Source organism: Erithacus rubecula, assembly GCF_903797595.1.
Source record: "Erithacus rubecula genome assembly, chromosome: 10".
Classification (NCBI taxonomy): Eukaryota; Metazoa; Chordata; class Aves; order Passeriformes; family Muscicapidae; genus Erithacus; species Erithacus rubecula.
This window is the reverse complement of record NC_136662.1, coordinates 987,407-1,056,068: the sequence shown is the minus strand read 5'-3', so window position 1 is coordinate 1,056,068 and position 68,662 is coordinate 987,407. Positions and strand designations below refer to the sequence as shown.

General features: G+C 51.8%; 4 protein-coding genes across 6 annotated transcripts; 1 reads left to right on the top strand and 3 right to left on the bottom strand.

Annotated features, from left to right (window-relative positions):
- The first annotated feature begins 6,222 nt into the window (after positions 1–6,222).
- Positions 6,223–7,960, top strand: GADD45A (growth arrest and DNA damage inducible alpha). The gene is made up of 4 exons (XM_079314400.1): positions 6,223–6,380; positions 6,468–6,569; positions 6,643–6,856; positions 7,462–7,960. Exons 1-4 carry the CDS (start codon positions 6,337–6,339, stop codon positions 7,573–7,575), a joined length of 474 nt encoding a protein of 157 aa, XP_079170526.1. The 5' UTR covers positions 6,223–6,336; the 3' UTR covers positions 7,576–7,960.
- A 1,790-nt stretch (positions 7,961–9,750) lies between these two features.
- On the bottom strand, positions 9,751–27,629 carry GNG12 (G protein subunit gamma 12). Of its 2 annotated transcripts, XM_079314406.1 has the most exons (4): positions 27,591–27,629; positions 19,563–19,609; positions 10,976–11,092; positions 9,751–10,556 (listed from the first exon to the last, which is right to left on the bottom strand). In XM_079314406.1, the coding sequence occupies exons 3-4, from the start codon at positions 11,069–11,071 to the stop codon at positions 10,431–10,433; spliced, it is 222 nt and encodes a 73-aa protein (XP_079170532.1). In that variant the 5' UTR covers positions 11,072–11,092; positions 19,563–19,609; positions 27,591–27,629; the 3' UTR covers positions 9,751–10,430. The 2 variants fall into 2 exon arrangements, with proteins under 2 accessions (XP_079170532.1, XP_079170531.1); XM_079314405.1 differs by lacking the exons at positions 19,563–19,609; positions 27,591–27,629 and having other exon boundaries at positions 10,976–11,132.
- A 9,651-nt stretch (positions 27,630–37,280) lies between these two features.
- On the bottom strand, positions 37,281–39,005 carry DIRAS3 (DIRAS family GTPase 3). 2 transcript variants are annotated; one of them, XM_079314259.1, is made up of 2 exons: positions 38,314–39,005; positions 37,281–38,171 (listed from the first exon to the last, which is right to left on the bottom strand). In XM_079314259.1, the coding sequence occupies exon 2, from the start codon at positions 38,096–38,098 to the stop codon at positions 37,502–37,504; it is 597 nt and encodes a 198-aa protein (XP_079170385.1). In that variant the 5' UTR covers positions 38,099–38,171; positions 38,314–39,005; the 3' UTR covers positions 37,281–37,501. The 2 variants fall into 2 exon arrangements, with proteins under 2 accessions (XP_079170385.1, XP_079170386.1); XM_079314260.1 differs by having other exon boundaries at positions 38,755–38,999.
- Positions 39,006–41,996: 2,991 nt separating this feature from the next.
- Positions 41,997–68,346, bottom strand: WLS (Wnt ligand secretion mediator). The gene is made up of 12 exons (XM_079314440.1): positions 68,180–68,346; positions 57,431–57,703; positions 52,417–52,541; positions 50,874–51,035; positions 49,454–49,590; positions 48,390–48,558; positions 48,152–48,249; positions 47,611–47,674; positions 47,289–47,432; positions 46,061–46,144; positions 44,548–44,701; positions 41,997–44,027 (listed from the first exon to the last, which is right to left on the bottom strand). The coding sequence occupies exons 1-12, from the start codon at positions 68,283–68,285 to the stop codon at positions 43,918–43,920; spliced, it is 1,626 nt and encodes a 541-aa protein (XP_079170566.1). The 5' UTR covers positions 68,286–68,346; the 3' UTR covers positions 41,997–43,917.
- Between the last annotated feature and the right edge of the window lie 316 nt (positions 68,347–68,662).

Here is a 68,662-nt window from a genome sequence, read left to right as displayed (position 1 = left end):
TGTCCCTGTGTCCCTGTCCCTGTGTCCGTGTCCCTGTGTCCTTGTCATTGTCCCCTGTCCCTGTGTCCCTGTGTCCCTGTGTCCCTGTCATTGTCCCCTGCCCCTGTCCCCCTGTCCCCATCCCTGTCCCTGTGTCCCTGTCATTGTCCCTGTCCCTGTGTCCCTGTCATTGTCCCCTGTCCCTGTCCCCATCCCTGTCCCTGTGTCCCTGTGTCCCTGCCATTGTCCCTGTCCCTGTCCCTGTGTCCCTGTCATTGTCCCCTGTCCCCATCCCTGTCCAATTCTCTGGGAATTCCATCCCATCCCCTCCACACCCTCCCAGGGATCAATTCCTGCCCAATATCCCATCCCTGCCCTCTGGGGATCCATTCCCTGTGCCTGTTCCCCATCCCTTGTCCCCAGCCCCTCTCCAGCTCTCCTGCAGCCCCTCCAGGCCCTGCCAGGGGCTCTGAGCTCTCCCTGGATCCTTCTCCAGCTCTCCCAGCCTGGCTCCAGAGGGTTCCAGCCCTGCAGCAGCCCCAGAGTCTCCTCTGGACTCCTGATCTTGGAGCCCAGGGCTGGAGCAAGCTCTGAAATGAGGTCTCACAAGCATTATAGACATTTTATACTATATATTTTAATTTATATTTTTGAATCTGCTTTGAAACAAACGCCTCAGTTTCATGATCTCTACTGCAATGACCATCAGACTCTGGCCTTCACTCCAAGGTCCTTCCTCTTTGCTTTCCAAACACTCTTCCCACTCCATGCATTTATAGGAGACAAAATTAATTCAGATTAACGATTTAACGTCCCCCTGAGCTCCACACTGGCCACAGGAACACCCCTGGAGGCAAATCACTGCAGGCTGAACCACCCCAGTTCCCTGATCCATGTGCATGACTGGGGGCTGGTTTGGGGAGGGTCCAGCCCTCCCCCTGCTCACACCAGAGCTCCCCTGCATGCACAGGGAAATCAAAGCACTGGGAAACTGGGAACTCCCCTGGGGGAGGCAGGATGGGGGCTGCTGGCTGCCTCCAAACCATTCCCTGTGGTGCAGGACAGTGTTCCCTCTCAGAAGTGCCACTCGTGCTGGTTTATGGCCCCACGCTGCCATTAAATGGACAAAGTTTGTTTTTTATTTTACTGCAGCTCTCTCTGTCCCCATCCTGGACTTTGCCCGGTGCTGCCAGGCCAGATGTTTCCCACGTGCAATTCCCAGGGTGGGAAACTGCCTGTTCCTGCAGGGAGAAGGGCTGGGGAATGCATGCAGGGTGGGAAACCCACCTGTTCCTGCAGGGAGAAGGACTGGGGGATGCAAGCAGGGTGGGAAACTGCCTGTTCCTGCAGGGAGAAGGGCTGGGGAATGCATGCAGGGTGGGAAACCCACCTGTTCCTGCAGGGAGAAGGGCTGGGGAATGCATGCAGGGTGGGAAACTGCCTGTTCCTGCAGGGAGAAGGGCTGGGGGATGCATGCAGGGTGGGAAACCCACCTGTTCCTGCAGGGAGAAGGACTTGGGGATGCAAGCAGGGTGGGAAACTGCCTGTTCCTGCAGGGAGAAGGGCTGGGGGATGCAAGCAGGGTGGGAAACTGCCTGTTCCTGCAGGGAGAAGGGCTGGGGGATGCATGCAGGGTGGGAAACTGCCTGTTCCTGCAGGGAGAAGGGCTGGGGGTACCTGCAGGGTGGGAAACCCACCTGTTCCTGCAGGGAGAAGGGCTGGGGGTACCTGCAGGGTGGGAAACTGCCTGTTCCTGCAGGGAGAAGGACTGGGGGATGCATGCAGGGTGGGAAAACTGCCTGTTCCTGCAGGGAGAAGGGCTGGGGGTACCTGCAGGGTGGGAAACCCACCTGTTCCTGCAGGGAGAAGGGCTGGGGGATGCATGCAGGGTGGGAAACTGCCTGTTCCTGCAGGGAGAAGGGCTGGGGGTACCTGCAGGGTGGGAAACCCACCTGTTCCTGCAGGGAGAAGGGCTGGGGGAATCATGCAGGGCAGAGGGAATGTCCCTGCCAGGAGCAGCACAGGGTTCTGCTGCCCTGAATTGATTCACAGGCACCAGGAGCTGCTGGGAGCTGAGCAGGGACTTGCTGGGGAAGGAAAAGGGATTCCAGCAGCTCCCCAGGGTGGTGGGACATGGGTGATCCATAAAATCACAAAATCCTGGAATGGTGTGGGCTGGAAGAGCACTTCCCCTTTTCCAGGGCTGCTCCAAGCCGGTTTGAGCACTGCCAGGAATGGAGCAGTCACAGCTGCCGGGGTCCCACCACCCTCACAGCCGAGAATTCCCTCCTAATCCCTAACCTCCATCTCCTCTCCTTCCTTTCAAAGCCATTAGAGCGCCCCTTGTGCTCCCCGTTTGCGGAGTTCCTGCTGCGAGCCCCAGGGCGCTGCAGCGGGGAACACCCGCCGATATCCCGGCGATATCCCGGCGATATCCCGCCGATATCCCGCCAATATCCCAGCACCACGGAGCTCCGCAGGAATGTGCTGAGCAAACCGGCTGGGACAAACACATCCCACATCCCCGAGATGCCCCAGATCCAGCCTTGGGAGGGGGAGCCCCCAGCTAGGAGCGGGCGGGGGGCGAGTGGCCGTGCCAGGGCAGTGCCACCCTGCTCAGTGCCAGAGCTGTGCCACCCTGCTCAGTGCCAGAGCTGTGCCACCCTGCTCAGTGCCAGGGCAGTGCCACCCTGCTCCGTGCCAGGGCTGTGCCACTCTGCTCCGTGCCAGAGCTGTGCCACCCTGCTCAGTGCCAGGGCTGTGCCACCCTGCTCAGTGCCAGGGCTGTGCCACTCTGCTCCGTGCCAGGGCTGTGCCACTCTGCTCCGTGCCAGGGCAGTGTCACCCTGCTCCGTGCCAGGGCTGTGCCACTCTGCTCCGTGCCAGAGCTGTGCCACCCTGCTCAGTGCCAGGGCTGTGCCACTCTGCTCCGTGCCAGGGCTGTGCCACTCTGCTCCGTGCCAGGGCAGTGCCACCCTGCTCCGTGCCAGAGCTGTGCCACTCTGCTCCATGCCAGCTCTCAGCTGCCCCGCCGTGACCTGGGCGCTCGGGAAAGCTGCTGGCACCGAGCCCAGCCCAGAGCCGAGCCCAGCCGGCTCCAGACAGCCCGGCTGCTCCCAGGTCTGGCCAAAGTCAAGCCCTGAACAGCGGCAGCGGGGCGGCTGCAGCTGAACCCGCTCCCACTTCCATGGAATGGAGCGAGGCAAACACGGGGGAAATGTCTTTTTGCTCCTGTGCTGGAGGGGACACGGCACTGGGACAAAGTTCCTGCTCTAGGAGGGGGCAAAGCCAGAGTTTTTCCCGGGTGCCAGAGCCCGGGGAGGGTGGGTGAGCTGGGTCAGCTCGGTGACACGGAACTGGTGGCACTGGGAAAAGAGCGGCGGCGGGAGCAGAAGCCGCCCCTGGAATGTGCAAGCTGGCGATTGCTCTGCCCTCGGCATCCCCCACATCCAGAGGGACGGGGAATGCTCAGGGGCCCTGGCACGGCGGGGTGGGGGGCCCAGGGCACGGGTGGGGGGCCCAGAGGAAGGATGGAATGCCCAGGGGAAGGATGGGGTGCCCAGGAGAAGGATGGGGTGCCCAAGAGATGGATGGGTTGCCCAGGGGAAGGATGGGGGGCACAGGAGATGGATGGGGTGCCCAAGGGGCAGGGATGGGGTGCCCAGGAGAAGGATGGGGTGCCCAAGAGATGAATGGGGTGCCCAGGGGATGGATGGGGTGCCCAGGGGAAGGATGGGGTGCCCAGGGGAAGGATGGGGTACCCAGGGGATGGATGGGGTGCCCAGGGGATGGATGGGGTGCCCAGGGGAAGGATGGGGTGTCCCAGCACAGGACACAGAGGGATTTTCCATCGCAGCAGGATGGTCAAAGAGCCAGCAGGGTCCCAAGTGGGACAGGACAAGGCAGGGGAACAGGGGAGAGGATCAGGATCACCCAAACAAGGGACAGCCAAGGGGAAAGGGAGCAGAAGCTCCTGTCTCTGCTGGGACCACCCCGAGGCAGCCCTGCTCCGGCAGGGACGGGGCTTTGTCACCTCGCACTGACGCTGTTTGAAGTTTGGTCTCGTTCCCAAAAACTGAAATTAAACAACTCGACGCTCTTACGTGCAGGAAGCACCTCTGCACTGGCCCAGACACCCTCCCCAGCACAGCAGCTCCCATCGTGGGCATCTCCCACATCCCTGCGGGTTAACCCATTGCTCTCCAAGCTGCCTCCGACCACGGGCAGCCCAAGAAGGTTTGGGGTGAGGGTCTGGGGGAAAGAGCTGAGCCCAGACACAGTTCCTGTCCCCCGACCCTGCCCATCCCACGGAGGGGAGGGCAGGCCCAGCCTGGAGAATGATGAAAGTCAGGATTAAAGGGCAGGGGGGGAGCAAAACACCCCGGCCTCTTTTGGCCGGCGATGAAAGGGAGGTTTAGCAGCAGCTGCCAGCCGGGAGCTGACGGAGGGACAACAGCGGCTCCTGCTCCATCCCGGCCCGGCAGCCACGGCACTTCCCCGGCACAGGACCAGCGTCCCGAGGTGTCCCGAGGTGTCCCAAGGCATCCCCGCTGCCCCTCCCGGAAAAGGGGCACACGGGAAAACTGCGCCCAGCCGGGAAAACGCGCAGGGAAAACGCAATTTCCGAGCATCGCCTGCCGGCTCCGGGCGCTGCCGCCGCCCAGGAGAGGAGAAAAGAGGCTTCAGCTGCTCCCCAGCTGCCTCCGAGCCAGATTTAGCTCTGGGGCCGGCACAGATGGGGCTGCGGGGCCGGAGCCTGCAGTTGCTAATAGAGATACAGCAAATTAAGCGAACTTAATTCGGAGGGTCAGCGCACAATGCTCCCACCTGTTTAGCTGCGGTCCGGCCATCTGCCGCCCCTCCACCTGATGCAAAAAGGGGGTTTTTGCCTTTCTCCCGACGCCGTGGGCTTGGTTAAGTCGTGTCGGGTCTCATCAGGCTGCAGCAGCAGGATGGGGGCAGAGCTGGGCTGGGGGCACTTGCAGAAAAAAACCCTGGGAAGTTTTCTCCCGGAGCCAACCCAGCCGGGGGGTACAGAATTCACCCCCTTTATTCTGCACAGAAAGGTTTTCTCAAGTCCCTGAAGTGTTCCAGACTTGGAGAGACCTGGGATGGTGGGAGGTGTCCCTGCCATGGCAGAGGGTGGAACAAAATGTTCCCTGAGATCCCTTTCAACCCAAACCTCTCCAGGATTCTGGGATTCTGTGATTTCTCATTTCCCAAGTGGCCAATTCAGTGATTGTGCAGGGAGCCTGGCATCACATTGCACTTCAGCTGTGGAAAATGTCTCAGGAGCTGGAGGGAAACACTGACACAAGCAAAACTTTACAGCACATGCTGCCAAAATCTCTGTGAGGGACCACCAAGGGTCTGACAGTGCCAGCCCAGAGCCAGGCTGGGAAGGAGCTCTGGCAGGGCTGTGGGAGGATGGAGGGGTTTGGGTGCAACAGCTGAGAAAGCTTTGACACAGCAGCCACCAGGAGAAACCCCTCCCGGAGCTCTGCAGGGCTGACACGGGACATCTGGAGTGGGAGCAGCTTCCCAGAGAAGCTGGGAAGTTCTTGGAAACCTGCAAAGGTCTCTGCCCCTCTCAGGTGAGACCCACCTGCAGAGCTGCCCCAGCCCTGGGAACAGCATCAGCAGCACCTGGAGAGAGCCCAGAGGAGACTGTGGGGCTGCTGCAGGGCTGGAACCCTCTGGAGCCAGGCTGGGAGAGCTGGAGAAGGATCCAGGGAGAGCTCAGAGCCCCTGGCAGGGCCTGGAGGGGCTGCAGGAGAGCTGGAGAGGGGCTGGGGACAAGGGATGGGGGACAGGCACAGGGAATGGATCCCCAGAGAGCAGAGCTGGGTGGGATATTGGGCAGGAATTGTTCCCTGGGGAGGCCCTGGGATGGAATTCCCAGATTTTCTGTGGCTGCCCCTGGATCCCTGGCAGTGCCCATGGCCAGGCTGGATGAGTTTGGAGCAGCCTGGTTGGTGGCGGTGGCAGTGTCCTATCCCTATTCCTATCCCTATTCCTATTCCTATCCCTATCCCTATCCCTATCCCTATCCCTATCCCTATCCCTATCCCTATTCCTATTCCTATTCCTATTCCTATTCCTATTCCTATTCCTATTCCTATTCCTATTCCTATTCCTATTCCTATCCCTAGTCCCAGTCCGGCTCTCCAGACAGTGGGCGTGACCTCATTTGCATGAGCCAATGAGAGCCGGGTATGCAAATGAGGGCGGCGCGGGTTGGCCGTGGCGGGCGGGGCAGCGCGCGCGGGGCGCCTTTGTCCGGCAGAGGCGGCGGGGCCGGAGCGGCCGGAGCGCGGCCGTGCCCGGTGTCCGTGTCCGGTCCCCGGTGTCCCCGTGATGACTCTGGAGGAGCTGCCCGGGGAGCGCCGCGCCGCCGGGAGGTGAGGCCGGGGGGGCGGCGGGTGCTGCCGGGCGGGGAGCGGCGCGGGGGTGGCCGGTGACGGCCGGTGCCGCGTGTCCCGGCGCAGGATGGAGCAGGCGGGGGACGCGCTCGAGGAGGTGCTGAGCAAGGCGCTGAGCCAGCGGAGCCTCACCCTCGGCGTCTACGAGGCGGCCAAGCTGCTCAACGTGTGAGTGCCCCATTCCCGCGCCCCGGTGGCCCCGGTGCCCCGCGCCCGGTGGTGTGACGGCGCTGCCCCGCAGGGACCCCGATAACGTGGTGCTGTGCCTGCTGGCGGCCGAGGAGGAGGAGGCGGGGGACGCGGCGCTGCAGATCCACTTCACCCTGCTGCGGGCCTTCTGCTGCGAGAACGACATCAACATCCTGCGCGTCAGCAACCCGGCTCGCCTGGCGCAGCTGCTGCTGCCCGCCGCGGGCCCCGACCCGCCCGCCGACCTGCACTGCGTGCTGGTCACGGTGAGCGCAGGACACCGGCGGCGACACCGGCAGCGACACCGGCGGCGACACCCGCGGCGACACCCGCGGCGCTGCCGGGGCCGCTCCGAACCGCCGCGCCCGGGACTCGAACCCGCGGCCTCAGCGCGGGGGTCCCGCGGGGCTGCCCGGGCTCCTTTCCCTCCTCCTCCCTTTTTTTCCCTTCTTTCAAAACTGTTCTGATTTTTTTCTTTCTTTTTCCCCCTCCTCTCCTTCATTCCCCCCCTTGTCTCCTTATTATTTTCCCCCCTTGTCTCCTTATTATTTTCCTTTTCCCTCCTTATTTTTCCCTCTTTTTTTTTTTTTCCCTTTCCCTCCCCCCCGCGCACCTTTTATCTCTCCCTCTATTTTTTTTCCCCATTCCCTCCTCTGCCCCAGAGTCCAAACTAACCTCCTCACATGCTTCCAGGCCTGACTTGTTTGTTTGCCTCGGCAGCAATTTAAGATGATTCACACTCCTGGCCTTTCTGCTGTGCTTTTTTTCCTCCCTCCCCCCCTCCTCCTCCTGCTGCCGGCGCTCGGGTTGTTTTTGCTGCCGCGCTGAAGTTTTGTTTTTTTTGGTTTTTTTTTTTTGTTCCCTTTTCCAGAACCCTCAGGCATCCCAGTGGAAGGACCCAGCGCTGAGCCAGCTGATGTGTTTCTGCAGGGAGAGTCGGTACCTGGACCAGTGGGTGCCTGTGATCAACCTCCCTGAACGGTGACCCCAACCAGCCCCAGCACAGCTGCAAGAATTCCCTTCTTTGCACTTGCTCAGGAAAGAACTCCCTGCCCCTGGCTCCAGGAGAGGGAGGGAAAAAAAAAAATAAAAAATCCAGCAACAACAACAACAAAAAAATATATATATAGATGTGAAATAATAAAGCTGAAAGTGATGTTGTGGGGAGCTGAGGAAAGCAGGGATGTGCCCTCCCTAGAGCTCCCCTCACTCTTTCTGTCCTTAAGTGCCACTTAAAGTTCCTGCTTTAAACACCTTAACGAGGTTAATTGAGGCCTTTTGCCAGCAAATGTTGTATTTTTTTTTTTTTTGGGATGTTAATTCTCACGTTTTTATGCTAAGATATATAATAATAGTAAGTTATTTTCTGATATTGATGGGAAAATTATTTATACTCGGAGGTTTGAGAACCTAAAACACCCTCAAGCAGTTGGTCTGCAACCACCAATCCTCTCCCAGCTGGCTGCAAAAGCAGCACCATTCTTCTAATTGTTTGAAATTCGAGTGGTTTTTTTGGGGTTGTGGTGTTCTTGTTTTGTGTTTTGGTTTTTTTTTTGGAAATAAAGTGTAAAATCAACCCTTTGGCCCAGGTTTTTATTTCCTTACTCCAGGAGTGTGAGCAGCAGCTGCTTCCTTGTCCTGGCCAAGGTCCTGTTGTGCAGCTCCAGTGTGGGTTCATTCCCTGCCCCTCCCAAGCAATTAAAGGCCAGAGCAGCCTCTGTGCTGCAGGAAATGTTGGGAATGTTATTTATATATTTATTTGTTTGTTTGGCTTGAATGCTGCCACAAAACAAGCTAAAAAAAAAAATAATAAAAAATAATAAAAGGGTTTTGCTGCTGAGGCTTCCACACTCCTGCAGCTCCTCCTTGGCAGGTGGGAAATTTGATTCCCTGGAGGAGGAAAAACCATCCCAGTGTTTCCTTGGGTTCCATCCACACCCCTCTGGTTTCTCCCAGTGTCTCAAAATTCTCATTTTTCTCCCCAGATCAACCAGCTTGGCCAAGGACAAGAGGGGCAGCCCCTGATGCACCATGGGGTTCAGTGGTCTCACTTCTTTTTAAAAAAAATTTACAAGGCCAGAGCCCAAATTTCCCCTAAATTTTACAATCCCTGTTTTTTTTCTGGGGGTATTGATGGCAAAAAGTGAAGCACAAACAAAACCACTCCAGATTTCATGTGTGTATCTGTCCTGGTTTACAGCAAATTCAGGAGAAAACCTCTGAATGGGGGTCCCTCCCCCAGCTGGTTCAGGGAAATATTTCCTTGGAGAGAAGTGGAAAAAGAACCTGTTTATTTTATATATGTTAAAAATTGTGTTCCCCCCAAAATCTCTGGCTGAAATGCTGCCAGATTTGAGCACCCCCAGATCTGGATCAGCACCCTGCCACCCCCTTTATTCAAACCAGAACAGCCCTGCAGGGATCCCAAACCAAACAGAAATTCCAATTTCTGGGAAAGCAACACCCAAGATCAGGAGTCTCCTTCCCTCCCCACAGCTGGGCACAGCTGGATTTCTCTCAGCTCATTAATTCTGACCAGGTGAGTGACAAATAAACACAGACACAGTGAAAAAGATTTAGTGCAGAGCCACCTTGTTGGTTTTTTTTTTTTGACTGCCACTAGAAAAATACTCTGATTACAAAAATAATTTGCAGGCAAGCACAGGACAAGCAGCAGGTTTCTCTGTCAGGCTGATTTTTGGAGCTCAGCTGAGGAGATTTTGTTAAACAAAGTTGGATTTTTAAAAATCTGTATCAAAAGTGGATCTATAATTTCATATAGAAATGACAAATATGCAGTGTAAAACAGAAGTGGTTCATAAATTCTGCAAATATCCTCCCAGAAATGCAGGTTTTTGGCAGATCACAGAAGGACATTTGCAGCCAGCTGAAGTCTGGACTGTTTCTGAACCCTCAAAAATCTGCTGTTAATATATAAAATTTATATATCCACACACACAGAGAGAGAAAGACTTTTTTATTATGTGCATATATAAATATATACTGGATGGAAAGGCCCTCCAATTATAAATGCATTATCACAAGGTGGAGATAATTTGGCATTTTTCCTGTTTAAAAATGATTTTTTTTTTAATAAAAAGGAGTCAAGTTCTGACTCCCTGCACAGCCTCCAGCTCTGCCAGGACCCTTCCAACCTCACTTGTTTTTTCCATTTCCTTTTTTCCCTTTTCCCATTTCTTCAAGGGTGTGTTTTATACTAACACAGGTTTTTCATTTGAAGATGAAATGCAGCAGAATCCAAGCTGGAAATTCTGCTTTTTCAACTCTTGGAAAGCAGGGAAAGCATCTCTGATTCCCAACTCTGTCCTTTAAAATCCTGGGAAGAGAGGCCAGAGGGAGGAAGGCTGAGGCACAGCTCCCTGCAGCTCCCCAGCAGCTGCTACAATCATTTTACAAGGTAGATTTTGGCTAAAAAAAAATGCACTTTAAGTGTGTCTGTTGCTGCCAGCACAGCCACAACCCCCCCCACCTCCCACCCCCCAAAAAAAATCCATAATTTTAAAAAAATGTAAACCCAGTGATTCCATCAGGTCTTACAGCTTTGCTCTACCTGCAAAGCTCAGGCAACTTTGGTCGTGTTGGAGTTGGCAAATGCCACCAGGACCCCCCATGGAGAGACCCTGGAGCCCATTCCCTTGGCCAGGAGAGACAGGGACTGAGTCAGAGAAAATCCTAAGAGAGCCAGGGATCAGCAGGGATCTCAGGGAATGCTCAGGGAATGCTGAGGAGCAGCCATGGGGTGCAGGTACCTGGGGCAGTGGTGGTGCTTGGCCCTGCCCAAGGGCTGGTAGGGGCTGGGCAGGAGGGGCTGCCCCTGTCCTATAACAAAATGCAGGTTTTCTTGTCCTTGAAAGGGTTCTCAGAAGCTGGGATTCCCATCAGCAGGGGGTCCTTCTTGGCGTGCTCCTCACAGTACAGCATCAGGTCTGCTGAGGCTTTGGACACCTGCAGGATACAGGGGGGAAAAATCAGCAAAAAATGGGGTTTTTTCATGGAAATGGGATCAAAATGTTGAGGGAGCAGGTGGGATGGACTCCTAGGGAAGGATGGACCTGTGCTCTTTGGTTGTGACAGCAGGGAAAGCCCCTGCAGGGAACTGAAAACAAACAGGAAGGGATTCAAAATAATTCCAAAGGAGTTTTTATCTCTCCTGGAGTGACAGGACAAGGGGGAACAGCTTCCCACTGCCAGAGGGTGGGATATGGGGCCATAAAAAGTGGATTTATTTGGATTTGTTGAGCTTTGGGAGGGGGAAAGGCTGAGCTGTGGGTGCACAGAGACACAAAACACAGAGAGTTCTCTCACTGTCCTGCAGCTGGGAGGGGGAAAGGAGGGAGAAGGAGAGGGGGAGGCTGTGATCCCACCTTTATCCTCTCAATGGAGGCCTCTATCCTGAGCTGCTGCACTGTCCTGCGTGCCTGGGCAATGTTGTTGGTGGTGGTGGCTCCTTTGCCAGACATTTTCAGTGCAGCAGGGAAGTTCTGCTTGGAAAAGACAGGGGGGTTGTTATTCCAGCACAGCACCCTGAGTGTTCACTGCACCCTGCAAAAAGTGATTTTTAAGAATTATTATTATATCCAACAGGAGCAATCAGTTAAAAAAAAAACCTCAGGATGCCAAACATGCTGCAAAGAAAAGCAGGGGCAGGTTGCTGTGGCACAGCTTTGGCCTCTGGATCCCCCCTCCTGCAGCTCCCCCTGGGAATTCCCTGAGAGCTGCACCCAGGAAGGAACAAGGTCTGAGCCCACAGAGAGGCAGAGCAAGGAAGGGATCCCAGGATGTGGAAGCTGGAAAAGTTCTGAGACCATCGAGCCCAACTGTCCCCAAGTGCCACATCCACAGGGATTTTAAATCCCTCCAGGGATGGGGACTCAGCCCTGCCTGGGCAGCTGTGCCAGGGCTGGAAAAGCTCCCTGGGGAGAAATAACATCCCTGTTGGCTTGGGCTGCAATAGAGGATGTGGCCAGAAATGTGGATTCTGCCCCATCTGTTGAACCAGCTGGGGCAGTGCCCCTGATCTCCTGGCACACATTCTCTGCTCATGGGCATCTTTAAACCAGCTGGGCAATCATCTTTATCTTCCCCATGACCCACCCTTCATCCAGGAGGTATCACCTGTTAATGGGCCATTGTTACAAACTGGGTGTGGCAGTGATTCTTATCCCTGTGGGAGATATCTCCTGTTAATGGGCCATTGTTACAAACTGGGTGTGGCAGTGATTCTTATCCCTGTGGGAGATATCTCCTGTTAATGGGCCATTGTTACAAACTGGGTGTGGCAGTGCCCCTGATCTCCTGGCACACATTCTCTGCTAATGGGCCATCTTTAAACCAGCTGGGCAATCATCTTTATCTTCCCACAGCCCATCCTCCCTCCAGGAGATATTTCCTGTTCATGGCCAGTGAGTCCCAGGGCATGGCTGATAAAATTCCATCATCCCACTGGGAGATGCTCCAGCCAGGGCAGGAGCCAAGCCTTTCCTACCCAGATAAAAACTGAGATTTTGGACACCAAGGCACCTTCTTTCCCCTGGATTCCAGAGGAAAACCAGACCTTTCCACATCATCCCTGGAGCTTCAGAGGAAACTGCACCTTCTCCAGGAGCACTGCTCCAGCTGAGCCACATCTGCCCCTGCAGGAGGATGCAGCACCATGGAATGGGACTGTGCCACCATCCTGACTGACTGACTGTGCCAGCTTGGATTCTGACTCTGGCAGGGCTGGGATTGTTCTGTGAAATACTGCATTTCTATTTTAATTTTCCTAGTAAAGAACTGTTATTCCTAATTCCCATCTCTTTGCCTGAGAGCCCCTTCATTTCAAAATTATACTAATTTGGGGGAAGGGCACTGGCACAGGCTGATCCCTCTCTGGGACAGTGGGAGGTGTCCCTGCCATGGCAGGGGGTGGCACTGGGTGGGCTTTGAGCTCTCTCCCAACCAAATTCCCAAATTCTTCAGGCTTAGGGCAGCCCTGCAGTGTCCCTGTGCTGTATCTCAGCCCCCAGCAGGGCTCTGCACAGCTCCAGGAGGATGATTTGGATCCCTCCTGCCTCTGTGACCTTTCTGGGCACGACTCAGGTTTCTCTCACCCATCCTGGCAGCAGAGCTGTTTTCCAGCTGCTGCCTGTGCCAGCATTTTCCTGCTCCCAGTCCTGGTTTGGAAGGGACATTCCATGGAAAAGCTTTGGGCAGAGCAATTCCCAAGGGGCAGGAAATGCCTCTGCAGGCACAGTGGGAGGGACATTCACTAAAAACTTATTTCCTGCAGCAAACACTAAGAGCATCCTCCTGCAGATCCAGAGATGCTCCACACCCATCCAGCCTGGCCTTGGGCACTGCCAGGGATCCAGGGGCAGCCACAGCTGCTCTGGGAATTCCAGCCCAGCCAGGAATTCCTTGCCAAGATCCCACCCCAATCTCCCTTTATCCCTCCATCCCTTGTGCCCAGTCCCTCTCCAGCTCTCCTGGAGCCCCTTTACATGAAAAAATGAATTTTCCAAGCAGGAATCTCCAACAGGCACTGCCAGAGCTGCTGGGTCCAGCAGGGACCCTGCCCACGTGCTCCAAACCCCTCATCTCTGGGAGAACAAGGAGCTGTTTCACATGGACACAAAAGCACAGATCCACCACAAATGCAGCCCAAATTCCCAGCCCAGCTTTCCCTTACAACATTCAAAACCTGCAGTGTGAAAAACCCAGTGCAAAGCAATTTATTTCTATCCAGTACTAAATGCAGCTCAGAGAGGGCAGCTCTGGAGTTGCTGATTCCTGTGATTTTAGCACCTTTTTTTTTTTTTTTTTAAGGTTAAAAAAGTTGCAAAATTAAAAGATAAACCATTATACTCTTATTTAATTTGGCTCAGCCTTCCCTCCCCCAGCCCCAAACCCCCTTTTGCCACTGGGGTTGTTGGATTCTCTGGATCCCATCCCACCCTCCATGGATTGACCTCCTTAGGAAAGTTCCAGTGCTTATTTTCCCAGCTGCTTAGCTTTGTTAATAAATGAGATGATTGGGGGAAAAAAAAACCAAAGAACAAACAACAAAACAACCCAAACCATAAGATTTGAAAATTAAATTGCTGCATTTGCCCATCTCCAAACAAACATGAGCTTTAATAGCCCTCCTAAGATTACTAAATCTCTTCTACAGGGAGATTTACAGCAACTAGGTCAGCTCCCAATAAATCTGTTTTTCCTTCCCAGTTCCTGGCAACAGATCTGAGCTGCTGCAGCCATGGGGTTTCTCACAGGGCACCCTGGACTTCACAAAACTCCCCAGATTTTAACTGGGGGTGTCAATTCTGCACAACTTGGGGGGTTCAGAAGCCTGGGAAGGGTTTCTGGGATCACCCAGGAGTTTTTCCCTGATGAAATGACCCCTCAGTGGGAGAGGGCACAGCTCTGATTTCCAGGAAATGATCCCTCCAATGATCCCTGGTGCTCAGCAGGCAGCCCTGAGATCTTCCCTCATCCCAACATTTCCCTTTGGGATCCCTCCTGTCCCAACAACTCCTCCTTCACTGCTAAATGCACCAAAAAATAAATTCTCAAGAAGTTTTTCCATTCACCAGCTGAAACAAAAGGTGGCTGCTGATCCAGGTCAGGTTGGACATTGGGGTTGGAGCAGCAGAAAGTGTCCCTGCCATGGCAGGGGTGGCACTGGGTGGGATTTCATGTCCTTTCCAGGGGTGGCACTGGGTGGGATTTCAGGTCCTTTCCAGGGATGGAACTGGGTGGGATTTCAGGTTTCCAGGGGTGACACTGGGTGGGATTTCAGGTCCTTTCCAGGGGTGACACTGGGTGGGATTTCAGGTCCTTTCCAGGGGTGACACTGGGTGGGATTTCAGGTTTCCAGGGGTGGCTCTGGGTGGGATTTCAGGTTTCCAGGGGTGGCACTGGGTGGGATTTCAGGTTTCCAGGGGTGACACTGGGTGGGATTTCAGGTTTCCAGGGGTGGCTCTGGGTGGGATTTCAGGTCCTTTCCAGGGGTGGCTCTGGGTGGGATTTCAGGTCCTTTCCAGCCCAGCCACTCTGGGATTTTTGGTGGGCTCCCTGTAGGAGCACGTGGGGAATCCTCAGTGCCCCAGTGTGACAAAGGGACCCAGGGTGGAGGTGCCAGAGATGCCCAAAGCCCAGAGCAGCTGCAGGCAGGGCTGGGAGCCTCCCCTGGGGCTGACTCACAGCCTAAAACCAGACAAAAGGGTCAGAGCCAGAAGAGCTCCCCTGGCCCCCACCCCTGCCAGGGCAGGGACACCTTCCCCTGTCCCAGCCTGCTCCAAACCTGCCCTGGGACACCCCCAGAGAGGAATTGATTCTTCACTCACCCACTGAAAACTGAGCAGGATTCCCACCAGCTGCACTTTGCCAGGGAAAGACAAAACCAAAGGAAATTTCCAGTGCACTTCTTGCACATTTTTCTTTCCTGAAACACCTGCAAACAGGTGGAGCTGCCCCTTTTCCATAGAAAAACCTTATTTTTTTCCAGGCCTTGCCCTATTTCTTCCCTCAGGCTTTGGGTAAGGAGGTTGCCATGCAGCAGATCCCAGATCTGCCTGGGCTGGCTGCCAAACTCAGCTCCAGTGGGATAATTAAACTCTGGACTGTCTTATTTACTCTTTTAGGTTCAGGACTTGGGAAGCACCTGCTGAGTGAAAGGTAATTAAATCAGCAACTGCTAAAGCAGGGCTGGGAATCTGCTGGAAATCCCAGCAGCTCTGCCTGGAAAACAGCTCCCAGTTTGCTCCAGTTATGCAAAGCCAGCTTGTACTGGAGCAGCAAAACCTGGCTGGCAGCAGGAGAAAAACTCTAAGGCGTCTTAGAAAAAAAAAAAAAACAACAAGATTTTGACATGAATAACTCAAAAGTTGGATCAGCAGAGCAGGTTGGGCAGAACACAAAGCAACAGCAGTGAGAGGAACAGCACCCACAAGGGTGACACCCCATCAGACTCTGCTTTTCCAGGCTGGCTGCAGGGATCTAAAGTTACAGCTGATCTGCAAATTCAGGTTTCATTTGCTCTCCCTTCCCACAGCCCTTGGAGCCCTGCAGGGGAGGACATGGAGCAGAGAGGTGGAAAAGCCTCTGTGCCAAGGGAACAGCAGGAAAAGGACAAGGGGTGTTCCAGCATTCCCAGAGATCCTGTTCCCCCAGTGCTCTGGGATGGGAGGGAGGGAACTGAGGCTGGAGCAGCTCCAGCCTGGAAATGTCTGGATGCTGCTGCCCCAGGAGCAATCCCCACCATGGGAATGATCCCACAGCAACAGGGGAAAGAGGGAAACAGGCAGCTGGACAAGTCCAGAGCTGCTGTCCCAGCTCAGTGCCAGCCCTGAGCTGGAGTTTGAGGTGTCAGTGATCCCAGCACAGGTGCTGCAGGTTCCCAAGGGACACCATTCCCAGCCCTGCTGATTGTTTGCTGCCAGGGTTTGAACTGGGTCTGGTTTGTCACCACCACTAACACAGCCCTGCAAAACCACCCTCCTCCCTGGCATCCCTTCATCCCACTGCCCTCAGCTGGCACCCTCCAAAAACTTTGGGGTAACACCAGCAAACCCCAGATCCCAAACCCAGCTGCTTCCTCTTACTCCCCAGAGCTCACAGGAATAAAAAGAATAAAATTTTGCATAGGGAAAATACAGGGATTTGTTGGGCAGGAAGGAGTTGGGCAGGAGGAGGAAGAAGGGATGCATGGAGTGGCACCAAGGTGGGGGAAATCTTTATGGAAAAGAGGGAAAAAGAGCCCAAGCAGCCCCTGGAGGGGTGGCAGAAGCAGAGCCTGGGCAGGACAGGCTGTGGGGTGAGCTCTCCATGGATCCTGAGGGATCTGCACGTGCTGCTCTCCCAGCTGCTCTGTGGGATGCTGGCTGGTTGGGACATGAATGCTGCAGCTTGGTTTTCCTACAGGGCACCCTTGGGAGCTCAGGAACAGGTTTGTCATGACTTGCAGAACCTGAAAATGCTCCCAGTCCAAGGCAGGAGGCCACTGCTGCCATGAAAATGGGGGCAGGAATTAACAGCTCCATTCTGAGCCATGTGCAAACTGCACACAACATCACAAAGTCTCTGGAATTGTGATATTCCCTAGGAAAGGAAAATCCAGGGAAAGGAAAGAAAATCCAAGGAAAGGAAAGGAGCATCCAGGGAGGGGAAAGGAGTATCCAGGGAGGGGAAAGAAACACCCAGGGAAAGAAAATCCAAGGAAAGGAAAGGAACACCTAGGGAAAGGAAAGAAAATCCAAGGAAAGGAAAGGAGCATCCAGGGAAAGGAAAGAAAATCCAAGGAAAGGAAAGGAACACCCAGGGAGAGGAAAGAAACACCCAGGGAAAGGAAAGGAACATCTAGGGAAAGGAAAAAAACACCCAGGGAAAGGAAAGAAAATCCAAGTAAAGGAAAGGAACATCCAGGGGAAAGGAAAGAAGCATCCAAGGAAAGGAAAGGAACATCCAGGGAAAGGAAAGAAAATCCAAGGAAAGGAAAGGAACATCCAGGGGAAAGGAAAGAAAATCCAAGGAAAGGAAAGGAACACCCAGGGAAAGGAAAGAAAATCCAAGGAAAGGAAAGGAACAGGGCAGGCACAGCCCACTGTGCTCCTGCTCCAGCCTGTCCTGCTGGGGCAGGAAGGGATTCCAGCCCAGCAGCCCCATCCTGGCTGGGCAGAGCTGCTCCTGCTCAGGACAGGCTCAGCCTGGTTTTTCCAGCCCAAGGCAGAGCCCAGGGCTCTGCTGGCTCAGTGTGGGGCCGTGCTGACACCCAGTGGAAGAAGCAGAGCTGGAATCCTTTCCTTCTGCCAAAGAGAAGGGGAAATGAGAATGAAAGTGGGGCAGCAAAAACACCAGGGTCCTGCACTCAGCCAGCAAAATGGGCTGAGGGGAAAGGAAAACAGGGATTGGAGGGGCTTTTGGGGGTCCAGGGAGCAGCCAGGGACAGTGAAGTGTCCTGGGACAGTGGAAGGTGTCCTTGCCATGGCAGGGGTGACACTGGATGGGCTTTAAGGTTCCTCCCAAGCTCAGCCACCCTGAAATTTCACAACCCTCACTCCCCACACAAGGAGCAGAGACACAAGTGGTGCAATATTCCACAGATTTCCTGCACTTGGTAAACTGAACACAAAATCCACAGAGCAAAGTTCCCAGGGAAAACTGGGATCAGCCATGACCCCCCTGCTCCCATCACAGGGAACCAGGAGAAGGATTTGTCCTTTTTCCACACCTACCCCAAACCAAGCTGGGAGTAAACAGCTCCCTGCTCCTGGCAGGTGGGAAGGGCTGGATTTTAAACAAGACTGGATTTTAAACAAGACTGGATTTTAAACAAGACTGGATTTTAAGCAAGACTGGATTTTTAAACAAGACTGGATTTTTAAACAGCACTGGATTTTAAGCAAGACTAGATTTTAAGCAAGACTGGATTTTTAAGCAGGACTAGATTTTTAAGCAGGATTGGATTTTAAAGCAGGACTGGATTTTTAAACAGGTCTGGATTTTAAACAGGACTGGATTTTTAAGCAGGACTGGTTTTTTAAGCAGGTCTCAGGTGAGATTTACAGTTGTGGCACAAATATTTTATGTGAGCTAGAAAAAGTTATAGTTTGGTGAAAGAAAACAAGATCCTCCCTCAAGGGTCCCACTCTGGAAAAGGAAAGCTGAAACATCTGCCAGCTGCAGGACTTGCAGTGGTTTTGGGGGAATGGGGAATTTTTTGGGATGTGGCAGAGCTGAAGGGATTGGGGAGCTCAGGCAGCTCAGATTCCAAATTTTCCAGCAGGAAAGGTCCAGCAAGGCCCAGCTGTGCTCCCAGAGGAGGTGCAGGAGCCAGAGCTGGAGGAGAAATGGGAATTCTGGCCATGCAGATCCACCTGGTCTGCACAGGGCAAACACAGAATAAAATCCCCCAAAAGCACAGAACACCCACTTGTGATGTCTCCTCATTCAGAGAATTTACACTTGGGAATAGTGAGACATTCTACACTAGAGATTTTTTTTTTTTTTATTATAAATAATGCTGCCAGTGTCTTAATTGGGGATTAAAACCCTTAATGATGTGAAATGAAAGGAAATAGAAAACTCCCAAATCTTCAGTTGGACTTGGGGCTCTGGGTGTTTAATGAAGGCTGAGTTCCTTCTCAAGCCCCACAAGTTATTCCAGCTCCATCCTGCTGATCCAACCTTGGATTTTCCAACTCAGCCTCCACTCTGGGGCTCTGTCACACCCAAGGCACATTTTGGGAGAGGAGCAGTGGAAAAACCTGCTTTTGTTTCCCTCTGTGTTTCTTTTGACTCCACTTTTTTTTATCTTCAGCACACACACACACACATGAAAAGTGACTTTTAGATCAAGGTTACTTTGAAAAACATCAGAGGGGTTCTTTTCAAGATATCAGCCTGAAGTCACTGCAGAAGGCAATGAACTGCAGGGAATTTTCTCCACAGAAATTTCCTTTTCCTCCCCACAGGGCACTGCCCAGCTCATTCCCACTGGGAAAACTCCACAGAGATTTTTGCAAAAAGATTTTTCAGCTGGATCCAAAGGCTGTAAAGCAGCAAAGGGCTGAAAGCTCCAGCCTGGCACTCATGGGATTTATGGGATTTCAGCATCTCCTTGGCTGCAGGAATTTATCAAAGTGCCTCTTTTTAAAGATGGGGGGGATATAGAATATAAATATTTTTTTTTCTTGATACATGTCATGTAACACAGCAAATACAAAAATGATGATTTGCAGGCTGATCCTTCCTAAACATGAAAATTTTCTGTGGGAAAAGCAGATTTTTCTGCCCTTTAAATTCAAGAAAGCAGCCAGGCAGTTAAAAGAATGAGGTGAAAAGTGTCAGCAATCCTGCCAAGGATTTTATATTTGTTCTGTTCCAGAGTAAGATTAAATCACCAGGGTTTGGGACCTGTCATGCTGCTTTTATTTTACAGGAAAGAAAAACCAGAGTGGACTGGAAACTCACCTACATAGGCAGACCCTGTCCAGCTTGATTTTATCAGTGTAATGATCCTGAAACAAGAATAAAATGAAAATTAGAAGGATTTCAAAGTGCAAGAAAGAAAAAGATGGGGAGGAGGAGGGGTTGGTATTTGTGGTTTAATGCTAATCATAAAAATAATATTTGGAGATTGGAAAATCAGGATCTGGGCATTTCCTGAGCTGGCACAGCCACTGGGTGCTGGTTTTGTGTTGTAGGAAAATCTAGGAAAAATATATATATAAAAAAAAAGAAAAAAATATATTTATATATGGAGGAAAAAGATGAAGAAGATGACATGAAAGTTGGCTGAAAAAAAATCTTTCTGTATGTTATAAAATGGACTGCACTGCTTTAAATATTCCTATAAATCATGGAGAAAAACATGGAGAAGTTGAAGTGTTTGAGAAAAAAAAATTCTTTGCCCTAAAAAAATAAGAAATCTCTGTTCCTGGAAAATAAAGGATGAACAGAAGAATGTGAAGGGGAAAAAAAAATGAAGAAACCTTTTGCTTTTAAACAGCTTGACCTAAAAAGTAATTAAAAAAAAAAAAGTTTGGCATGGCCCACAAACACAGCTCTAAAGAGGTTGAAGAGATAAAAAGAGTTTTGAGATTTGCAGATTTTTCCCAGGTGGATGCAAATTGTAAAAGTAAAAACACAACAAAATATTATTTTTCTCTTGGAAACAAATCCCTATGACCAAATAAGAAAAATCTCCTCTCCCTGAAGTAAACTAAAACGATTATTTAAGTAAAAAACTGACTGAAATGTTTCTGTATGTTGCTGTTAAAAAAATGTAGAAAGAAGTGGAGAGAAGGGAGGAATCTAAAAACCTTATTCTGAATTTCTTATTTTCTCTGTGCTATTAATAAATTTCTTCTTTATCCCCTTGTTTTTATCCCTAATCCAATCTCTTCTGTTGAAAAACAACTTTTTATTAAACATATTAAACCTCTTGTGATTGGAGAATAGCACCATAAATATGGTAATTTTGGTAATTGTGATAGGCTACTATCATATATATATATATATATATATGTAATAATAATAAAAGTATTGATTGGTTGTTATGTTTTAAAATGCTCTGCAATTAAAAGTATTTAATGTATTTTAACCAGAACTGGAGTTGCTTCAGACAAACCCACCCTGGGCTCTGTCACCCACACCCCATGAATTTCTGTTTATCTGAGTACAATAAACAGCATTTTAAATAATAAAGAAATTGCTGTGTTATTTAGACACAATAAGCAGCATTTTAAATAATAAAGAAATAAATTGCTGTATAACTGGATACAATAAACAGAATTTTAAATAATAAAAAAATTGCTGTATATCTGGATATAATAAATAGCATTTTAAATCATAAAAAATTTGCTGTATATCTGGATGTAATAAACAGCATTTTAAATAATAAAGAAATAAATTGCTGTATATCTGGATATAATAAACAGCTTGCTGTATATCTGGATATAATAAACAGCATTTTAAATAATAAAGAAATTTCTGTATATCTGGATATAATAAATAGCATTTTAAATAATAAATAAATTTGCTGTATAACTGGATGTAATAAACAGCATTTTAAATAATAAATTGCTGTATAACTGGATATAATAAATAGCATTTAAAATAATAAATAAATTGCTGTATATCTGGATATAATAAATAGCATTTTAAATAATAAAGAAATAAATTGCTGTGTAACTGGATACAATAGACAGCATTTTAAATAATAAATAAGTAAATTACTGTATAACTGGATCTAATAAATAACATTTAAAGAGCCAGCTGGAGTCCCCCAGGCTGGTTTGGGCTCTCACAGGATGGTTCTGAGCAGGACATTCCCAATATTCCAACCCCACTTCCCCTGCTGGGAATGGGATCACACTGGGAATCAAGTGCTGGTCAAATCATTGTGTGGAGGAGGAAAATAAATTGTGTTCAGGACAGTGTGCCTTGTCCCTGAGCCCCACATCCAGCAAGGAACCAAAATAAATAAAAGTGACACCTAACCTCCCCCACAGACAGGATCAGAGTTTGGGGGAAAGCTGCTGCTCTGCTCAGGGGAAAATAAAGATTTTTAAATTGACTTGTGCAGCCTGAGGGGGATGAAAACACAAAACAACGGGAGCACATGGAATGGTTTGGGCTGGGAGGGAGATCAAAGTTCACCTTTCCATCATCCCAGGCTGCTCCAACCCCAATGTCCCTTCTCTTGGAAACTGAGAGGGAGGATTTTCTCTCCTTGGCAAACTTGAATTCAGCTGGGAATTCAGATGGGAATTCAGCTGGGAATTCAGATGGGAATTCAGATGGGAATTCAGATGGGAATTCAGATGGGAATTCAGGCTGGGAATTCAGCTGGGAATTCAGGCTGGGAATTCAGATGGGAATTCAGATGGGAATTCAGATGGGAATTCAACTGGGAATTCAGATGGGAATTCAGCTGGGAATTCAGATGGGAATTCAGATGGGAATTCAGATGGGAATTCAGCTGGGAATTCAGGCTGGGAATTCAGGCTGGGAATTCAGCTGGGAATTCAGATGGGAATTCAGATGGGAATTCAGGCTGGGAATTCAGCTGGGAATTCAAGCTGGGAATTCAGCTGGGAATTCAGCTGGGAATTCAGCTGGGAATTCAGGCTGGGAATTCAGATGGGAATTCAGCTGGGAATTCAGCTGGGAATTCAGGCTGGGAATTCACCTGGGAATTCAGGCTGGGAATTCAGCTGGGAATTCAGATGGGAATTCAGATGGGAATTCAGATGGGAATTCAGCTGGGAATTCAGGCTGGGAATTCAGATGGGAATTCAGGCTGGGAATTCAGCTGGGAATTCAGGCTGCTCCCTCCCAGCAGGACCAAGCTGGGCTTTGCCACCTCCAAAGGCTGTGGAGGGTAAGAGCAAAGAGAAAAATGCTGGAGGATAACAGGAGAGAGGGGCAGGATAACAGGAGAGAGGCAGGATAACAGGAGAGAGGCAGGATAACAGGAGAGAGGGGCAGGATAACAGGAGAGAGGGGCAGGATAACAGGAGAGAGGCAGGATAACAGGAGAGAGGCAGGATAACAGGAGAGAGGGGCAGGATAACAGGAGAGAGGGGCAGGATAACAGGAGAGAGGGGCAGGATACAGGAGAGAGGGGCAGGATAACAGGAGAGAGGGCAGCTATACAGGAGAGAGGGGCAGGATAACAGGAGAGGGGCAGGATAACAGGAGAGAGGGGCAGGATAACAGGAGAGAGGGGCAGGATAACAGGAGAGAGGGGCAGGATAACAGGAGAGGGGCAGGATAACAGGAGAGGGGCAGGATAACAGGAGAGAGGGGCAGGATAACAGGAGAGGGGGGCAGGATAACAGGAGAGGGGCAGGATAACAGGAGAGAGGGGAAGGATAACAGGAGAGGGGGGCAGGATAACAGGAGAGGGGCAGGATAACAGGAGAGGGGGGCAGGATAACAGGAGAGGGGGGGCAGGATAACAGGAGAGAGGCAGGATAACAGGAGAGAGGGGCAGGATAACAGGAGAGGGGCAGGATAACAGGAGAGAGGCAGGATAACAGGAGAGGGGCAGGATAACAGGAGAGAGGGGCAGGATAACAGGAGAGAGGGGCAGGATAACAGGAGAGAGGGGCAGGATAACAGGAGAGAGGGGCAGGATAACAGGAGAGAGGGGCAGGATAACAGGAGAGAGGGGCAGGATAACAGGAGAGAGGGGCAGGATAACAGGAGAGAGGGGCAGGATAACAGGAGAGGGGGGCAGGATAACAGGAGAGGGGCAGGATAACAGGAGAGAGGGGCAGGATAAGAGGAGAGGGGGAGGATAACAGGAGAGAGGGGCAGGATAACAGGAGAGAGGGGCAGGATAACAGGAGAGAGGGGCAGGATAACAGGAGAGAGGGGCAGGATAACAGGAGAGGGGCAGGATAACAGGAGAGAGGGGAAGGATAACAGGAGAGGGGCAGGAAAGCTGGGACTGCACACTGTGCCAAAATTCACCTGTGCCTGCACAGCAGGTTTGGAAAGACAGGGGAGGAGGGATGGGAGGACAAAGGGGCAGCAAGGCTGGCTCCTGCCTGGGCTGAGTGTTTAAACAAGGAGCTGATCCCTGCTGGCCTCAGCTGCTGCAGCACAAATAACCCTCAGCACACTCTCTGTCCCTCTCCCTCCTCCCTCCAGAGCTCCAGCACATGCCAAGACTCTGACACGGACACAGGAAGCTGAATATAAACACACGGCCTGTTTCACCAAATATTCAAAGGAACACAACTAAAAATACTCAGCTGCTGGTGTCCAGGAACATCCCAAAGCTGTGATCCACTGCCTGGGGCTCCAGGAACAGGGAGATGAGATCTGGGGGACACTGAACCCCAGGCTCTGCTTTCATAAAATCCTAAATGGTTTGATTGGAAGGGACCTTTAAACTCATTTTGTTCTGTTCCTCTGCCATGGCAGGGACACTTCCCACCATTCCAGGCTGCTCCAACCCCAATGTCCAGCTCTGCCAGGGATCCAGGGGCAGCCACAGCAAATCTGGGAATTCGCCTCCAGGGCCTTTCACCCTCCCAGGGAACAATTCCTGCCCAATATCCCAATATCCAGTCCTGCCCTCTGGGAATGCATTCCCTGTGTCCTGTCCCTCCATTCCTTGTGTCCTGTCCCTCCATTCCCTGTGTCTGTCTGTCCCTCCATTCCCTGTGTCCTGTCCCTCCATTCCCTGTCTGTCTGTCCCTCCATTCCCTGTGTCTGTCCCTCCATTCCCTGTGTCTGTCTGTCCCTCCATTCCCTGTGTCTGTCTGTCCCTCCATTCCCTGTGTCTGTCCCTCCATTCCCTGTGTCTGTCCCTCCATCCCTTGGGAATTATTTCTCTCCATTTCTCTCCATCTTCCTGCAGCTCCTTCAGGCCCTGCAAAGCCACACTGAGCTCACCCCAAAGCTTCTCCTCTCCAGGTGAACATTCCCAGCTCTCCCAGCCTTTCCTCCATCCCTCTGACCATCCTGGTGCCTCCAACATCCAGGTTCTTCCTCTCCTGGAGCCCCAGAGCTGGGGGGGCTCTGCAGGGTTTGCAGCAGAAGATCCAGGAGTGGATCCTCTCCTCCCCAGGGACACCTGGCTGGAAGGGGTTCAGCAGCTCCAGGTAAGGAATGTTAATCTACATCCCCTGGGAATGCTGGATCCCCCAGAGCCAGATGTGTCTCCAGGGGATGGATGTTCCCCCACCACACTCCCACCTCCCCACTGCTCCCACCTCCCTCCCTAAAATCCCACTGAGAATCCCACCACAGCCCAGTCCCCCTGAGGATTTCTGCCACAGCCTCTGCTCCTCCTCATCAATCCTTGCAAAATACAGAATGGAAACTTTGCTCCTGTCATCAGTGTGGTCTCACCCTTCCAAATTCCCCCCCAGGTTATTCCTGAGGGCAGAAATGATCTGGGCCCAAGATCTCCCAACACTGAGAGCAGGATGAACACTGAGGTTTGGAAAAACGAGCCCCAGCTGTGGAATATTGCAAAATCCACCAAATAACTGCACAATTCCAGCAGTGCAGGAACCCCAAGAGCCACCAAACATCTGCAGCTCCCAAGAAAAAAAATCAGCCCACGATGACTTTCAAGAACTGGGGGTGTCCCATCCCAATTGCTGGAGTTCCACTCCAATTCCTGCTCCTGGATATTTCTGTGGCAGGACACAGCACCCAGCAGCTTTCCCCCATTCCCATGGTTTGTGTAAGCACAGATGGAATTGCAGCAACTCAATCCTCCCTGGGACACAGCTCCAGGGCTGGGCCAAGGCTGTGCTGGGGTTTCCTGGATAACTGCAAACCCTTGGAAATGATCCCCTCTGCCCCCTGCAGCCACCTCTGCCCTGGCAAAGGGGACAAAGGGAAAGGGGGATTTGTGGGGCTGCACCACGGATTGCTGGGGCAATGTGGGTTTGCTTTCACAACACAGCACAGTCAGAGAGGGATGGACTGGGATTTGGGATGTGGCCAGGGAAGGAGCAGCATCTCCCACTCAGCATTCCAGCAACCCTTGCAGGGATGGTGGAGCCACAGAAAAAGGAGGGACAGGGACTTTCTAAACAGGCAGGGAGGGACAGGACACAGGGAATGGCTTCCCACTGCCAGAGGGCAGGGCTGGATGGGATTTGGGGCAGGAATTGTTCCCTGGAAGAGAATCCCAGATTTTCTCTGGCTGCTCCTGGATCCCTGGAAATGTCCAAGGCCAGGCTGGATGGGCTGGGAACACCTTGGGATAGTGGGAGGTGTCCCTGCCATGGCACTGGATGGGATTTAAGGTCCCTTCCAATCCTAATCATTTGGGATTCCACAATCCTACTGTGTCACCCCAGGCCCTACTACAGAGAAATCAATAATAACCTGGTACAAAGACTTCAAAAAGTCTTTTTAGCAGCAGAACTTAAGAACTTAAAAACTGTCAGTACTTAAAAAGTTATCATATTGCCAAAGAAACATTATGTTCGAAATAAAAAGTATTTTAAACCTACAGCACAACCCAATAATTTGATTTAACACCAGCAAGACTTGAGAGATCAGTTGTTCTGCTGCCTGGGAGCCCAAGAAACTCCTCCAGGATAAGGGGAGAATTTCACCTTTCAAGGAAAAATCCTGGGTAATTATGGAATGAGCTCACCCTCAGCAGCAGAGCCCATCCATTGCTCCTCTCTGGAATTGATTGCTCCTTGATTAGAGATATCCCAAAGGCTGCAGAGCATCCCACCCTGGGATGAAATGGGATGGAGTCATTAGCTCCACACTAATCCCTCAATCCCATTTAGTGGCACTGAGCAGCACAAAACCCTGCCAGTGTCCACTGCTCACCCTTTACTCCCAGAACTGCATTTCCAAACCAGCTCACACCCAATACACACAGGAACTGTCCCTGATCCTGGACACAGCCAGTTAGAACAGCAGGAAACCACTGGCAAATTGCTGGGAATTCCACTGGATGTGCCACACTGATTAAATCATGGAATACCCCACAAGGATCAACAAGTCCAAAATCCCAAAATCTCCCCCTGTGCCTTGGGATCATTCCCTGAGGATCTGTGTCCACCACCCTCTGCAGGAAAAACCTTTCCCAAAATCCAATTTAAACCTCTCCTGGCACAGCTCCAGCTCCAGGCTAAAATCACAACACACACCCCAAACCCTCCTTCTCCCCTCCCCAAAAAAAATAAGAAACAATTTAAAGTTACAACAGAGAATTACAATTTAAAAGTTACTAAAGGAACTAAAAACTTCCAAGAGTTGAGCTTGATCCGTGTGGGTCCCTTCCAGCTCAGGATGTTCTGCAATTCCATAATTCCAAGGAAATCTATTATTGCAACAGGGTGTGTAATCTCAGTATCAACACGAAAGCTCCTGGAATAATGACTCTTCCCACTAATTAACCTCCTTCCCACACTCATCCCACAACTCCCCGCACGTGGGAAAATTCCTCTGCCAGGCAGAGCTCCGTGATTCCAAGGAAATTCCAGGGCTGGAAGGGCTAAAATTGGGGGAATTTAAAGGATTTTAATGGAAATTGGGGGGTCCCTCGTGTATTTGGAGCTGCCAGTTCTGGGTATCCATCGGTGTGGAGGGAAGGAGAAGGAAAGGAAGAAAAACCTGCCTATTGCAGAATTATCTTTGCCTAATTAAGCAGATTATTTTTTACATAATTAAGCAGATTTCTGCCTCATTCCCGCGCCACGCGCTACTTGTTGAACCACATCGCTGCCTCCCGCCAGGAACGCTCCTCAGCACGACAAAAAACGGGGGGAAAAACACTTAAAAACTACAAAACCTGCAATCCAAAGGCGAAAGGAGGCAGGCACCGCTCGGGCCCGGCCAGGCCCTCAGCGCAAGGGCCGGGCTGGCGCTCCCCGCGCCCCGCGGGGCTGTCCCGGGCTCAGCGCTCGCTGCTCCCGCCGGCATCGCCGCCGTGCCCGCCGCATCCCCCCGTCCCGGACCGCGAGCCCCCCGTCCCGGCGCCGCCATCCCGGCACTCACCGAGCGCCGCTCCCGGGGTCTCCACGGGCGACCGGAGCGCGACCGGGCCCCGCCCACCGAGCGGAGCCGCGCCCGCTGCACGCGAGCCACGCCCACCGAGGGAACCACGCCCACTCCGTGCAAACAACGCCCACCGAGCGGAGCCACGCCCACTCCGTGCAAACAACGCCCACCGAGCGGAGCCACGCCCGCTGCACGCGAGCCACGCCCACCGAGGGAACCACGCCCACTCCGTGCAAACAACGCCCACCGAGCGGAGCCACGCCCACTCCGTGCAAACAACGCCCACCGAGGGAACCACGCCCACTCCGTGCAAACAACGCCCACCGAGCGGAGCCACGCCCACTCCGTGCAAACAACGCCCACCGAGCGGGGCCACGCCCACTTCCTGCAAACAACGCCCACCGAGGGAACCACGCCCACTCCGTGCAAACAACGCCCACCGAGGGGAACCACGCCCACTGCACACGGACCACGCCCACCGAGGGGAACCACGCCCACTCCGTGCAAACAACGCTCACCGAGTGGAGCCACGCCCACTGCATGCAAACAACGCCCACCGAGCGGAACCACGCCCACTCCGTGCAAACAACGCCCACCGAGCGGAGCCGCGCCCGCTGCACGCGAGCCACGCCCACCGAGGGGAACCACGCCCACTCCGTGCAAACAACACCCACCGAGCGGAGCCACGCCCACTGCATGCAAACAACACCCACCGAGCGGAGCCGCGCCCACTGCACATGAGCCACGCCCACCGAGTGGAACCACGCCTATTCCACACAAACCACGCCCATTCCACACAAACCACGCCCACTCAAGGCAAACCACGCCCACCCACCGGTCTATGGCAGAATGGGCGTGGCCAAGCGGCGATCCCAAATCCGTGCAGAATTCCACAGGCGGTTCCGGTTTGTCCCGTTCCCGAGCGGGGATTCGGGCGTGTTCGGGAAGGGTTGAGTGAGAAAAGCGTGAGGCCGTGGTGGAGAATGCGGCGGGACGGAGAGGCTGGAGCACGGATGTGCTGGGAATTTTGGGATTAGGGCCAGGGAGGGGCAGAGCGGGTGTTTGCAAAGGTTTGTGCGCTGCCCCAACGAGCCCGGCGTGCCTCTGCTTGTGGGGCTTTGATCCTGGGATCACCTGCGAATGCAGGGGCAGGGGAGGGTGTGGAGTAAAATTTAAATAAAATTTCAATCCGGGTTCCTGCCTGGGAGCTGCAGGAGGGAGAAGGGTTGGAAAATGAGGGCGGGGAGGCTGTGGCACAGATTGTGCAGGGACAATGTGGCCGTCCCATCCCTGGCAGTGTCCCATGCCAGGCTGGACCGCGCTTGGAGCAGCCTCGGTTAGTGGGAAGTGTCCCTGCCATGGCAAGGGGTGGAGTGGGATGGGATTTAAAATCCTTCCGACTCCAAGCAGTCTGGGATTGTATTAAATTCCAGGAAAGCAGAGGAAGATGCTGCGCTCATCCCCATCTCCACCTCCTGTATCCCCGTGGAGCATCCCTGCCCTGAGAGCACCGGGAGAGCCTCTCCCTGCTCTGTCCTTTCCTCGGGGCCAGGCTGCTGCTGTCCTGGCTCTGCCAGGCTCTCCCGGCTCCAGCCTGTCTCCACTCCAGCTTTTATGGGAGAGGGAATGGGATCTGCAGGCTCCTCTTTATTGCCATTCCAGCCGGGATGCACGGGAGGACCTTGGCCTGTGTTATACCCCAGTGAAAAAAAAAAACAAAACAACAACCAAACCCAAACAAAGCCTTTAGGAAGGCTGTTAAAAGAGAAGGAATTCCTAATTAAAAAGACAGGAATTCAGTTTTCCCAAGTGTGGCCAGCAGGCAGGAGGGAAGCGTTGCCCTCTCGTGGGCTGAAGCAGCAGCTTTGCACCATTCAGTCCTGAGCCAGAGCTTAATTAGCCAGCGGTAATTAACTCCCTGTGCAGCACTCCCAGGTGAGCAGCTTGTCAGGGATTGCCAGGAGCTTTTCTGGGGCTCCTGTCCCAGTCCAGCCAGTTTGCCACAGGACACACACTGGGAGGCCACACTGGTTTGAACTTTGTATTTTCTCCATTAAACATTTATTTTCCTTTCCACCAGGAGTGGGATAAAGACTCATCAAGAGGGGATCTCCTGTTTTTCCACCTTTTTTTCCTCCCAGACATTCACCCAGTGGATGTCTCACCTTTGAAGGCAGGCTGAGTTCTTTGCATCCTGGTGATACAAACACGGGTTTCCCTTTCTCCTACAAACACAAATAAATATGTACTTGTTTATTATTATTGTTATTGTTAGTGTGTAGTAGCAGTCTAGGTCAGGGCACTCAGATATGGGGAAGGAATTCTTCCCTGTCAGGCCCTGCCACAGAGAAGCTGTGGCTGCTCCTGGATCCCTGGGAATGTCCAGGATCAGGCTGGACAAGGCTTGGAGCAGCCTGGGACAGTGGAAGGTGTCCCTGCCATGGCAGGGGTGGCACTGGGTGAGCTTTGAGATCCCTCCCAGCCCACACCAGTGTGAGCTGAGATGCTGGGAGGGACTCAGAGCAGTATCCAGGGTGGAATCCTGCCCCCAACACCATTTATCTCTGTGAACTCTCATTATCTCCTGCATAACGAGGTTCAGAGTTCAGCAAGGGCTGCCTGCAATGCCCAGCCTGGGAGGTTTTGCAGCAGTTCTGCTCTCAGGGTGCACTTTGGTCAGAGAAAGCAAAGACAGAATTATTTTGCCCCTTTGGATGCTCTGTATCCCTTCCTAGGGAGGGGGGGGGATTCCCTGAAGGGTTTGGGGGGGCTTTCCCAGAAAGATGCTGGAGAAAATGAGCAACACCACTCCAGCCCAAACAATCCTGGCAGGAGCAGGCAGAGCAGAAAAGCTCAATTCTTGGACAAAATCATCAAAATTATACCATGTTCCCCCTCAAAACACACTGATATTGCCCCAGGATCTGTGCAGAACAGGAATCTTGATTTAGTTTTTCCAGGATCTTTGCAGAATGGGAATTTTTGCTTGGTGGCTTCACTGAGCTTGTATTTAACCAGAAATGCAGAGAGAAATGATGCTGAAACGAGCTGGGAGCAGGCAGGGGCTCACTGCTGGTTAAAGGCTGGGGCAGGGTGGAGGTTGTTGTCCTGAGATTATCCCTGAGCACAGAGTCCAGAGTGACACCACAGAAAGGGATTTCATCAACAAAGCAGGCAGCTGTGCCCAGCCAGCAGCCAGGGAAAGCTTTCTCTGGAGCAGAAGAGTGATCAAATTGCACGTGGGAGAGCTGGAGGTGCAGGAGAGGGCACAATGTGATTTCCAGGATGTTTTCCATCCCTCATCCCTGTGCCTGTCACCCTGCACCTGGCCTGGTCCTGCTGTCCCCTCTCCATCCCTGCTCCTGCCATTCTTCCCTTCTGGTGTCATTGGAGAATCTCCCTTGGCTTTTCCCACCTTTGTCCCAAAGAACCAGCCCCCAGGAATGTGATCTGAACCCCCCCATGCTTATTTCCCCTTACTATTTATCATGTATTCCTTCCACAGAGGAATCCCTGTCTCACTTCAATCCCCATCCCTGGGCTGGACACAGCTTTTCCTGGAAAAGACTGTCCAAAAGGAGCATGTGTGGTCAACAATCCCATTTTGTCCCATTTGTCCAGCATGGACACCCCCAGGAAGAGCCTTGTTAAAGCTGTTTTGAACAACCATTAATGCAACAAAAATAATTAAACACCAAATATCCTTGTGTTCCACACAACAAACACCAGCCATCCTTCAGTATCCTCTTTCTTGGATGTGAAGACTTATTTTTCCACTAAAAATTAACCAAATGAATCAATGCCTGGAATTATGCCTGGGGGAATGAGTAATTTCTTGCAGTTCATTGAAATATTTCCCATTTTGAAGCCATATTCTGGCTCATCTTTTCAGATCATCACAAAACTAGCCACTCTCCCCTAGTTCCAGCTCGGCCAGCTGGTAAAGCATCTGACAGCAGAAATGGCTCAAACAATCAGAGCATCAACATTCCCTTATTTATTAATTTTCTATCCCATTTTTGAGGTTTATGTTGTTGAAATGGCTGCCCAGGGGCAGAGTTCAGGTGTGCTCCTCCCCAGGGGCACAAGGAATACATTGCAGGGTTCCCTCAGCTCCACATCCATCCCAGCAGGTCCATGTGCAGGGCTGAACGTGGGTGCAGGCTGGGATCTGCTCCATCCCTGCTCCAGGGATGCTCCAAGCAGTCAGGAGGATGTGGGCAGCAGGATGTGGGCAGCCAGCACTGGCAGAAGAAGCCTTTTCATCACTCCCATCCCAGATGAGACCTTGGTTTTGATCCAAGCACTCCATGTGATGGATGGGTTTTTCCCTCCAAGGAGGGATTTTCACTGCCTGGGTGTGAGCTGCTCATCCTTCACCCACGGGCAGCCTGAGGCAGATAATGGGATGCAGGGGTTGGAGGAAAACATGTAGGAACAAAGGAAAACCATAACGTAGGAGAGAGGAGTTTTTGTATCTCCATCCTTAGATATTTTTAGTCTGAAAGGCACAAATGCATCACTGAGCTATGAGAGGAAAGCTCCCTGCTGCTCTCCGTGTCAGAGGGTTTGGAGCAGTGCTCTGCCTGCTTTGGAGGAGGTGCCTGTGGGCACCTAATCCAGGTGTAGGAAAACCAGATCCCTTAGGAGGAGACATCACAGGCAGGGACACCTTTCACTGTCCCAGGGTGCTCCAAACCCATCCAGCCTGGCCTTGGGCACTGCCAGGGATCCAGGGGCAGCCACAGCTGCTCTGGGCACCCTGTGCCAGGAATTCCTTCCCAATATCCCATCTAAACCTCCAGTTTAACTCCAATCTCCCTTGAGAAAAGCCCCTCTCACAGCGGATCAGCTGCATTTACCTTCTGCTCAATGCTTGGAGCAAGTTCTCAAACAGGAGATGGGCTGTGGTGGGACCCCCCTTCCCACCTGGACAAGAGCAGCTGGGATGGGTGGGTTGGAGCACTCTGGTTCTGTGCTAATCCAGAAAAACACAATCATTCCTTTCCCTCTAATTCTCAGACTTGCTGGAATTGGGAAGAGGGATGAGCAGCAGATGGGATGGAGGCAGCAGCCCAAGCCAGACCCTGTTCCAGTGCCCAGCTGTGCCAGGGAATTTCAGCTCCACCACCACAGGACTGTGAACAAACCCAACCGAGCCACAGCAGTGCTGAGCTCCCCTCCTTCCTCTGCTCCTCCATTTTTTGCATTATTAAATGTACTCCCATCTAATAGGATTTTATGTCATCGTTTTTCCCCGAAGTGGGAAAAAAGGAAACAATTAGGGGTGGCAGGTCTATCCTGGCACGCAGCAGCACCATTAAGCAGGAGGCTGGTTGGTCTGGAGCCTCTTTAGCATTTTCATTAACTCTCCAAAGCTTTTGATGTCCCTAATTTACACCACAGACACTGCAGAGGAGGCAGGTGATGACTAAGACGAGCTTTTACTCCTCTGGAGTGTGCCAGGTACCTCGTGGCTACGGACCCTGCATATAAAGCAATATTGCTTATTATTCCAAGCTGTTTGTTCCATTAATCATGAGCCTGCTTTGCTCTGGGAAGAGGAATTGGAATACAGCAATATTCTGTCTGCTTGTTTTTAAAATACATGTGTGGGTGGACACTCCAGCTACTGCTCACATTTTTCTCTCACAAGAAGAGCTGTTCGTGATTCTCCTCCCCAGTGTTTTCTCTTGACTCTGATTTTGTTCGTGGAAGTTGGGAAGGGAAGTGCCTGGAGCCTGTCAGGGAGTGTTGTATGGAAATCAGGAGTACTGACAGAGAAAGGCTTGAAATTCAGCATCAGAGAGAGGAAAAGAATTTCTTCATGGAAAGGGTGGTGAGGCTGGGCATTGGAAGGGGCTGCCAGGGAGGGTGGAGTGGTGAAGGAAGGGCTGGGTGTGACACTCAGTGCTCTGGGTGACAAACTGGGATTGGGCACAGATTGGACTCCATGCTCTTGGGAGGCTTTTCCAGCCTCAGTGATTCCACAGTGCTGTGATTCAGTTCAAAGTCCCCACTGCCCTCAGTCCCAGCCTTCACCAGCAGCAGCACCCAGGCAGCAGCAGGTCTGGGGATTCCTTCAGGATATCCCAAAGGAATTTTCAATGCTCAACTTGTGATCCCAAGACACTATGGAGGCACTAAAAGCAACTCAACAAGTTGTGTCAGCATCTTCTATGACCTCCCCACATTTGACCTCGTGAAGAACCTTCCAGATAACTAGAGAATTCTGGGGTAGAACAAAATGAGAAAGGGAATAAAACAACCAACTTGAGAATTATTAGTGAGTTCCCATCCAGCTCTCCAGACACCCACAATGTGTCAGGGCATGTCTCCAAGCTGAAAGGTTTACAGGATGCATAAACAGCTCCATAAAAAACATGTTGTCACCAGCTCCTGGAAAAGCACTGCTGGAAACATCAGGTAAGGCCAGAGCTGTCTTCACTGCAGACAGATGGCTTCACCTCAGTGTCCTTCACCAAAAGATCAACTGAAGAATTACAGGTCTGTTACTTTTCTAAACTGCACTTAGTCAGTCCTTCCAGTATATACTCTCACTCAAAACACAGCCTCCACCCCAATGAAATGAATTCCCCTTCCTATAAGAACAATAGACTGAACACACACAAACCATGTTCATATGGAAACAGCCAATTATATGATTTATTTATTTATTAATACAGTTTTAATTTTCAGTACGATTGAGCTGCACACCCAAGACATGGATTATTTACAGAGCACGAAAGGCAGACACAGCAGGTGTCACTTGTTCCCCATATGGTTTGGGGTTCCAAACTGGGACACCCCCAGGAGCACCCCAGCATCTCCACTGGCACACAGTCCTGGTCTCATGGCAAAGGAAGCTTTAATCATGGAATTGTTTAGGTTGGAAAAGCCCACTAAGACCAGCCAGTTGAATCATTCCCCAACCCTTGGCCCATGTCCCCAAATGCCACATCCACACAGCTTTTAAATCTCTCCAGGGATGGGGACTCCACTGCCCTGGGCAGCCCCTTCCAATGTCCAACACCTTTTTCCATGAAGAAATTCCTGCTGATATCCACCCTGAGCCTGCCCTGCCCAGCCTGAGCTGTTCCCTCTCTCCTGTCCCTGTTCCCAGATCCCAAATCCCCCCAGTGTCCCCTCCTGGCAGGGAGTTGTGCAGAGCCAGAAATTCCTCCTGAGCCTCCTTTTCTCCAGCCTGAGCCCCTTCCCATCCCCTCAGGGATTCTCCAGCCCCTTCCCATCTCCTCAGGGATTCTCCAGCCCCTTCCCAGCCCCTCAGGGATTCTCCAGCCCCTTCCCAGCCCCTCAGGGATTCTCCAGCCCCTTCCCAGCCCCTCAGGGATTCTCCAGCCCCTTCCCATCCCCTCAGGGATTCTCCAGCCCCTTCCCAGCCCCTCAGGGATTCTCCAGCCCCTTCCCATCTCCTCAGGGATTCTCCAGCCCCTTCCCATCTCCTCAGGGATTCTCCAGCCCCTTCCCAGCTCCTCAGGGATTCTCCAGGGTGCAGGAGTGCCTGAGCCTGTTTTGTTCCAATGAGTTGTTGCTCTGACAGATCCCAGTCCTCGGAGACCTCCACACAGGGAACACACAGCAGTGCTAATGACACATTCCAGAACACCCTGACTGTGTGAGTAATTGCAGATCCTTTGCACAGGCATCTCCATGAAGGCAGTGGGAGTTGGAGAGACATTATTAGGTCTCCTGACATTTTAAAAAGGCTTAGACAGAAAACGTCTTCGAGGGGTTTCAAAGGCTGCAGTGGAACTGAAATAGTTTTTGTAATAATAACCAAACAACCCATGAAGAGCTTTGTGTAACTGCTTGGACATGGGAGAGCAGAGGGAGAAAACTCATGCACAAAGTCAGAGAGGAGAAAGGAAGGGTTATGTCCAAGCAAAGCCATCAGGGCTGCCCCTGACAACAGCAGCCAGCACCACAAGTCCAGCACTGGGAGCTTCTCCAACAGGGAAAATCAGGAGCAGAGCCTCTGTGCTGATTTTGGAAAGTGATAAAACCTTTTGGACAGCTCCAAACCCTCCTGCAGAAGTTGAGTTTGTGAAACCATAAGTAAGACATTTTTCTGCTGAATCGAATGGCTCCAGATGAAAGCAGGGCAAAGTCCCCTGGAGCCATCTGACCCATGAGTGTGTAGGGACAGCCTAAGGAGACTGGAAAAGCAGCTCAGGGACAGCACAGGAGACAAGGGAGCACCAGGAGCCAGGAGTTGTTCAAATGTCATATGTTCACATGGATTGGTGGGTTTGTGTATTAGCCTGACACGTGAACAAAGATATCTGGGAGAAAAGGCCCTTCCACAGCCCCTTCCACTGAAACTCAGACTGGTTTGGGTTGGGAGGGACCTTAAAGCCCATCCCATTCCACTGTCCCAGGCTGTTCCAACCCCAACACTTCTAGGGATCCAGCTTCTGGGGGAATTGCAGTGCCAGGGCCTCCCCACCTTCACAGGGAGCAATTTCATCCCAACATCCATCCATCCCTGCCCTCTGGCAGGGGGAAGCCATTCCCTCTCCAGGCTCTCATATTTCTCACAGGCTCCCTTCAGGTTATTCTCAACACAAACACTTCCACAGGAAGAGCCTGAAAGCCTCCAGCACCTCCTGTTCCATATTGTGTTCACCTCCAACAACAAAAATCACTTCTCAAGAAAAGTGCTACAAAAAGCAGCAATTCCTCTCCTCCTGTGTCTCATGTGTCAAGACCACGCTGCTGTGTAAAAACCAAACCAAAGGTGCAACACTGAGGTGTTACAGTGTTCTGCTTGGGCTAAAACACACCCAAATAGGAGACAGAAACATGGAATTATTGAGCTTTGAAAAGTCCTTTAAGACCATGGAGTTCAACTGTTCCCAAGCACTGATCACATCCCCAAGTGCCACATCCACAAAGTTTTAAATCCCTCCAGTGCCTTCACTCACATGAAGTGTCTACTAAAAGTTCTCATCAGAGAGGGGTTTGCTTCCAGCTGCTCCTTCCCCAGGCAGTGTGATCTGAACTGACTCATCAAACCCTGGGTAACTTGGATGGAGTGGGGAAAATAAATATCTAACAGAATTCCAGGAAGGCTGGGAAAAGGAGCTTCAGACAGCAAAAGCAGGGTGGTGGTGTCAAGGAAAAGATAAGATTGTACATCAATGGGCACTTGGAGCCTCCCAGTTACCTTCATCAGGAGGCAGCTCCTGCTCAAGGACACCAAGGATCACCCCTGGACTGGGACTGAGAGCACACGGGATCTCCTGCCTCGGTGAACAGAGGGAGCTGCAGTAAAGCAGGAATGAAAGCTGATTTTACACAGATACAGCTGCACTCACTCCCAGAACTGCACCAGTCTCAGGAATGGCACAGCACACAGCAAAACTTCACTTCTGCCACGCAAAAACTGCAGCTTTGGTGGGCAAGCCAGTCTGTCAATCAGAAATGTAGGCACCCAGAACCACACACATGTTCATTTTTAGAGCAAATGCCTCACTTTGTTAGAGATTTGCTCTGGTCAATAGATTCCTGAAAACAATTTAACTCTGCACATTATGGATGATTTCCTCTGACTTAACAGGCTGGAGATATTTAAAAACTGGCAAGTATTCACAAGAAAGAGGTTTGTTCTGACAGACATTTTTTTCCTCTGGAAAACTTCTTACATTAAAAACTTCTAGTCACAGGTAATTGGTAACATAGAACATTTATTGCTTAAAAAAAAAAAAAAAAACAACATGCAGAAGCCATCCTCCTTAAAAACAACACATACAATTACCCAGTGGGGATTTTAGAGGAAAGCAACAAGCCAGCAAGGCGTGGATTCCTCCAAAACCTCCAGCAGAAATGTATTTTCTGTGGGAGTCCACGCTCCAGCTGCACCGTGCAGCAAGTCCAGCCAAAGGCAATCACATAACAGAGCATTTGCCTTGCAGCTTATCTTTCTTTTTCTGCTGTTTGGATTTCTTGCCATCCACCTGGAGGCTGATAGTTCTCCTCTGCTCCAGGTTCAAGAGCTCCTGGAAGAGCTCCTGCACGTTGTAGTTCATTTTGGCCGAGGTCTCCATGAAGGCACACTTCCACTTGCTGGCCAGCGCTTGCCCCTCGCTGGCATCCAGCTCCCTCTGCGTGTCGTCGCTTTTGTTCCCCACCAACATGATGGGGATTTTCTGGATGTCGCCTTTGATCTGGCAGATCTCATCGAAGATGGGGTGAAGATCTTCCATGGATTGCCGGCTGGTGACGGAGTACACCAAGATGAAGGCATGTCCTTTGGAGATGGAGAGGCGCTGCATGGCAGGGAACTGATGGCTGCCCGTGGTGTCCGTGATCTGCAGGGTGCAGATGCTCTTGTCGCAGCTGATCACCTGCCGGTACGTGTCCTCGATGGTGGGGATGTAGGTTTCCCTGAAAGTGCCCCTTACGAAGCGCAGGACCAGGGAGCTTTTGCCGACCCCAGCCGCTCCGAACACCACCACCCTGTAATCATTGCTCTGCTCAGGCATGCTCGCTGAGGGGAGGTTTTCGCCCAAAAAGCCCGAGTTCCACCAAGTTCACACACCCCTATGCAGAGGTGGGCTGCGGAGAGGGAGGCGGAAAGGTTGCGTTACTGAAATCAGCGATTAATAAATCACTCCCATCCTTTCCCTCTTGAAATAAAACACTGTTTCTCCCTACCCCAACCACGCAGCCCATGCACGGGGAGAGATAAAGAATTCACCTGCAGCCATCAGCTCCACGGAGCAGCGAGAAGGGGCTGGAATCGCCCGGCAGCCGCGGGGAAGAGGGGCTCGGCTGAGGGGAAGCCGCGCTCCAGCCCCGGGCACGCCGCGCTCCAGCCCCCGGGAAGGCGGTTCCAGCCCCCGGGAAGCGGCACCTCCCTCGCCCGGAGAGGAGGGGAGGCTCCGTTCCTCCGTAAATCCAGCCTTCCCCGTGAAAATAAATAAACAGAACATCGACGCAACCTGAATTAAAGCCGCTGCAGCCGAGGTGTGCTGCTCCATCCCTCGCTCGCACTACGGCGAGTCTCGCCCTCCCTCAGCCCCCAGGAGCTGCCGGGCTCTGCTGTCTTTCATCCACCCTGCGCATCTCTCAGCTTAAATTTAGGGCTGGTTTAATTAAAAAAAAACTTCGGTCAGGTTTTCACCCCCACTGACATCACCCCGAGCAGCTTTTCAGCCCACCCCGGGTAAGGCACCGAGCCCCGGGGCCATGGCCAGCAAGGTCCACCCAGGACTTTATCCGTGTAATCCTTTCCAACTCGGGATGTTCTGTGAGTGTGTTTGGTTCGTCTCCCTCACACCGCCGGATGAAATAGAGTAGTTGTGTGTCACAATCACAAGCCGTATTTCTCCTCGTTTATTAGGAATTTCCCCCAACGCCCTCACGCGGGGACACCGGAGCTCGCACCACACAGGAGCGGGCGGCTGTGTGTCCGTCCCCTCCGTTCACCTCCGGCACGGCCGCGGAGGCGGTAGAGCTACCCGCGGCTCCTCGCTCCGTCCTGGCCGCTGCTCCGGGCTCGGCTCTGCCCTCACGGCCCCTTCCCCTCCATGGGCTCCCTCCCCGGGCTCTGCCGTCATGGCCCCGTCCCGTTCCGGTTCGGCTCTGCCCTCACGGCCCCTTCCCCGTCCCGCCCCGGTTCGGTTCTGCCCTCACGGCCCCTCACGGCCCCTTCCCGCCCCTTCCCGCCCGCGCGTTCCCGCCCAGGCACCGCCCGCCCTCACGGCCCAAAATGGCCGTCGGCCGCTGAGGGGAGCGGTGCGAAATTAATGCGTTTTTATGAAGTGTTTCTGTTTGTGGGTCATCTATAGGCTGGTCACGTTACAATGTGTGGAATATGTAAAATTTCCTTAACAAAGGATTTTCTTTGATGTTTGGTTTGGTTTTTTTTTTTGTATACTTTCAAGGCTAATCAACAAGAAGTGAGATTGAATCTGTGCAACAACAACCAACAAGTTCTATGTGATGCCCACGTATTAAAAAATAATAAGTTCATTGTTGCTAGAATTGTTAAGATCAGGACTGGACATGTTTCTCTGCTCTCAGACCTGGGGGAGTTTAACAAACCTTGGGAAGAAGGATGAACCACAGATAGTGGGCACAGGGAATGCAAGATTTGTGGACCACAAGGACGTCTGGCAGAACTCCCAAGATTAGGAAAAATTCATAAAAACAACTCAGTAACTGTGCTGAAATCAGCACTTGTGGAGGAACACTTCCCAGCCCCAAACCACTTGTGGTTTTCTTGGTTATCATTTCTTATTTCTCTGAACCTTGCTGCGTTCCTAACTCTGTGGTATTCTCCTGTTTTAAATCCACTTCTATCAGCCTTGTAATGCTCCTATCCCAGACCAACAAAAAAAATCTCTTTAGATCTATTTCATACTGCTATGGAGTTTTTTGGTGTTAATACCAAAAACCCCCAGGAGTTTCAATCTTGACATGAGGCTGAAATATCTGGGGTAGAACTTGAACCAAATCCATCCCCATTTGTACTGAGATGCTGTAAAAATTCTGTGTGAATTAATAATGATAATGAAAATATGGGAATAAAGCAGAAGTGTGACCCCACTAATCAACATTTGTGGGGCCAGGGATCACCTCTCACCTTCCTTTTGCTGGAAAAAAAAATTCCTGTTCATCTCACACCTGCTTTTAGAGTCCCTGTATCTCCAGGCAGGGTGACTTGTCTGTGGCCAAGCCATTCACTTTGCCTGAATCCCATCATTATCGGGGATTTTCAGAGCAGATTTACAAACCGTCATTTCTGCTGTTTATGGGCTATTTCTAGACCGTCATTGCTGGTGTTTACGAGGTATTTATTAGCCACAATCAAACGCTGCCTAGGAATGAGTAGCAAATTCACTCTCTGTGCTAGCCACTTTTGCTCAGTTAATCCCATTTTTTTTCAGATATTTTCCAACGGTTCTTTGTACGAGGTGTTTTATTTAAACCTCCAGATCTGAAGCCTGAAGCTGGGATTGATTTCCTATAATAGGCTCTGCCAAGGGAAGAACTCTCAGAGCTCTTGCACAGCGTGGTGTCAGGTGCTAAGTGGGAAGCAGACCCGTGACACGTCCATGTGCCCGCCTCAGATCAAAAACCTTCCCAAAAATAAATCTGTTGCTGCTGATTTGCTTATTTTTACCCCCGAAATGCACTGTCTGTCCCGTCGTGGGGAGCAGGTGCCTGCCATTGAAAGCGGAGCTGCTCTGCCGCCGTTCCGTCCCCAGCAATGCGCCCGGTCCTGACACTGCCAGAGCAGCTCTGGGCTGCAGCATTTGGGGTCGCACAGCTCACGGGCTGTCCGGGGGCTGCTGGAAGAGGTTTTAAGGAGAACAAGGAGGAAGCCCCGGCAGTGTGGCTCCTACACATGCCAGGCTGGCCCCGTTCCCTTGCGGGTTTGTGCGCGGCGCTGCCCGGAGCGGGGTCTGGCGGCGGCAGGTGGCAGCAGAGCCCTGCCAGGGCAGGGAGAGCCGCCGCAGGAGATGCCAGGGGCTGGCGCTTCTGCGGGCACGGGAATCTCATGGATTCGCTCTGTTCACACTCGGTAGGTCCCAGGGAGCTGTGGCCTGGCTGGAGCCAGCACAGCTGCAGCGGGAGCAGAGCCACGGGCTCTGTGTAAAGCTCACACCCGACCCTCTCTCAGGTGTGGTTTTATCACAGCAGCCCCTCCTGCAAGGAGACTCCGGGCTCTTGATACTGAACTTTGTTTTCACCAGATTTTCCACTATTCCCTAAGTGCAAGTCGAAGAATTCTGGCATTATTTAGCTTGGCAAAGCCCTCTCAGAGCATTGAGCCCAGTCATTCCCCCTGCACTGCCAAAGCCATCACTGCCCCATGTCCCCAAGTGCCACATCCACACACCTTTCAAATCTCTGCAGGGATGGGGACTCCACCCCTGCCCTGGGCAGCCGTGCCAGGGCAGTGAAAATCATTTTCCAAAATATCCAATCCAAACCTCCTCTGGCATCACCTGAGGCTGTTTCCTCATGTCCTGTCACTTGTTCCCTGGGAGAAGGGACCAAGATTTTTTAAAAATTTTATTTTCCCTGGATTATAGACACAAGACAACACGGGGAGAGCAGGCTCCAAGCAGTGGGCAGCAGCACCTTGAAAGATGGCAGCAGATGGAGGGTGATGCCCAAATCAACCCTGCAGTGGGGTGATGGCCAACACACAAAGGTCACAGCACAGCTGTGACAGCTCCAGGGCTGGCAAGCAGGCACAGGAAGGAAAACCCTGCAGGGTTTGGGCTCTGGGAAGACCTTAAGAGCCCCATCCCATAATTAAAAGAGCTCCAGGAGAGCTGGAGAAGGACTTTGGATGAGACTCTGTAAGGGGGATTGGCTTCCCATTGCCAGAGGAGATTGGAGATGAGGAGAAATTCCAACGACAAATCCACAATATTGTATATTTTATTTAAATTAACAAAACTACATGTTTTCCAGGTTGCTTAAAGCATTCTGTAAAAACTGAACTCAACCTAAACAACAACAACAAAAAAGTATATATTTTAATAAGACCCAGGGACTATTTCCAAGACATATGAGTAGGGCTGAGGAATGAAGAAATAAAAAACCCACACACGCACGCACACGTACACGCGCCCCGTAAACAAATGGTTAGTTTGACACAAAATTTGGTTTGAAAGCTGCAGCTCCCCATTTGTGGGGAGCCTTTACAAAATGCAATGCTATAGTCTAAGCTGGAAAAGAACCCACGGACACAGCTATGGGAACAACATAAATATCACGTAAGAACCCAAGGGAAAAGGGATGGTAAAGTTGCAAAGTCGGGTGTTCAGCTGGGAACCTTCAGGGGTTACAGGGGTGTGTGTTGGTTTAATTCACTTCCTAATGGAGTAACTGGGAATAGGAACCTGCTTGGACCTGCTTTGTCCCCAGGGGCAGGGGAAGCTGGGGATCCCAGGGAGGGCAAGCACAACAAATGGAATTGCTTTAAGAAAATGCAATAGGAGCTCCAATGAATACACAGGGAGAGGAGTGTGCCCAGTGTGGCACATCCTGACTGGAGGAGCCCCATGTGACAGTGCACAGCTTGGGGTGCCCAGCAAGCAAACCCACCCAAAGTGACCTTGTGGTGCCACCCTCTCTTTTTTCATAGTGCTGAGCTTTAATAAATGGATGAGGGCAAATGAATGAGTTCTGGGGTGGGAATCGTTATGGTACCTGCAACTGTGATTGTACCTGGGCTGACAGAAATGAGTTTCCCCTCTCTGCCTCCTCTCTAACACACAGCAGCAGCAGATTCTTACCTTGCAGGGCCACAAGTGGCAGGGTGAGTTACATGTTATTTACTCCTGCCAGCTCATGAGGCTCTCTAGACCCTCCAGGAGCCCTGAGCAGCACAGACCCTTCCCCACCACTCATTTCTCTGAACTGGTCCCAGCAGGGTTCAGCTCACACCTCACTGGGTCAGTTCCCACTCCCCTGTCTCTGCCAAAGGCTCCCAGCACGGGGCTGAGCGAGCCCAGCGCCCGCCCTGGGAAAGCAAAGATCCACATTAGTGCGTGACCAGCGGATTCTTTCAAGTCTGATAATCCCTGGAAGAATCCAGCTCTGCTCCAGGCTGGCAGTGCACAGAGCGAGACTGCCCGGCTCCCAGGGATGCACTGCAACAAAAGGGGGAGGTGGAGGGAGCCACAAAAGCAGGGGAAGCCAAAGGGACTGAGCAGGGAGGGATCAGCCAGCTGGGAATGGGGTCAGGAGCGCTCTGTTCTCCTGCAGCTCAGCTCAGCAGCCCTGGGCATTGCCTGCATTCAGCAAACAGCTGTAAAAGCTGCTGAGAAAGCACTCACTGCTTCTACTAAAGCCTTACTAACAGCCTACTCCTCTCCCAGCTGTGCTCCATCCAGCAAGAGAGGGTGGCTGCAGGGCTGCACAAAGACAAGTGGTGGAATTCACTGTTTTAACAACAAGGCTCCCCCCAAAACCAACACCTGCTGCACACAGGAGCAACCCCAGAGTGCTGAGCAGTGCTCCTGCCTGAGCTCCCTGCAGCACCTTTGTGCACCAGCACACCCAGCAAAATCCAACCAGCCCCACGGCACCTCTGCCCCAGCCCTGCGACTTTGCAACCTCAGTGCCCTCCCAGCAGGGTTTTACGTGTAACACAATATACACAGCCCTCCCCCCAGGAATAACTACACCATAGTAAAGAGTTACAAATGCTCTGCTCGCTCTGGCTGCTCTGTGAGTGCACAGGGAGGAGGGGATGTGGCTGGAGAGGTCACAGCCTGAGGGACTGTGTGTCCCCTGCTCCCCAGCCCGGGCTGGTCCCTGCTGAGGCTCCTGTGTGTCACTCCTGAGCCTCCTTGCGAGCCAGCTTGTACACCTCGGTGGGCCCGTCCACGTGGGTGATGGTGGTGGTCAGCTGCAGCTCCTCCCCGCTGGTCACCCCCAGGTCACCTGACAAACAAAGGTGTTCCATCACAGCAAAACAGGAGAATATTCAAAAGGAAGTGCAGTTTATTCCCTCCAGCCTTTCAGCTGTCTAAGCCATGGACCAGCGACTTTCCTATACATTATTTTATTTACAGTTAGCACAAGAAACACTTCGAGGGGCCAAGCCTTCCCCTGGATCTGGGGAAGAGGCTGGAACACCAGGAGAGGCTGAGGGAACTGGAAAGGGGCTCAGCTTGGAGAAAAGGAGGCTCAGGTGGGACCATCTGCCTCTGCTCCCTGACAGGAGGGTCTGTTTTCTCCACTCCTCATCCCTCCATCTGGGCAATGCTAAAAGGCACAAAACCCATCCCATCAAACCTAACCCAGCCATCAATTCAAACGCCTGCTTGGAAACCCAAACCATCATTGACAAAACTACTCAAGGCGCTGAGTGTGCCCTCAGGCCAAACAGAAAGGCCCAGAAGGCATCCCCTGCTTTGTGCCTCTGTCCCCAGGAGCCCTGGGGTGATTTGGGGACATTTACCGTGGGACTGGTCGTCACCGTAGTTCTTGTGGGATGGCGCGTACAGGAACATCAGGGCGAACACGTAGAGGTTCCACATCCCATAGATGCCCGTGAAGAAGGCACTGTTCACCTGGATGGTGATGTCCCCCCACTTCCAGTGGCCTTCTGTCACCTGGCCAAAGATAGACATGGACAGGCCATCAGGAAGAGCAGCCATAAGGACACAGCCTTGGAGGGAATCAGTTCAACAGGATGGAGGAAATGGGGTGTAACAGGTTCAGTGAGGCAGAAGTCAGGCTGGGATTCTCCTCTTCAGAATCAGTCTGCAGGGAAAAAATGCTCCTGACAAAATGATTCCCTCAGGACTCCCTCAGCTCTGATGTCTCATTTACTGTGCTGAGATACACAAGCATGTGCTCAGCACAGATTGGCACACAAAGGGCACTACCTGGGGACACCACTGACATCCCAACACATCCCACTGCTAAAAATAGAGCACTCATAGCAGGAAAACCAGCGTGAGTAATGGGGGAATTGATGTGCTGAGCACGGGCCAGGCTGACAGCACCAACCTGCCACACGCTGAGGGCTGTCAACAAGCATGAAAATATCATCAATATTAATAGTCCCTGAAGATACACAGACTGCTCAGACTGCAATGTTGCTTTCTGTGAAAGAACAGCATAAAGGCCAAGAAGAAAATTTAAGTAGCTTAAAAAGAGAGCCATGGAGATGCTCTGAGGGCTGGAGCACCTCTGCCATAGAGCCAGGCTGGGAGAGCTAGGGGTGCTCATCTGGAGAAGTGAAAGATCCAGGGAGAGCTCAGAGTCCTTTCCAGTGCCTAAAGGGGATCCAGGAGAGCTGGAGAGGGACTGGGGACAAGGGATGGAGGGACGGGACACAGGGAATGGATCCCACTGCCAGGGGGCAGGGCTGGATGGGATATTGGGCAGGAATTGTTCCCTGGCAGGGTGGGCAGGGCTGGCACAGGGTGCCCAGAGCAGCCCTGGATCCCTGCAGTGCCCAAGGCCAGGCTGGACAGGACTTGGAGCAGCTGGGACAGTGGAAGGTGTCCCTGCCCTCAAGATGGGCTTTAATGTCCCTTCCAGCCCAAGCCAGTCTGTGTCTCCATGGCTCAAGCAGTGATCAAAGCTCATTGAGGTGACATGGGAGCTCAGGACAAACAGCTGCAGCCACTGCTGGGCACAGCAGGGCTGGAGTCAGCCCAGGGCAGGTTGGGTGTTTTCACACCATGGCACACAAAGCCATGTGAGTGTCTCAGTGTGAACAGAACATTTTCCTCTCTCTGAGCTCTCAGAAATGACCAAAGCCTGATTTCTGCACGGCGCAGCCCCAACACTCCCTGGGAGCCAAGTGCTGGCTCCAGCCTCAGCAACTACATGGCACAGCTTCAAATAAATGAAAACAACTTCTTCAAAAGCAGCTTGTTATCAAATGTGTTCAGAACAGGCCAGTCCTGTTTGAACCTGTTGGGAGTGGCTGGGAAGCAGCTCTCAGAGCCACCCCTCACCTGGCTCACGATGAAGAAGATGACAGTCATGGCTGCACACGCCAGGGTGATGAGCATCAGGAACTTGAACCTAAAAATCAGCCCCTGTTTGGAGAGAAATGTCACTGGTCACATTAACAGAATCCACAAAACCCATTTTTGGGTTTTAGGATAGACAAGACACGAGGATAAAAAAATAAAACAATAAAACAAGGGCACAACCCAGGAAACCCCAAAGCAAAACAACCTCCACCCACTGGTGTGCCGTGCCCAGCACTGCCCATGTGCTGCTGTCCCCACATGGCTGCTGCAGCTTGGGACATTCTGTGACATTTGCTCACTGCCTGATTGAGCAGCAGTTAATTGAGAGAAGAGGTGGCACACTGAGTGAGCCAAGCTGCAGGGGGGGATGGCTCAGGGCTCTTGTGAAACAAATACTGCTGGGGTCGGTGGCTCAGCGTGGAGTCACCACACTCATCCTCACACCCAGCCTGGCTGGGAGGGAGCTGCAGCAATCCCAATGTCTGGGAAACCTGGCTGGCTGTCACAGAATGGAGATCCTGACATGAACTGCTTGGCTGGCAATCCCACTGCCCACCAGCCCTGCTTTCACTGGTTTTACATTTTTACTTACAAATTCTTTTGGTTTGGGGTGAGTGTGTGGGTTTTTTTAACCTGGTTCTGGAATTTAGGTGGAAATGTCAGTGTCTGCGTAATTAGCCTGCCACACCACGACAACAAAGGGCTATTAATTTAACTCTTCCACACCAGATCCCTGCTCTCCAGATGTTTGCATGTGGAGTGTGGCAGCAGCAGCTCTGCACCACAAGCTGAACCCCTGTGCCTCCTGCTAGAGGGAAAAAACACTCAGGATCTGCTTCAAATTCTTTCAAGTCCAGTTTTCTAATTTTTTTAATGTGCATTCCTGATGGGTGATAACGACTTGTTTAAAGAAGAAGTGACCATAATTTAACAGAACAGCTTTAGGGATAAATATTTGCACCCCTGTGGAAGCAGGGTAAGCACTGAGAGTCAGTTCCTCGGGCTTGGCAGCAGGACAGAAAAACATACAAAATCATGGGCTAAAAATGGGAATAATTTATAACATGAAAAAAACAGACGGTCTTAGCAAGACCTCCAATTAAACACAAAAATTAATACGAGAGGAGGAGAAATGGAATTATGAGATTATGGATAAAGGGGGTCTGAGGTCCAAAATGGTTTAAAACACAGGGAGTCTGTGCCTTACCTCGTAGTGAAGGCGGCGAGCCTTGCTCATGGCAGGGAGGCTCGACTGCTTCCCACTGATGTTTCTGAACACTTGGAAGACCATGAAACACAGGAAGAGAAAATAGAGGCACAGGCAGATCCCTGCCACTATAATAAAGGCCATCTGTGCAGGGGAAGTTAAGGGAAAATGGTACAAACTATCAGGGAATCCTAGAAGGTGTTATCCAGGTGATTGCCATAGTCAGCTCCCCAGTGATCTCCTGCAGTCCCAACAGCAGGGAGGCTCCCAGGGAGCTGGCAGGAGGGGACAGCTCCCTGTCCCAAAACCAGGGCAAGGATACAGCCAGCTCTGTGCCCACCTCGGTGGTCCAGATGCTGTAGAAGGGGTTCTTGAGCTGCACTCCCCTGCAGAGAGGAGAGAAAACACCGACTGTCAGAGGGCTCAGAGGGCCCCATGTCCACTCTGCAGCCTGGGAATCAGGGAATATCCTGAGTTGGAAGGACCCTCAAGGATCATTGATCCAACCCCTGCCCTGCACAGACACCCCAACAATCCCACCCTGTGGCTGAGAGCATTGTCCCAGTGCTCCTGGAGCTCTGGCAGCCTCAGGGCTGTGCCCCTTCCCTGGGGATCTGGGCAGTGCCCAGCACTCTGTGGGGGAAGAACCTTTCCCAATGCTCTGCAGGGAAAAGCCAGCTGTGCTGCTCTCCCAGGTGGGTGAGGAGAAGGTGAGGTGGGAAGTGTTTCCACGGCCAGCACACTCAGGAGCACCTGCAGGAGCTTCTCCTGGCTCTGGCAGATGTGGGTGGCACTGCTGGTCCCTGCTGCAGGAGGTGAGCAGGGATGGGATGGCCGAGGCTGGGGAGTGCAGCTGCACCCACCTCTCACACATGTCGAAGATGAAGAGGCAGAAGGAGCCCACGGCGATGGGTCCCACCTGCTTCCAGTAGCCCGAGAGCCGGTTCCGCTCGTTCTGGTCCTGACCACCAGGAGGGGAGGAGCAGAAAATAAACAACAAGTCAGCCTGAAACCCCTGTAGGTCCCCACAGCAGCATGTGCAGCCATCAGCTGCCAGGTGCTCGTGGAAAGCAGCCTGCCGTGGGTGTGTGTGGCACCCACCATCATGTGCTCCCCGCAGAAGATGATCCAGAAGGAGAGCAGCATGGCGTAGAAGATGCCCTGCCGAATGTCTCCAAAGAGCAGCATCCAAGTCCAGTCAAACCCGATGGAAAACCACTCCACAGGGATGTTAATGAAGGTCATGGAAATTCCCAGAGCAAAGATGACCCTGCAGAGGCACAAACACCATCTCTGTCCAGTGTGCAAGGGAAGGACAGAGCCCCAAAGCTAAAGCTGTGCGTGGGGAGAGCAGAAGGAAATCCAGCACAGCTTGGGAAGTGTCACCTCCTGCCACCAAACCCTCTAGGACTGAGTGTTGAGAAGGATGAATCAGGAAAACCTTATAAGTATGATTGCCTAGTAAAAGATTTTGAGAATATGGAAACCATAAGTGAGATAGAAATGAAAGCAGTCTTCAACTGAGTGGAACAGGAATGTGGATGCTTGAAGATCTTCTCCCTTTGTTCAGATAGTGCTAGATGCTGCAAACATACCAAAGAGCAGCAGAGACCCTCCCCAGGAATGGCAGGAAGAGTCCAAGATAAGGCTTAGAGATAAGAAAGCAGTAACACATGGTAATGTAGCCATTCCTATAGGTTGTATGCTAATGTTAGAGAAATTGTATCTTGTATTAGATTGGTTAGTGGAAATTAGAATATTCAACATGGAAGATGATTTGTTGTGTTGTAAATGGGAAAATCCCTCTCTTACTTTGCTCTCTTACTCCCCTCTTTTATCTCTTAGAACTCCTATCACCCCCACTCTTTCTGCCCTGCTCTGAGCTGCAGCTGGCAGCTCCTGGCAGGGCTCTTTTCCCCATGCCCTATGCAATAAACTGCAAACTGCAAGACCAGAACACAGAGAGTGCCTGAGTTAGTCCTGACCACCCTCCAGCCAGGCTCCCACAGCTGAGCTCCTCAGAGCAGCAAATTTTACTCCAGGGTTTAACAGGAAAGGAAAGAGAAGCCTCCAGCTGCCAGAGTGCCTGTGTGGAGGGAAGGATGGAGAAGAGACAATTCCCATCCCCCAGGCATGGCAGCAATGGGTCCCCAGCCCCCACTCACTTCTCCAGCAGGACGGGAGCGCGTGTCATCAGCGTGATCCTCCTCCAGTACCACACCATGATGATCAGGATGCTGGGGGTCAGGAAGGTCTTCATGGCAAACCACACCTTGGTGAAGCCTCCATTCTGATGGATGCCCTGAGGGTTTAACATCAGCTTTAACATCAGCATCCTGTGCTCAGCTGGAAGTGCATCCCAATGATGGACAGACAATGGGTGCCCACTGAGCCCCCCAGGCCACCAGAAGGTTCCAAATGCCAACAGGCAGGGCTTCCATGGTGAGGGAGAGAGGGAATAGTGAGACAGCATGGAAAAAGCTGGAAAAAGTTAAAATCACAGATGTGTAGTTGGAATAGAGGGTGTAACACATGGTGAAGGGTTTGGAATATGGGGTTTGTAGAATATAGTAATGGATATGGGACAAGATGGAGGTTGTTGAGTATCACCCCATCTTCCATTTTTTGTTCCTTCTTTGTTCTCCTTCCTAGTTTAAGATAGTAATTTTTGGCTGGATAGCCAGTGCTGCACTGTGGCTCACAGGGTATGGTTATTGGGTCAGAAATATCAATAACATAGGTGTAAATTCTTTATGGACTGTTTGGCTTTAAAAGACCTTGCACCCAGCTCAATTCAGCTCCATTTTGCTCACTTTTAGCTGGTGGCTGTAAGTGCAGAACTCCCTGTACTTTAGATAAGATTTAACAAACAACCAAGCCTGAATGAGAAATTCCTTCATGAGATAAGTGAAGCAGGCAGAGGCTGGTGTGGGAGCCCAGGGCTACCCCTGGCCCCCTTGGGGGTCCCAAAACCCCCCTGGTGAGGGTCTCAAAGACCTCTGAGTGAGACCCTGGTGTCACAGGTGCTGAATTCTAACCCCTGGGGGAAGTTGTCAGCACAAAGGGAATGGAAACAAGCTGCCAAAATTAGTGAAGTGTAAATTAGATTGTTAGTACATAGATAAATAGGTTTTTTGAATGTTTATGATAAGAGACACGTGACCAAGATGAAGAATTTGGGGGGTGGACACCTTTTCCTCCTTCTTCTCCCTGTCATCCATGCTGGGTGACACGTTGGCACTCTTGGATTGGATGGGGTCAGGGCTGGACCATTTAATAAAATTGTATTGTATTGGGAAAACTTTGTAAACATGTAATAAGTAGTACAAACTATGTAAGATCAGCCCTGCCCTCAGCAGGCAGATCCCACCATGGGTGCCAGGCTGAGCAGACCCTGCTGGCCAGGCTAAAGTGCCTGAGATAAGAAACAATAAACAATCCTTGAGAAAAGAAAAAAACCATCTCCAGCAATCTCTCTTTGGCTGCTTCAGAGAAAACCAGAGTTTGAACCCCCTCATGTCCCTGTGGGGTGGTGTGGGGCAGAGGAGGGGTCCAGAGGGGGACCCCAGAGGGCCAGAGGCTCACCACCAGGCGGATGTCCTTGATCTCACCGATGCCCACGTTGATGCCCCTCCTGTCGCTGACGGGCAGGCGGATGTTGAGCAGGTAGAACTTGTGTGCCACGCTGCCAATCTCCATGAAGGGCAGGAAGTCACAGTCATAGTGACGGCCCTCGGACTCCACGGTCTGCAGGGAGGAGGAGAGCCTCAGCTGGGACTGCAGAGAGACTGGGAGCACTGGGAATGCACTGGGACTGCGACTGGGACTGCGACTGGGACTGCACAGAGACTGGGAGCACTGGGAATGCACTGGGACTGTGACTGGGAATGCAACTGGGAATGCACAGAGACTGGGAGCACTGGGAATGCACTGGGACTGCAACTGGGAATGCACAGAGACTGGGAGCACTGGGACTGCAACTGGGACTGCAACTGGGACTGCAACTGGGACTGCACAGAGACTGGGACTGGGACTGCAACTGGGAATGCACAGAGACTGGGAGCACTGGGAATGCACTGGGACTGTGACTGGGAATGCACAGAGACTGCAACTGGGAATGCACAGAGACTGGGAGCACTGGGAATGCACTGGGACTGTGACTGGGAATGCACAGAGACTGCAACTGGGACTGCAACTGGGACTGCAACTGGGACTGCACAGAGACTGGGAGCACTGGGAATGCGACTGGGACTGCGACTGGGACTGCAGAGAGACTGGGAGCACTGGGAATGCACTGGGACTGCGACTGGGACTGTGACTGGGAATGCACTGGGACTGCGACTGGGAATGCAACTGGGAATGCACAGAGACTGGGAGCACTGGGAATGCACTGGGACTGTGACTGGGAATGCACAGAGACTGCAACTAGGACTGCAACTGGGACTGCAACTGGGACTGCACAGAGACTGGGAGCACTGGGACTGCACAGCTCAGGGACTGGAGCACTGGGACTGCACAGAGACTGTAACTGGGAGCACTGGGAGCACCCAGGGTCTGTGTGCAATTCCAGCCTGTGGCTGAGGGACACTTCTCAAGGTTTTGATTGTTTAGGGTCACTAAATCAGGTTTGACCTCAAACAGGTTCACATTTCACTTTAATGGGACCTTCCAAGATGAACCCTCTACAGCTCCCTGACAGGAGGTGGGAGCCAGGTGAGGATTGGCTTTTTCTCCCAGGTAAAAAGTGACAGGATGTCCTGGTTTAGGGCAAATTTAGAGAGAAAACCTCTGAATGGGGTCCCTTTAGGAAACAGATCCAAGCAGTCCCTCCCCCAGCTGGTTTGGGGAAATATTTCCTTGGAGAGAAGTGGAATAAAACCTCTGCACCTCTTCTCTCCCCCTTCACTCCTGGAATCAGTCTTAAAGCTGCAGGATTCAATATTCAACACCAAGAGAAGAGATGATTGGGGACACAAGCATCATAAAGTCCCCCCAAGACACAGGACAAGAAAAAACAAATCAGGTTGTGCCAGGGGAGGTTAAGGGTGGATATTGGGGAAAATTTTTTCATAGTTCTGTGATTGGAAGAGGACAAGTCCCACTCATCCCCAGCAGTGAAATCCCTTACTTTTGGAGAGCCAAAGGTGCATTTCAGCTTCCTGATCTCTATGGCATGTGCAATTTCCTCCCAGTCATCAAACATGTCGTCACGATAGGCCAGCGACACGTCCAGGGTGATCTCTGCATTCTCCTCTGCAACAGCAAGGGGACAGGAGGCTCAGAGGGTTCCCAGCAATTAAAAACACAGCACAAAGCTCCTTTATGAAGACAATTAAGGAGCTGAAGTTGAGCTATGCAGGCTTGGAAAAAATCTCAGCACCAGCCACAACAGCATTGATGTTTTCTACACGTCTTGTTTGCTCCAGAAGGTTTTTGGAGCTCTCCCTCCCTCACCTACAAACATTGTAGAGCCCTCACCTGCTCCTCCACACCTGTCCTGACCTGTTCTGCCTCTGCAGGTGCCCCAGCTTGCACAGCAGTGACACACACAGAGCTCATGGCCTGGCAGGGTCACACATGCACGTGGGAGCTGCAGCTGTGACACAGTGACAGTCTGGGGACAGCTGCCTGGAAAGGTGACACTGCCAGGACACTGCCAGGGAGTGAGGCTGGAACAGGCTCACTGGGAGTGAGTTCATGCACTGGAGCTGCAGCTGAGGCTGCCAAGGAGCAGCACATCAAAAACCTGAGGCAAGTCTGTACCAGCCCCCCCAGCTGGAAACTCCTCCTGTTTAGCAGGCACAGATCCCAGGCAAGGCTCTGAACCAGGAACAGACTCCAAAACCAGCACGTGCATGGTACAGCCCAGCCTCCTTCTGCAGGGCACCAAACTGACAGCCACAGCTGCTGGGAAAGCTCCAGAACCATCCACCTTGGAGAAGAGCTGGGAAAGCTCCAGAAGCATCCACCTTGGAGAAGAGCTGGGAAAGCTCCAGAAGCATCCACCTTGGAGAAGAGCTGGGAGATGGATCCAGAAGCATCCACCTTGGAGAAGAGCTGGGAAAGCTCCAGAACCATCCACCTTGGAGAAGAGTTGGGAGATGGATCCAGAAGCATCCACCTTGGAGAAGAGCTGGGAGATGGATCCAGAACCATCCACCTTGGAGAAGAGCTGGGAAAGCTCCAGAATAATCCACTGTGGAGAAGAGTTGGGAGATGGCTCCAGAACACACTGTGGATTGTGGGGAGATGGCTCCAGAACCATCTTCTCAGCCATATTTTTGTTGGGAATACGTGCTGGCACACTCATGCCAGCTGATGGGATCTGTGGTTTGCAGTAGCTCTATTTTCACACCCTTTTGGAGGTGGCTGGGTTGTGCATCTGATGTGGACATTGAGGATTTTTCTGAGCATTTTTTGGTGCATGTGACCTGTAGCATCCAGCCCCTTTCCAGAGCTGCCAGCAGTTGGGTTTCCATGGAACATGGATTTGCCATCTCAGATCTGCTGTTTAGGAGACCAGCAAAACAGATAAATGGGAACATAAGGTTGAACTTGGCCCAGCTAAAAAGAACCATGAACTCCATTTCAGAAGCCATAAAACCAACTGGAATGCTTGGGATTAAATCCAAGAAAAACAGCTTTCAGTATTTCATCTTTGCAGTCCAAATGTTGCTGCTGCCATGGAGGATGAAAACCAGAAGGCAGAAGATGAACTGCTGTGTGTCTTTCCAGGCCAATGGATTAGAGGCTCCCTCTGGAATTCCATCAGTCTCTGCTGGGGTGGCACCTCCCCTTGGAAAGGCAAAAGCCCCTTCAGAGCTGTCAGCATAAAATATAGATATATCCATCTATCCATAGATTTCAGCACAGCAGGCTGATGGCAGAGCTGTGCTAGTGGTTGGACTCCATCTTAAAGGTCTTTTCCAACCTCACTGATTCCATGATAATCCCACACCAGCCTTCCATCAGCAATCCCATTGTCCCTGAGGAACAAATCAGGGCAGTGCCAGAGAACCAAAACTTCAGATTTGTGCCTAATTCACATTAATCAGATGGTGAATAGACAATTTTCTGGAGAGGGGTGGGGAGAGTTCCCTTTTCCTGCACAGCATTTTACAGCTTTAAACAGAGGGAGCAGGATCAGATTGAGCTCAGGGTAAATCCTTTCCTGGGAGGGTGGGCAGGTCCTGGATCCCTGGAATGTCCAAGGCCAGGCTGGAGCATGGTGAAAGGTGTCCCTGCCCATGGCAGGGGTGGCACTGGGTGGGCTTTGAGGTCCTTCCAACCCCAATGAGGACAAGATGTGCTCCTGGAGGTTTCCCAGCCCTGAGTGGACTCCCTGCTCATGCTCCAAGCACCACCAGTGTCATTTTTCCCACTGGCATTTCTCTGCCCAGGAGCTTTTCCATGAATCACTTTAGGGGACAATGCTTGCCCAGGATATCTTCACTCATAGTACAATGGCCTAAAAATAGTGGAGCTGTTTCAGGAGGGGGCTGTGTGCCAGCTGCACACTAACACAGCTGGCTGGGGAGAAGCCTATGGCAGGCAAGCAGAAATGCTGGAATTATTTCCATTACACTTCCATGCTTCACCAGTTCCCTAAAATTACAAAACCTACCAAAAAGCCCAAAGCTGGATGAATTAGGAAAGGAGGCTCTCACTGTACACAGTTGCCTTCCAGCTGCAAAGAAACTCCATCTCCTTCCTCTGGCCCCCTCCTTTCCCAGTTCTGGGAAGGGGTTTTAATAATTGAGTGCACAATGCAGCAAGAAAGGAAAGGGACAGCACAGAAATAGCCTTTTCCTCAGAGGAGCAGCCTGAGTCTCTCCCAGCTTTCTGGGAAGGGTAAACACAGGGAAGCAGCTCAGCTTCTAAACATCTGCATTCCAAAAAAATATCTGTATTTCAAAAGCACTGGAAGTCCAGAGGAGTCCCCAAGGTGAAGGTGATTGCTCTGAAAGGTGAGATCCCCCATGGGATGTTCCAGGGGGCTCAGCCCCTGCCAGCCTCTTTCAGGGCACCTTGCCAGGGCTGCCCTGCCCTCTGCCCCAGCAAAAAAACCTTTATGGCTGGATGGGAGAGCTGAGACAGGTCCTGGATGGGAGAGGTGACACAGAACTGACTCCAGCTCTCTGTGGATGAAGAGTCACCAACACCTCCCAACAGGCACAGCCCAGCTGCCCCTGTCTCAGCACCCTGAAAAAACCAAATGCAGCTTTACTCTGTGTGTTGGCCTTGCTCAGGAATTGCAGGAGAAGAGGACAACATTTGAGGAAAAAAGCAGGAGCAGGAGTCAGACTGATGTGGCTCAGCAACATCCCTGGTGGGGGCCAAGGGGAGCTGGCAGAGCCCAGGACCCTGCACAGCCCTGGAGCCAGGAGAGCAGCAGCTCCTCCAGGAGCATCCATCCTGTGCATTCCCAGCAGAGCAGCTTTCCTGGATGGTCTAAGGCAGCTCCAAGACAGTTTTTGGTGGCCAGAAGCTTCATCACTGCAGTGTCTTCCAGGAGTTTGGCACCAGCCCCTGCTGGCATCAGCCACAGCAGGAGGAGGCCTGGAGGGCTCAGAGCCCCAGAGAGAAGGAACTTGAATTGTTGCTCTAAAAGAAGAACTGAGGTTATTTCACATCTTATCAGTGTCCCTTTAGCTGGTCCCAATCACCTGATCAATGAGGCTCTTTAACAGCAGGAGACACACAAACATGCAATTAATTCAACTTAACAAGTCTTCTGTTTATGTGTTTAAGAGCTGGTACAACACAATCTAGAAAGAAAAGTGTTACTAGTTCCTGAGATTCTACACTTAAGTTACATCTGCCTTCAGCTTGGCACAAAGTGCTGGAAAATCCCCAAACCTTCTTCTTGTTACCCAGGGGGTGGCTCAAGATGAGCTTTGCTGCTTTGAGACCTCAAAAAAACCTTCCACCTTTGCAGGGCTCAGTCACTGAAGGGCACAAAGCTGAAGCAGAGGCTCTTCTCTTGCAGCAGAAATGCTGCCAGGAGCTGGGTTAGCATTCCAGCAGCCTGCTCCAAGGGCTTGGCCAGCTCCTGACTCTAGCAGGGTGGTTCCAGTTGAAAATCCTTGGAATAAAGAGCTGTTTCCCCAATGCAATCATCTATCCAAGTGGGAAGAGGTGAGGCCTTAATAAAGGCACAAAGCTGCTGTCAGTATTTCAGAGATAATTACAGGGATAAGAACACAGGTGGAAGCTTTCTACAATCTCATTTTTACCTTAATAATAATGCATTAAATCATCCCTGTTCCATCTCTGCAAGTGCTTAAGGTTGGACAGGGCTTGGAGCAACCTGGGATAGTGGGAGGGGTCCCTGCCCATGGCAGGAGGTGGAACTGGAGCTCTGAGGTCCTTCCCAACCCACACCAGTCCAGGACTGGGGGATAAATAGCTGGAGGAACAGTTCCATGCTGAGCAGGAAGGGGGTCAAGGACACACAGCTGGCTAAAAAAAAATCTCCTAACCCTGAGTGATTCCTGAACTGATCCCACCCCAAGGATCCTGAGCATGGAGCCAGCCCCAGAGCCAGGGCAGGAGCTCCACACAGCCCAGCTCAACCAGTCTGCAAAGCAAATTATTTATTCACTGGAGCTTAGAGTTAGAGAGGGATTTCCCCCAAACACATTAAAACATGCAAATGCATGGACAGCCTCCCTTCCAGGAAGGGCCAGAGCAGTCCTGCCCTTGCTGCTCTCAGCATTGTTTTACAGGTTTCATTATTTTTGAGTTTGGAGGGGAGTTGTGTGTTTTGTGGGGGTGTTGGAGGGTTTTATATATTTATTTAGTATTTATTTAATAGGTTCCAACTGAAAGAAGGGAAATTAAAGGCAGATATTGGGAAGGAATTCCTGTCTGAGAGGAGACCCTGGCACAGGGTGCCCAGAGCAGCTGTGGCTGCCCCTGGATCCCTGGCAGTGCCCAAGCCAGGTTGGAGCAGCCTGGGACAGTGGGAGGTGTCCCTGCACATGGCAGGGGGGTCACAGGATGGGCTTTGAGGTCTTTCCCAACTCAGCCCAACCCAGTGCAGAATCTCCAGCACCAGCACAACCCACAGTAAAACCCCTTTAGGGGAGTCAGGCTGGGAAAGGGGAGCCAGGCAGCCCCTCCCTGTGCCAGCCACTTACTGAGGTCGTTGTCCATCTTGAAGGCAATGTCCAGCTGCATGATGAAGAGCATGAACTGGAACCAGGGGCTCATCTCCTTGTTGGGCAGGGGGATGTGCACGGCGAACACGATGTCGTTGGCCTCGATCTGCCGGCTCACGGCCTCGTCGAAATCCTTCAGCTTCTTGCAGTGGTTGGGTCCCCAGGGCATCAGCCACTTGGTTTTGTGGTGGTTCTTCCTGACATCAATGCACTTCACTGACATGTAGGGAACAGCTGTGGTGGGGCTGGGAGCTGGCAAGGCAAGAGAAGCACACTTGGAGCATCTGCAGACATCTGATCCTGAGGTTTCCCCACCAAGACTCGCAGAGCCCCGCTCGGCTCTTTGAAGGCAATTTAAAACAAATGCACCCACTGCTGCTCCTTCACAGCTCTTTGATCTCACAGTCAAGTAATTAAGTTTATTACATCCACAGATGTATCACTGACTTTGTAGTGGGAGCAAATTAGGATTAATTGAAGAGCTGGGGTCTGCTGGTTCTGAGTCTCAGATACCTCGGTCACACAAAATCATCCTGATTTGCTGAAATCTTTTCCTTTCCCTGTGCTCACTCAAGCAAATCCACACAGAAAGCATGTGCCCAGAGAAACCTGGGTGGATAAAGTAATCCCAAACCTCGTGGGCCTGCAGGGCAGGATTTACCTTGGGGATTTGCACCATGCAAGCCACACATCTCCTTGGGCAGGAAGATTTTCCTCCAGGCCAGTGAGTGGCGTGGGAAATGAGACTGCAGAAGGTGATTTTCATGTTGTCACCATCCTCATTGTGATCATCCAGGACTTGCCATACAGATCACAAAAACTCCAGCAGCAATAACACCACCCTACAAACTCCCAATATTCCAAGAAGGAAAACAACCCCAGCGTGAGCTTCCCCTCCAGCTGCCCCCAGCCCCACACTGCTACACCCAGATGATTCAGCCCTGGCTCCCTTGTAATTTGGGCACAGCAGGGTCATCCCAGCAGCTCTGGAGCTGTTTGGGATGGCAGCCAGACACCCTGGGGAGCACCTTGCCCAGAGTGCCACCTCGGCACAGGGTGACATCCCCACGGGCAGGGAGAGGTGACTCAACGCCAGGCGGGAGGAAGTTACTCAAAAGCCAAATGTTTATAAACTGCATTTTTTCCATTTTTTTCACAGCACTGAGTTTCTTCCAGCTCCAAAGGCACAGGGATAAGGGTGGGCTCCAGGGGACTGGCATGAGCAGTGCTGGACTTGCTGGCCTTAGAGGGCTTTTCCCACTGAAAGGATTCCCAGATTCACCCCAGCTCCCTGGGATGCATTGCTGCCTCCCAAACCCTTGCTGCACTCAGAATCACACAACACTCAGACATCAAAGCAATCCCTAAACCAAACAAGTTCTTGATATCAGAATCAGGACATATCCTGAACTGGACTCACAAGGATCTGGCCCTGCACAGGACAATCCAAAAATCCCACCCTGAGCATCCCTGGCAGTGCTGTCCAAACACTCTGTGCCCATTCCCTGGGGAGCCTGGGCAGTGCCCAGCACCCTCTGGGAGAGGAACCTTTCCCAACATCCACCCTAAACACAAGAAACAGCAAAGCACAATAAAACAAAGCCCTCAAACCACAAATGAAGCTGCAAGTCCAGGGTTAGAGAACACTCAGGATGTGCCCATAGTGCATAAAACACTGCAATAAATGTTGATTCCTCCACTGTGCCTCGATGCAGAGCCCAGAAACCACAGCTGAAACTGCAGCTGGAAGGGAATATCAGGAATATTGCTGTGAAATAAGCCAGGCATTTCAGCTGAGCTCTTTAACTCTGACACATTCTGGGTGATTTTGAAGCATTTCTGAATTAACACAGCATTCCCTCTACAGAGGAGCCGAACGTTTCTTGCTTTGATGCAACTCATTATAGCCATAAATACATGTTTTCATCACTGCCTGATTATGATTTTAAACACTTGGCACGCTCCCTGCAGCCTCCTCCCTGCCAAAGTTACAGCTTTGAGGAGCATGAGACAATTACTATCCATATTCCTGGTTGGGAACCGTGCACCAAACAAACGTCCCTGCTTGGCTTCCATTCCTGATTTGGCTCCTGGCCCATTAAATCAAGTGAGCCTTGAACCAAGTGGGAAAAAATAAAAAAATGCTTTGTGGAGCTGCAGCCAAGTCAGCCAACAGCATTACAAAGTGCTATGCAAAACAAAGCTTGCAGAGAGGGATTTGGGCTGTGCTGTGGTGCCAAGGCTGCCCCAGCCCCTCTGCCCCAGCCTGGGGGATGCTCTGTAAGTAACTGAGCAGCTCTGTGTGCACAGCATCAGCCTCGTGCTGCCAGGACTGCAGTCCCACTGGGAGTGAGAGGGGAGCAGAGGCAGGAGCCAGGGGGGTGCAGGAGCCCCAGGGGGGGCACAGCCCCTCGTGCCAGGGCTTGGGCACAGCAGTGCCAGGTGCCAAAAGCCACGGGCAGGAGGTGCTGGAGCTGCCAGCACTGCCACAGGATCACAGACTGCAGGAGACTTTAAAGTTTGTCTCACTCCAAACCCTGTCCAGCCTGGCCTTGGGCACTGCCAGGGATCCAGGGCTGCTCTGGGCACCATCCCCACCTCCCAGGCCACAATTCCTTCCCAATACCTAATCTAAATTTCCCCTGAATTTCTGCCCCTTCAGCTCGCTGCAGAAATCCCAAATCACAGGGGCAGAGCAGATCCTGCTGCTCCCTGTGATGGTTTTGGCTGGACACTTTTCCCAGTGTGGCCACCCTGGCCAGGGAGGGCTTCCCAAGGGCTGCCAGGGCCAGCTCAGCTGTTCCACTGACTGAGCAACTCCTGCACAGAATTTCATCCTTCCTGTTGAGGTGCTCAGGGCCTGAGCCCAGCAGGACAGCAGAAAATAAGGTTCAAGGCACTTCCCTCAGGAGCTAGTCCTCAAAGAAAAAAAAACAAACCCCCAAAAAAACCCCCCAAAAAACCCTCCACACTGCTTTTCTGTTTTAGACTTAAATCTTTAGGTAAAAAAAAATTTACTGAGACAAGCGAGCTCAATCTTTTAGCATTTTGGGGGGATATTACATACACCTAAGTTTGGCAAAGAGCCAGCATCACTCAGTATTTTAATTTCAGTAAATTAAGCAGATGTCCCAACATCTCCTGTGCTGCAGCCTCCTCCTGCACTCCCATCCCCTGCCAGCTCCTCACCTTGGGAATCCCATCCTGCACCTTCTCATCCCAGCCCTGCCAGAGGCACCACAAACAAGCCCTTTGCAAACTCTCAATTGCATTGTGTCCACATTGATTAAAGGCTGAATCCCCCTGACCTGGGGGGATTTAACTTCTGCTTTTCTACTCAATTACCCCCTGGGGAGCCAGCCAGCACTGCCCAGCCAGCACACACAAAGGGCTTCTGCTTCATTACCCTCAGGGCTGCAGGGCAGGAATAAACAAGCTAATTTATCATGGGCAGACCCAGCTGCAACAGCCAGAACCTGGAGAACACCCTATACACACTCAGGAGTGGAAATATGGATTTGTTGCAGCAGGGATTGTCCTTTATGCCTCCCTCTTTCCTGACCTTGATGGCACCAGTTTAATAAGTTTGAGTGATACAGAGTCTTTTAATTATTATTTCTTTGATGGTTGTTTTTTTTTTTCCCCCAAAGCTTTTTGGAATATTGCAGCAGCTTTTATATGCAGAATAATTATATATTTAAATAACCCCAGTGCCTACTGGAAGCCCACTCCCCTTGGGAAAAGTTTTTCTTTCTTATATTTGACTTCAAGCTTTATCCAGACCAAAATAATTTAAAGCCCTGGGGCACCAATTCCATCCTGATTTATGGGAGTTTCCAGATATCCTGTTGCAGCTGAACACCCACATTTCTAAGACTTCTTTTTTTAGTTCTTCAGGTTTCTCTGCCTTTTTTTTTTTTTTTTTAGGCCATAAAAATGAAACAAAATCAAGTTTGCTGGATCAGAACAGAAACTTTGTGGCTGCCCCTGGATCCCTGGAACAGGAGTAGTGGAAGGTGTCCCTGCCTTGGCATGAATGAGATAAAATAGGATTTAAGGTGCATCCAACCCAAACCATCCTGGGATTCTGTGACTCTACAATCCAGTCACACCTGGCTGGGCACTCCTATGTCCCAGGGGTTGTGTTTTTCCTCAAGGTTTGTTCTCCAGTGCTACTTTTGCAGCTTTGCCACCAGCAAAGAGTCTTCAGAGCAGCACAAACTGGAGGTTTTTCCCAATTAATCAGATCCCAAGGAGCAGATATTCCTAGAGCCTTTAGAACAGAGGGAGCAGGGGATTCCCAGCTCCCTGATATGCAGCCAAAGGCTCCTGGGGAACAGAGATAAAGAATTCTTCCCTCAGCCCCAGGCAAGTCCCAAAGCAGGAAAATCTTATGAGGCACAACTTGCTGGGAGAACTGAATGAATGATCTGCATAATTCACATCCATATTCAACAGCAACAAATGCTAATGAGGTGAGCATGAGTAAAGCTCCCTAAATACAGAAATAGGTATCCAAAAATATTTCATTTAAAAGAAGAAAAAAATAAAAATAAAAATAAAAAGAGGTAAGACTGATTTACTAATTGCCACAGAGAGCCTGATGTTCTTCCAAGTCAGATTTCCAGTGGGATGAGATGCATTTCCTGCAACACCCAGGCAAGGTTTGAAATCCCTGCACACAGATGAGGCAGCAGGAAGAGCTGTTGTTATCCAGCAGCTTTTTCTCCTGAACCTGACACTCCCCAAGATAAGATCCCTTGGGAACTGCCCCTGCTCAGATATGTGAGGAATTTCATCTCCATGTGAATGGGCTGCTCCAGGCCCTTCCCCACTGGACACCTTGAGCCCTTCAAAGGCTTTCCCAGGCTATCAGGGAGTTACAGCCTGACTTCAAAGGTCAGAAATGCTATTTACCAAGGAAAAGGCTTCCTGTGCAGGATTTCCCTCACAAAGGGCAGGGAGGCAGCAGGAGCCCTGCTCAGGTCACTTAAATCAGCAGAGCCAGGGAGCAGCAGCACTGGATTGTCACCTGAGCAATGCCAGGCTGGGGTTTGGAAGTGATGCAGCTGTGAAAAGAGAAAATCCAGCAGCTCTGAGCATTGCCAGCTCCTCAGCCCCCAGCACTGACACTCCTGCCTGGGAACTCTCCATTCTGCCCATTCAGCTCCAGTTCCAACTCTTCAGGAGAGGAACTGAGCAGACCTGAACTGAACAGAGATGACCTTTGGTGGCTGCCTGTGCCAAAACTGCAGCACTGCAGGAATGTGGCTGCACAGAGGATCCATTGGCATTCATGGCAGGGAGCAGCTCCTGGAGAGCCCCTGCATGAAAAGAAGTCAGGCACACAAAAATGTTCTTTGTCCCCAGCCTGAAACACTCTTTCCTATCCATACCTTGGAAATCTCAGTGCCTTTCCTGTCAAAAAGATCAGCTCAGCCCGAGGAAGGTAATGAAATGCCAGGAAAGTAAATGAAATCCTGCAAACTCGGGGCTCAGGAGCCAAATCAGACATTTAGATAATGAGCTGGGATTGTGGAGAGCAGCTCAGCCATGGCCACACATGACTCATTATCTCTCCGGGCCAGACACACGAGGAAGTTTGAGCTCCTCCAGTCACAACAATTCTGTTTTTTCCAGCCTAAGCCAGGGAAGGGAGCAGTGAAGCTGCACCTCCTTAAATCCATCCCCTCAGCCCAGAGGACTCATGTGCTAAATAAATCCCTCCACTTTTCCAATCAGTTAAATTTGTAAAGTGCTCGGGTGGGCACTGGACTTGCAGCATTTCCCTGGGCCACAGAGAGTTCTGCATTCCCTGTGCTTGTTTGAACCAAGGAGCTGGGATAAGGCATCCTTGGAATCACAGGAGTCTGACTTGGAAGGGACCTTTAAAGTAACTCACATACAATAAATCATTGGAAATTCCCTTTCAAAAAGTTTTCAAAGCTGGGATGTTGCTGCACAGAGATCTGGGGTGGGTTTTTTTTTTCCCTTAAAAAATACTTTATATATATAAAAAATTCCAGGATGAAAAGGCAACTAGAAAGGGACACCAACAGCTTCTCACAGAGGAAGATAATTTGTAATCAAAAGCTTTGCTTTCAAAAGAGCCAAGAGGGATCAAAGCCACATAAATCCAGTCAGATCTGCACACCCCTTCCACCCCAGCAGCTGCCAGGAGGACACTGGAGTGTCCCAGCTCAGCTTTGGCCTGCAGCAGCTCTGGTGACCTCCACTGCAACATCCCAGTCAAAATTCCCAGCAACAGCACAGCTGGATGCTGCAGCTGCTCCAGCTGTGCCACTCATGGAATTGTTTAGGTTGGAAAAGGCCTTTTAGACCAGTGAATTGAAGTGTTCCCAGCACTGCCAATGCCACCACTGGCCCATGTCCCCAAGTGCCACATCCACAGGGATTTTAAACCCTTCCAGAGATGGGCACTCCCCCCTGCCCTGGGCTGCTGTGCCAGGGCTGGAGAAGTTTCCCATGAAGGAATTTTCCTAATATCCAACCTGAACCTCCCCTGGCCCAGCCTGAGCTGTTCCCTCTCCTCCTGTCCCTGTTCCCAAATCCCCCCAGTGTCCCCTCCTGGCAGGGAGTTGTGCAGAGCCAGAAATTCCCCCTGAGCCTCCTTTTCTCCAGCCTGAGCCCCTTCCCAGCCCCTCAGGGATTCTCCAGCCCCTTCCCAGCCCCTCAGGGATTCTCCAGCCCCTTCCCCAGCTCTGTTCCCTGCCCTGGGCTCACTCCACCCCTCAGGGTCTCTCTGCCCCAAGCTGGAGGTGCAGGTTTGTCCTCATGCCTTGCCCAGGGCTGTCACAGCCTGCTGGGATGTCCTGGTGGCATCTGGGACAGCCACACTGGATCCAGGGCAGGCAGAGCAGGCAGGGGCTCCCAGGAATGACTGTAAATGATCATCAGCCTCATTCCTCACAAACGATAACAGGAACCATTCCTGGTGATCCCATTCTCCTGCAATCCACACATGCCATCATTTACAGCAGGATAGTGGAGACAAGGCTGCATTAGGATTAATTTTGTGGCTCATGTTCTATCTCCCACTGCTGCATCCCAAGTGAACACATCACACACAGCCCAGAAGCGTGACCTTGAAACAAGATGTTTTCCAGGAAGGGAGCAGACATCAGGAATTCTGTGGGGTTTCAAGTAGTGACAGCCCCACTTTCTGGAGCCAAGAATTCATTACCACAGCACAGCAAGGAAACAGCTCAATAAAATTTGCTTTTGGGGTGTTTGCTCCCTTTTGAGCTTTGCAAAGCTCCCTCCAGGTATGGGGGCTCCACCACTGTCCTGGAGAACAGGCAGCACAACAAGGACAGAGCACAAAGGACAGCCTTTCCCACAAAGAAATTTTCCCAAATATCCAACCTTAAACTCCCCTGGCCCACCTTGAGGCCATTTCCCCTCATCCTGTCCCTTGTTCCCTGGGAGCAGAGCCTGAGCCCCACCTGGCTGCACTCTCCTGTCAGGGAGTTGTTGCCACAGGAATTTCTCCCATCCTTGTGCATCCCATACTTTGCCAACAGACATCTCTGAGCAAATCCCACCTGAGAGCTGATAAGGTTCCTGCTGCTAAATAAAAGAGCTGTTGGAAATGTGAAAGTTGCATTAAAACTCTGGCATCACACACTGACTGCCCAAAACCGAGCTGGGAACCAGCAGTGGCAGAAACCCCCTGATGGGAGGAAAATCAGCTTTGTGGTGGCTGTATCAGGTACCAACGTGCTGCATTTGGGTATTTTGGACTGGCACGAGGGCTTTGTTAAAATAGAGCACTTAGTCATTGTTTTGAAACATGACCTAAGTGCCTGAGGGGAAAGGCTGGCTGGGCTGTGCAGCCCTGTCCCACTCGTTACGTATTTTGGGTTGTCTAGACCTGGGCACACCAAAATAACTGATTTTGGTGTCTGTTGGGTGCACTGGATCAAACCAGAGCAGGGCCACTGGGGCAGTGCCACCTCTGCTGCCACCCCACAGGGTGTCACTGCTGGGAGCAGCTCTGGGGGGGCACTGGGAGCTCTCCCAGCACTGCTCACCACGAGCTTGGGAATCTCTAAAGGGCTCAGTCCAAACCCCTGGATCACAATTCCCAGGGATACAGGGAGCCCAAAATAAGGCAGGTCCCTGGGAAGAGCTGCTCAGCCTCCCTGTGTCACCCTGCCAGATGTTGGGGACCACACCTAGGTTACACATGGAACTTGGTGTTTCACAAGCACCAAATATCCCTGGATTTGCAGCTCCTGGGAGCTGCTGGCTCAGGGATGAGCCTCTAAAGTCCTTAAATGCATCAATGCTGCAGAGGAAAAAACAGTTTGGATGATTGATTAGGGCAGTTTGATCTGAGGGAAGATCAAAGTGGGGATTTCCAGGAATTAAAGCACTTTTGGGGCAGCACCCCCTAGGACTGACCACAGACAGAAGATGCATTTACTCCAGCAGGATGGAGAGACTGAGCCTGGGCAGGAATTCCAGCAGGATGGAGAGACTGAGCCTGGGCAGGAATTCCAGCAGGATGGAGAGACTGAGCCTGGGCAGGAATTCCAGCAGGATGGAGAGACTGAGCCTGGGCAGGAATTCCAGCAGGATGGAGAGACTGAGCCTGGGCAGGAATTCCAGCAGGATGGAGAGACTGAGCCTGGGCAGGAATTCCAGCAGGATGGAGAGACTGAGCCTGGGCACTGAACTCAGCCCCAAATCCCTGCTGGTCCCAGCCCATCCAACCTGTCCATGCAGTTTTCCAGCCACACCTGGGAAACACATCCAGGATTTATACTGCTTTATGCCCAGCAGCAGCAGCCAATAAAGCAGGGCACAAACCAGCTGAAAAACTGAACTAACACAACTTAAATTATTTAATCTCTGAATTCCTTCAAAACTGAGCAGAAACATTTGTCTTTTCCCTGTAAACTGAACCATTAACATCTGCTTGTCACATCTGTCTTGGCTGCCAGCACAAACAGGGCTTTCTGAGCCACACCAGCCTCTGAAACAAGCAACTATTTCAGTTTAGCAGCAAGAAACTGCTAGAAAAACCCTTTTGAGATGAAGTCTGGTTTCTCTGCATAGCACAGGCCAAGACATTTTATCTCAGGAATCAGCAGTGAGTTCAGTAACCTGATCTTGAACCAGATGTTAAAGAGGGAAAAAAAAAAAAAAAAAAAAAAAAAAAAAAAAAAAAAAAAAAAAGGAAAAAAGCTAATCCTGATAAACTTTGTGTGGTTTCAGGCCTGCAAGAACAGGAAGAATGAGTTTAGGTCAATGTGTGCCAGCCACTCCCTTGTGATGGAGGTGAGGAAGAGAGTGAGGGAAGTGAAGTTTTCCAAAACTATGTTTAGTGGAATTTCACAGTTATTAAAAGCTGATAATGCAAGGCCACTGATGGGCACCAGGAGCAGAGTCTGCTTCAAGGAATGGCTGGAGCTATTCCCTCAATCCCTCTCAAACAGGGAGAGCAGCCCAACTTTACTCTCGCAACAAAGTTCCAGCGTGAATTTGACCCCGATTGTTCCTGAAAAGCCGCGGAGCAGGGATGGAGCCCTGGGGGGGGATGCTGGGCAGTCCTTCCCGGACAGAAAGACAACATTCCCACCCTGCAAATGGCCAAAGCAGCCACATCCATGCGCCCATCATTCCAAGGAGCCGGCGCACAACTCGGCTGCTTTCTAGTAAAAAAAAAAAAAAAAAAAAAAAAAAAAAAAAAAAAAAAAAAATTAAAAAAATCCCAGGACTGCCCCAAAGTCGCTCTCCTCCATGTTCCTCCTTCCATTCCCCAGGGAAAGCTCCACTCGCCGCAGGGCTGTGTCCCAGTTCCCATCTCGCAGCCTTTGGGAATGCTCAGGGATAAATAAACACAATCTGGGTTTTGGAGTGCCCGGAGCGGAGCGGGGCCCCAGGGCCGAGGATTAAATCCCTCCCTGGGCAGGGCAAAGCCCGGCCGAGCCCACGCGGGTTTGAGCTGCTCCTGGAAGGGGATCGGGAACGGGGGGTCCCTCCCGGAGCAGGAGGTGGAACGGGGGGGCTCCTCTGGGAAGAGGATCGGGATGAAGGGAGGGGACCCCACCTGATAGAGGGGTCGGGAGGAGAGGGGACCCCTCTTGGGACGGGACCGGAGGGACTGGGGGGCTCCCCCGCGGAAACGAGCCCGGACAAAGCGCGAGTTCCAAAAAAACCCCAGAGCCGGGACCCCCCCACTCCTACCAGTCATTCTCGTTTTTCTTTTCTTTTCCCCCCTCCCTAGATTTTTTTATTAATTTTTTTTTTTTATTCTGGCAAGGGAGGAGGTTTCCTCCGATTCAGAGGCCGAGGCACGGGGAGGTGCAGCGCCAAGAAGGAAGGAAAAATCCTTTTAAAAAAATAAATTATTATTATTTTCTAAGCCAACTTTGAAACGCGAGGCTCCCTGCGCGTTCCGTCGCCATACTGAAGCTTTCCCACTTCCCTCTTTCTTTAAGTCCAGGCTGAAACCAGGCCAAAAAAAAAAAAAAAAAAAAAAAAAAAAAGGAAGCAAGACAAAAACTTTTCCTTGGCCGGCTCCCCCCGCAGCAGCCGCGGGACGGGCACAAAGGGCCCGGAGCCGGGATCGCTGGGCTACAAAAGCGGATAATGAGATCATGGGAGCGAGTCAGCGATACTGTAACCAGCACTAAACAAGCGGGCAGCGGCGGCACGAGGAGGAGGAGGAGGAGGAAGGCAGCGGCCCCCGGCACTCACCGATGAGCCCTCCCACCAGGAAGGCGATGACTTGGAACACGAGCAGGATGCCCCCGACGATGCAGAGCTTGCGGGTGCTCATGTTCTCGATGATGGCCCCGGCCATGCTGGCGGGGCGGTGCGGGGCCGCGGGCAGCGGGCGGGCCCCGCTCGCCGCCCCAGCCGTGATTGTGCCGCTCCCGCCGCCCGCGGCCGCTTTAACCGGGCGGCCACACGTGACCGGCCGCCGCCCCTCCCTCCCCGCGCCCCGCGCCCCGCCCGGGCCGCCACAGCGCCGGCGGTGCGGGAGGGAGCGGCGCTGGCACCGCCGGTGCCGCGGCAGCGGGATGGGCACCGCCGTGCGCGCAGCGCAGCCCGGCTCCGGGACACCCGGCACCGGGATCGGCCCGGGATCGGCCCGGGATCAGCCCGGGATCAGCCCTGCACCGGGACAGCCCGGCTCCGGGACACCCGGCACCGGGATCAGCCCTGCACCGGGACAGC

What these genes read in the sequence shown, in the direction of transcription:
- DIRAS3 (XM_079314259.1), bottom strand. Translation starts at nt 38,098, where the DNA reads ATGCCTGAGCAGAGCAATGATTACAGGGTGGTGGTGTTCGGAGCGGCT.
- GADD45A (XM_079314400.1), top strand. Translation starts at nt 6,337, where the DNA reads ATGACTCTGGAGGAGCTGCCCGGGGAGCGCCGCGCCGCCGGGAG. An exon ending in GAGCGCCGCGCCGCCGGGAG is followed by an intron (nt 6,381 to 6,467) that starts GTGAGGCCGGGG and finishes GTCCCGGCGCAG; the next exon opens with GATGGAGCAGGCGGGGGACG. An exon ending in TGCACTGCGTGCTGGTCACG is followed by an intron (nt 6,857 to 7,461) that starts GTGAGCGCAGGA and finishes TCCCTTTTCCAG; the next exon opens with AACCCTCAGGCATCCCAGTG.
- GNG12 (XM_079314406.1), bottom strand. Translation starts at nt 11,071, where the DNA reads ATGTCTGGCAAAGGAGCCACCACCACCAACAACATTGCCCAGGCACGC. An exon ending in CCTCCATTGAGAGGATAAAG is followed by an intron (nt 10,557 to 10,975) that starts GTGGGATCACAG and finishes TGTATCCTGCAG; the next exon opens with GTGTCCAAAGCCTCAGCAGA.
- WLS (XM_079314440.1), bottom strand. Translation starts at nt 68,285, where the DNA reads ATGGCCGGGGCCATCATCGAGAACATGAGCACCCGCAAGCTCTGCATC. An exon ending in TCTTCTTCATCGTGAGCCAG is followed by an intron (nt 44,702 to 46,060) that starts GTGAGGGGTGGC and finishes ATCTTTGGCCAG; the next exon opens with GTGACAGAAGGCCACTGGAA. An exon ending in CGGTGACGACCAGTCCCACG is followed by an intron (nt 44,028 to 44,547) that starts GTAAATGTCCCC and finishes TTTGTTTGTCAG; the next exon opens with GTGACCTGGGGGTGACCAGC.